At 36.1% G+C, this 72089-nt stretch overlaps 1 long non-coding RNA gene across 1 annotated transcript; it reads left to right on the top strand.

Moving 5' to 3' along the window:
• The first annotated feature begins 48770 nt into the window (after positions 1–48770).
• Positions 48771–61330, top strand: LOC116653257. Its single transcript, XR_004306814.1, has 3 exons — positions 48771–48958; positions 55434–55557; positions 60324–61330. It is a non-coding gene; the product is annotated as an uncharacterized LOC116653257 (long non-coding RNA).
• The last annotated feature ends 10759 nt before the right edge of the window (positions 61331–72089 follow it).

The following is a 72089-nucleotide window of genomic DNA, read 5'->3' as shown; positions in this document are numbered from 1 at the left end:
TTGGTTTTGTCTTTTACCAGCCTACTTTCAATGACTGCATTTTTCTCTAGCTAGATACATCTCAATAGGCTCTGTACTATAATTAGGCCTTTTAAGTTTGAGAAGTTGAAAATCCCACTCTATAGATGAAGCGTTCCACTATGATAGTTTCCAAGAAGAAGAGTGAATTGATAGAAATAAATATTCAGCATCTAATGGTGACATTTTCCATATGTATTCACATAATGTATGTCTCTAATGAAGGCTGTCTGCAAGAGGCTTTTCTTGGCTTCCTGGCAGTACCTTCTCTGAAGTGGTAAAAGGTTTTTGATGAAAATGAAAGCTAGTTCTAAAATAGCTGAAATAAGATTTTAGTGTAACTACATATGTTGGTCATGACTTGAATTTGCATTGTTCTTGGTTATTTCCTCAGTACTGATGCAAGCCATTCCAGAGTTCCACAGTGGAAATAAAGCAGCTTATCTCTATGAAAACAAAGACTAATTGACTACACATTGCAAGGTGAAGCACTGTGAAACAATACAGAAAAGAAGAAAAGCAGTATGTTATCATTTTCATGGTGGAATTTCACTGTTAATGAAACTGGAATTACACATTTAATAATGTAAATATTATTTTAGAAGCATATGCCTAAGTGGAAATATTTATTTTTCTCATCTACCTACAACAATTTTAATCTTGGTCAAACACAGCAAGGCAGGCAGTTATAGCAAGAAGTTATGAAAATGCTTTTTTCCACCAAACATTTAGATAAGTGTTTTTCTAAATAAGAAAGAAATTCTCTATGATCAAAATAACCATCAATGTTTGGGATAGAATGCTGCAAGTGATCATTATCAGTTCCCTTATACCACTTCTAAAAGAAAAAAATCACAAAGCCACATTCAGCTCTGTTCCCTTGTGAAACAAAAGCATAATATGGTCATACTTTGAGCGTGTACGCTATCTAGAATGTCAAGGATAAGAAAAACACAAAGTCTTTCTTTCATCTGATATGAGTGAGGTAAATATTAAACGTGTGAAAAAATTACAATATGAAGGACTATCGTGTTTTACAGGTCTGGTGGCTCCTTAAAAGGGCAGAGCAGAGGTGGATAATTACCTCCTTCTCACTGCTGACCACCCCTATTTTGATGCAGCCCAGGATACTGTTGGCCTTCTGGACTGCAAGTACACACTGCTGGCTCGTGTCTAGTGTTTTGTCCACCAGGGCCCCCAGTCCGTCTCTGCAGGTCTGCTCTCAATGTATTCCCCAAGACTGCATAAATATCTGGAATTGTCACACTTGGCTTTTTTGAACCTCATTAGTTTTACTTGTGCCCACTGTTCAAGGTCATCCGGGTCCCTTTGATTAGCATCCCTTCTTTCTTTTGTATCAGTTGCACCATTCAGCTTAGTGTCATCTTCAAACTTGCTGAGGGTATACTCAATTCAGCTGTCTAGGTCATTGATAAAGATTTTGAAGAGCACTGGTCCAAGTGCTGAGATAGACACCACTTTTCATTGGTCTCCACTTGGACATAGAGCTGCTGATCACAACACTCTGGCTGCAACAATCCATGCAGTTATTTATCCACTGAACTGTTCACACTACAAAACCATATCATTCCAGTTTAGAGATAAGGATATGGTGTGGGACCATGTCAAAAGCCTTGCAGAATTCTAGGTGGACATCGGTTGCTCTGATACCACATAGAAGTCCAATATGACCACATAAGGCAATGCAATTAAGACTTCAAGACGTTGAAAAAGTTTTGATTTACTAGACTGTTAGTCCAAAAAAAGGGTTCAAGAAAGTTTGAAGATATTTAAAACACTTTCAGCAACTTCTTAAGAGCCAAGACACCTTAAAAACTTCCGAACATGTGCAGAAATACTCGTTTCTCTAAATCTAGACCTACATTTGCTCAATGAAGCTAGTTTGAACTCAAGTGGAATTTTTAATTTTATCAACTACTCACTACAAAAATCATGCTCAGAGCACAAGTTAAAGCTAAGGTATCCTCTGACCTATCTGAATATCCTGACCATTCCACTACTAACAGTTTCAAGTGTTCTACACCCTTGCTTGTTCTTCCTCTAAATCAATGACTGCTGCAATCCACACTGACCAGTTTCAATTGGATGAGGAGATGGCTCTGAACCACTTCAGTGTGTACAGTACACGTTTTTGAAGTGAAGGAGGAAAGAAATGTTATGTTCTCAGACAATGAAGGAAACTGACCGTCAGCTTCTGGCTTTCCAGATAGCTTTTCAAATCACTGGGTAATTACACAGAAACAGATTCACACTTTAATCCTTCATTATAGCTCTTCTGTAGTTACAAAAACAGTATCTGTATTCTCCTAGTTAACAGTGTAGTTAGAGTCCAGTGTTTCTCAGGACTAAGGTACTCATCAGTTTTTCTGCTTTCCAGCTGGATCATGATGAAGTTGAGGGAGAGTTTGTTTGTCAAAGCATTTATGCAAATGTACAGAATGTGAACTTAAGACATCATCTATCAAAATGTCAAGACCACCAGCAAGACTCCAGCAAAATATCTAGAAATTTGTAGGCACTCCTAAAGACATGCAGTGCAGGGGATAATCTCTCTAAATCACTTCATTGATAAAAGTGCCAGCATTATACAAAAATCTGAATGTAAAGTGATTTTGTGAGTTTTATTTTGCCTTTTAAGTGTGCTCAAAGCCTAATTTTTTTATTTTTTTTTCGGGGGGGGGGGGTGGGGGAGGGGGGTGGGGGTTGTGCTAGGGGGCGAAGTATTCCATTCTTATTCAGTGAAGTTAGCCTTGAAAGAAGCTGACACCTGACATTCATTAAAAGGATGAATGTCTGGCTTTATCCAAAAGATTTTGTTCACTCCTTGTCAGGCAAACACACAAAAGTCAATGGAAGCAACCAAGACAAAACTTTAGCATTCATTTTGTGCTGATTTTTAATGTCTTGTTTTTCATTTGAATTTTTATTTTTTTTTAAAAAAAAGGAAAACAAGCATGGTTCTTTACTGTGGTCTCAAACTTTCCTGTAAACTCTTAAAGCATTCTCTAACTTCTACTCATAGATGCCTGTGATATAAGAACTGTTAAATTATTACAAGGGCAAAGTACATTTCAATTTGTTTCACTTTAAGTGAAACATACACAGATACATATTTTGAAGATTTGGACTTCCAGCTTAAAAGATTCCATCCTTAAATTTTAGAAAGACATTAAAAAACTACCCAAAAAATAATTTAAATATAATCTCTCTTCATGTGCCTTGCCCATAATATATGTGTAGTATAGATTTAAAGAGTCTAGTTTCTCAGTTGAAACTGTGATTACAATACACAAGGGAGGTTGTAATGACAATTAAATCAATCATCTATATGTGACTGATACAATACCAACTTCAGAATGAGAAGGAACATCAGAAAGGTACTGCTTGACATTGTCACAAAAGACAATTATGTTCTTTTGGATATCTATGTACTATTCTAACATTCAATTGCAGATACACAAGCTAGGCAACTGAAGTAGCAGCCGCCACTTAACCTACAGCTCTATGTGGATCTAATACTGCCATGCTGCTCATGTCTCAACTTCATGGTCATCTTATGTACTGCAACCCTGTGCTTTCTTCCTCTTAAATATATCCACACTTCTTTTGTATATAAATCACAATTCCAGTAAAGAACAGATTTCTGTCCTCCTAACAAAGCAACAACAATAACAACAAAAAACTCCTGCAAAAAATGAAAGGATGTGGGGAACTCCAGTCTCTTTGGTCATCAAGGCTTACTCAAGAATGACTAATCAGAAAATGCTGACTTTGGACCATGTCCATTTTATTCTCTTAAACAAATGGAAATTCCAGAGTCAAACCTTCTGATGAAACTGCCTTGCATGTTGAGCTCTGTGAACATGGTATTATCTGAACTAAAATCCGTTAGGACCTAGAAGTACAGGGAGCAAGTTGCATAGTTTCCAAAATAAATTCACAGCTGATAAAGACCACAAATCATAGCTCTAATGCACTCACTGAAAGAAGTTGTGCTTAGTGAAGTCTGCAGCACTCAAATGTCTAGTCACCCATGAAACAGAAATCCCAGAAATGCACATTAGTGTAGGCTCGTCTCCTAGGGTTTTCTGTAACAAGATTAATATCTAATATTTTAAAATATATCTTGGCAAGAACAGATGCACATTAGGATTCCAGCAACATTTTCTGAATATGGCTCTAGATGGCAGAAAAACAGCTAACTCCTCCTGCACGCTGCTTTGTTAACAGCAGCACAGATAGCATCCATGGCATTGATTGCCCTTGACACAGTCACAGTGAATCCATTATTTAAGAAAGAGATATTTTTCAGTGAATTCTCTAAATAAGCAATAACAAATACTTTGTGTTCTTGGTTTCCTGCTGAAGTGGTAATGGGCAGAAACTCAGAGCATTATTGTTGCCATATGTCTCCACAGTCATATTGATTTAATTGGTTGTCATAAAAATCTGACAAGAGGGAAGCCCGTTCATAGCTGGGTATGAGACAAAGAATACTGCTGAATGTCATTGAGCTTGTTGTCTTGTCCATACTCTAGACAGTCTGTTTTATGGATGAAAGAGTAAAACGTTGACTTTTGGATTTAATTTTTCTTGCAGAATTATAGAAAACCTTACACAGTGTGGAAAATATCTATGCTTAAGTACTAATTTCCTAATGCACAAAACATTTTCACAGAGGGTAACAGATGGACTGTCTCATCAACTTTATCCATATCACCCACCCGTAAATCTGTGCTGTATTTAAACTGCTTCAGTCCTTCCTTAACATCAAAAGGCAACCACATGCAAGAACACCCATATTACATAACAGAATATTTAGCACTTGCATGAGAACTGTCATACAAGAAGCTGAATGCACTCTTACATATCTGTGGTTTACTGCAGAGTAGCATTGCTACCCACATTTTACAGAGGGAAAAACAGAGATACTCAAGAAATGACTTCACTTGGCTTTGGAGCACAGTAAAACCAGCTTTTGGGCTATGTGCTTTACTAACAGAACTGTCATCCACTTTCCTTCTTTTTTTTTTCTTTCTGTCTCCCTGACTGTCAAGTGGTATGAAAACACTGCCCTATATTTGAAAGAAAGAAAAAGTTCCTCTACATAGAGAGCACAACAGTCAATACATACTGTTTGTACGCTCATTTTATAGCATGTTCCTCTTACCACTTATGTGCATCCATCAGGAAGTTAGGTGCTCAGTCTGTGTGAATTATCCGAGCTAAGCCTATGTTCTTAGGCAGCAAGAAGATAAAATATGCCCAATGAGCAGAGACACTCATTCTTAGAAACTGAGAAGAAATTACAATCATCATGTAACAAAGAAGTTTGAACAATTCTGAAGAAGTTTGGTGCATTGATTTAATATAACTTCCTTTTAAAATATATTTTAAACACTTTTAGATGCATGAAAACTGCATCTAGATACAGAGCAGATTTGTTTTAGTGAAAATACAATATGTTCAATATAATACATTAATTTATGAAAAGGAGAGACATGAACTTAAAGCTAATGCTCAGTTTATTTTTTTATCACAAAAGATAAAAAAGATCGTAAGGTTATTTGTTTTGACAATGAGTTAAAAATGAAAGTAAAAGTGGTATAACATTACTAGCAGCATGAGTTTTTTGCCTGCGTCTCTTGAGAGGGTTTTCACCTTTTTGGACTGCAGTAAAATATTTACCAGACTGTATCCATCAAGGCTGATTATCCAAAACATTCACTGCATTTTTTTGGCTCAAAGATCTATCAATGTAGGTAATTTATAAATTTAGACACTTATGCCCATAAAATCCTTATATGCAATAAACAAATCTGACAAGCTCATCTGAAAAAATCAAATTGAGTTCTCAGTTTTCATGCCTTAGTAAATGGTTGGCTAGTTATTAATGAATTTAAATATATAAATTAGTGTCAACATATTCCTGAGAGATGATTACTGGAAATAGCATACTACCATGGCAAGAACTATACAGCAAAGCAACATTTCTATGCAGTAATTAAGATGATACCCATTAACCAAGGACAAGCCATGAAATTGAACAGATTCTGCACAGTAACTAACTCCTATTTCAAAATACTTAAGTGAACAATCATCTGTCCAAATACCACATTACTAAACTGAAGAGACCGTAGCTGATTTTGGCTACTATGGTATAAACCTTGAGAAGAATCCATGCTACCAATAAATTTAGTCACTTTTCACCACTAAACCTGAGACTGACTCACTGTGAAGAGTGTATTTTATATAATAAGTAAAGCAGTTAGAACACACTCTGCACCTGTGCAGTCCTCCTTGGATTGTTTCAGATGAAAGATGATAGAAAGCTGAGTATTGAACATTTGTATGTTAAAACCCTGATGGGTTTTAAATTCTTAAGAGCTTACCAAGCTCTAACACAAAAATCAATTGCGTTAAAGCAATACTAAGCGGTTTATTGAAGACCCTGTTTTTCCCTTGTGTAAGGCTTATCTGAAATTATTTTAGATGGTGACAAACAATATTTAAAAAAGGCTTTTTCCTGAATTGAGATGAAGATCTTCATATCTCAACTATTGTATCCAACAATCAAAACATAAACAAAAGAGACTTTACATTTGTAAAAGTTTGAAAAGTTTGAGATGTTAAATGAGGAAAAATATAAAATGCTGTTCTACCCTGACAGTGTGGAAGGAAATTATGGGTTTTGGAATACCTACAAATAAGCAGAAAAAAGTATTTACTTTTGTATTTTCCACTTCTAAACTTAACAACTCCATAGGTGTTGACATGACCTCATCTACACTAAAACATTCTTTGCTGATTTATCTGCTAAGAGCTACATGAAACTTTAGAGATGCAGATCCTATACTAAGTAACAGTGAGATGATCAAAATCTGCACTAAACTGCTTCCTAATCCACTCCTTGCAAAAAGTACCTTCTAAAATTAGAGCTGTTCAGAATTTTCTTGATGAAACTAAAAGAGCATCTAAACATCCTCAGACATGCTGGGAATTTATTTTCACTTAGCCCACAGTTCTCCCATAACGTAGATTCAAACCTGACTACATTCTGCTCTTTGTGCTATGGGGTAATACAACAATATGGCCACAAATCTATTGGGAGCTGGGAGGCCCTTCTCGAGACCACTGACTACAGTGTAGGGAAGACAGTGACTGTGCTTGCAGTCTTCAAGGTGAAAGATTGAAGTCAGCTATTCTCAGCCTCACAACTACTCTCAGGTCATGCTGTGTTCTTCTAGACCTTGAGAAGTCACACACAAGGTAGGTCCAACCCTACGCCAGGCAGCATCTGCTCTTAAACAAACAAACAAAAAAGTAAAAAATGTTTCAGAGCTAAATCTTTTGAGAAGCAGGTCCTAGCTTTCCAATTCATTAAGTAGTATATGGCACATAGTTTCAGTAAACATTAAAGTAGTTGTTCTTACCTAAAACAGGGATGGTATAGCACTGCTTGATAGTATTTTTTTCCAAGTGCCAATATGCAGTAAGTATTTTTGTTGGAACTGCAATCAGATTAACAGAGAATTGGAAAACTGTCTGTGGTTTTCCATGTATGACTCAGTCCCTTATCAATTGTGTCTACTGCTGCACTGGAAATCTATAAAGTTTGGAGCTGGCTGGTGAAAGATCTTACAAATTTAAAAAATACAAAAATACAAAAAAGCTGAGTCAAACAGTGTACTTCATGATTCCAGCTGGAAGACAAACCAAAGATAATTAATAAACCAGCTTTAACCAGCAAATATTACTTGTTCACTTATCGCTGCATTATATTTAATCCCTTCCACAAACACAGACATGCCAGATGAAGAAAAAAAATTAAGCAATTAGAGTTGTTTTAGAGAAAACGCCAGTTAACCATTTGCAAAACATGATCATCTCTAATGGAGTAACGTTTCCATTACAATCTTTCTACTCATTATTTGATTATGATCAGCTTAACAGTTCCACCAGTATTTAAAATCAATTAATCAGTGTTAAATCTTACAAAAATAAGGAAGCTCTACATCTAGCTCCAAAGAATATATAGTAATTATCACTTCACAGAAAAATAACACACCACTATAGGAGGAGAAGCTAAGCAGAGTATGATCACTTTATGTCAGAAATAGCCATCACTCCTCCTTGTCTTGTATCAATGAACACACTATATCAGCAGCCAGACAGATTGAAGAACTAAGAGAAAGTTTTGAAAAGCAGTCCAAAAGCAAAAGCAGTTGCTCTCCATGTATTTTGCTTTTCCTCTGCTTAGAGGGGGTTGTGGTGAGCCACGGCAAAACAGGAATCTTCATGGGCTTGCTTACTCACATGGCCAGATCTGCAAACTGTGTGGCCTCCATCCTTCATTTTACAGATATCACTCAGCTTAGAAGCTTCATTTCAGCCACAGAAGAGGTACATCTGACTAATTGCCATGGGCTCATCACCCTGGCTTCCATAGTGTAACCATATGAAGAATTGAATTTGGAAAATATAATTGCTTCAATGGAATGAAGGCCAGCATCATTAAATTAACACAAATTGCAGTAAGCTCATGAGGTGGCATCAGCTTCTAGTTCTTTATTTCAGCTGGATGTTGGCTGAACAGTGAGAACTCCAACAGTTAAGTTCCCACAAACTTCATGATGAACAACTAGTTAAGGGAGACACAAAGCTGAAGTGCCACAGCTTCCTGCTCTTCCTGTGTCCTTCCTTCAGGTCCAGCATTCAGGTTTGCTACTAAGTTACAATCAAATTTAAGAAGCAAAAATACTGCATTTCAAAGTTAGCCATAGCAAAATGACATTAAAAAAATTACAGAAACTAACATTTTTTTGTTTTGTTTTCCAAAATTGAAGTGCCTTGTTTTTATTATAAATACATATTTGAAATTCTTCCTGTTTTGAAATTGTATTTTCAGCACACTAAAATAATTCCTATATGAAGTCGTAGAGCATTAGTCTGAAGGTACAGTAGAGGTTAGATGCCTTGTCTAGTTTAGTCTAATTCAGAAGTAATTATCAAATGTCTCAAACATCTTGACAGATGAGTCAGTCATGTAAGTAATGGGCAACACTGGACAAAGAAAATAGGAGTTGTGCTTGTCAGCATGAGGGATTTCACTGCAGGAGAGCTGCTTTCATTATTTCAACGGTCAATAGATGTTGCTATAGAAACTACATAGTTAGCAAGACATGTAAGCAAAAGAAATATGATAAAAACAAAATTCTTATCTATCCAAAAAGTGGTAGTCAGTTGTTGGTTTTATCTCACAAATGTATCATCAACTGATGAGATTTGTTTTAATGATATGGTATATTCACACAGCACTTGTCTATAGGATCCATCACGCATTTAACATATAATAATCAAATGAGCATCAACCTCAAACCCTTTAAATATCAGTTTAAAAATGAAATAACATCTAGTTATTTTAATATGCAAAAATAGCCTTTGGCTTCATAACAAGAGCTCTGTAATCAATCAGTACTAATGACTAATTACTAATATCTCTTGAATGATGTACTTCCTTTGCTTATAGGAAAAACAGCCATTTAATATTTAAACTAAATTTTAGAGGTCACAGATTGTACTTGCAAATACTGTCTGATGTATGAAATTGATGATCACATGCATAGCAGTTTGGCTTGACTGCATCCATATTCTGCACTTACACTGATTTAAGTATTTGTAATTACTGAATGAAACGTGAGATTTGTATTATTTCCATTTTGGATAATAAAATAAAAAAAAATAAATAGCCAGTGTGATATTTTACAGGAAGTGGGATTTAAGAGAACTAGAAATGTAACATGCATTGTGTAAATGCATAAAATAATAAAAAAATTAGAAATGTAATAAAATAATAATAAAAAAAGTAGAAATGTAAATGCAATGTGTAAGACAGGTGATCATATTTCATGCTTGCCAAACACAAGGCCTTATATAGAAACTATGTTATTGATAGAACCAGGGTCAGTATTCCTAGGATAAATTTGTCAATATTTGCATAACCACTTTCTCCTCTAAGTTGATTTCCACTTTCAGTAACATTTTCTTTTTTCTTCTATAAATGAGTATAATAAATACATTCAGAAAAAGATGTACACATCAGAACCTGCAAATACTCTTATTTCCCTTCCGAGTCCTATGATCAGGCTAGAGTTGCAGAGACCTGAGCTTTACATTCTTACTGCTATCTAGATGAAAGCTTTTGATAAAGAAGTTCCAAGCATCAATCACCAAAATATATGTCTTAAATAGGCAAAAGACGAGAAAACGAGAAAATCTGATATGTTAAGATGCAAATTCTGCCATAGAACTAAAACCAACATGAGTACTATTGACTTCAGAAAAAGAAAATCACATTGAAGAACACAACAAAACCACACATTTGTCCTCTATTCAACAGTAACTTGTTTATCTAGCCATCACTAATAAATCCTTCATTATCACATTGCTTTCCAGGTCTATGAATTACAAATGTCAATACATAGGAATGATTGCGTGCATTCACACTGAAAGCCTTGGCACTTTTAACTGGAAAATCTCTGGATTACTGTCTATTAGCCTTGGCCACTAAGTTGCTTTGGAAAACAGAATACCCATAGTGTTTCATAAATGCTTGCATCAGCACTACAAAAAAAAAAAATGTTTAGACAGAAAGAGAACAATCAAAACTTTTATATTTTAAGTGGAAGAAACAATAATCAAGAAATAACAATTTAAATAGGACACTTCTGGTTTGCACTGATCTATTATTTGGCCAGTTTGGCCATTTTCACTGGACTATTAAAAGTAACTCTTAGAACAAACATTGAGTCTTCAAGGGTCTCATTCCCTTGCTATCCCAGAGGACCAAGATTAATGTCTACTATGGGACTGTGCCAGGAACATGGTCTTTTCTTGTTAACACTGCTCCTGGAAAAGAGAGAACTATTGTAAACCTCTTAACGCACTTTCCTCTTGCCGTGTCTCTCAACCCTGTCACACAATTTGAAAGGATATTAGAACAGACAGAGAGTGCAGAGTTGAAATCAAGCATTCGTCCTTATTCCGTGAAAGCTTTGCATATCACAGGGTCTGTGTTATGAAATGGTCAACCATTTGCCCCTGAGTCCTCATCCATTACATTCACATACAAAAGACCATCTTACAGTCAGAGATGCACAAACTGTTAGATACCACCTCAGTATGGCAGGAGAGAGGAAGTTCATTGCCCAAGCCCAAGCTCAATATACCCCAGGGGACTAAAGCTGAGCCTAGGCAGTCGAAGGACAGACATAAAACCAATTTGGATCTTTGCAGATGGAAACATCTGAGTCTCTTATAAGATTAGGGGTCTCCCAGGTAAAAAGAGCTTGAAGCCATATCAGTGACTGTGGAAGTGCATACTACTTCAACTAACGTTACTTCCCAAGACAGAAATTCCTTTGGCAAGGAGTAGATTTGGCAGGATTTCTGCAGAAGGAAACTATCAGTATAAGACTTAAGCACCTATGCCTGATTTACAACACTATGCTTATAAACAGTAATTTGAAAAAAAAATACAAAACATCCTGAAATCAATTAAAGCAAAAACAGCTTACCTCTTTTCCACAAAGTACGCTATTACCATCTAACAAAAAAGAAACAATCAGCAGCTGTACAACATTTGTCCAAGAGTGCAAAATCGTAATTAATTTTTCTCATTACCTACAGGAAATAACTTAGTGGCCCCAGTTCACATCCCCCAGTGAGGAACCTTGCCCAAGTTCACACTGTAGTTACTGGACAAAAACAATTATCTATGGGACAGCTAGCACACCTCACATCTCCATCAGTTAGGGAGAATCTGGTCGAGAAGCATAATTCAGTAGTCAAGTTAATAATAAATTTTAGAGCAGAACTGAACTACTTTAATGTTTTGAGGCTGTTGGTGGTCAGCCACGAGGAGAAGTGAGTTCTAATTACAGGAAAATCACTAGTAAATTATGCAAAAAAATGAAGGTAAAGGAAGGCTTATTTTATGTGACTAAAGGTATTACCTGTGTCCTGGCAAACTTATCCCAGGCCAGACCTTTCCATCCTGTTGAACGGTCATCTGGTTTCTTGGCAAGACTTCAGACCAAGATTCAGTGCCCCGATACATCCAGGAGAGGACACAAGCTATAGTCTGCATCCAACAGGCTTACTGGGAACTTGGTAGCAAGGCGATGCAGATGAAATTAGCTCTATGAAGATGTTTGTATTTTACTATTTGCAGCTGAGGCCAGAGATTAATCCTGGTCATGCCTGATCTACAAACAAAGTTGTACTACGGTTATGCTTGTCACTTTCAAGGACCATTTTCAAGTCATGTAATGTATGAGGCTGCTCCAAAAATAATATGTCCTATTTTATTACGTTGGCCCACAATGGCAGAGGTGGATGTTGGTGACATGGCAGTAGAGGTTTAATTTTCCTGCCAGTATTCCATTACATTTTGCAGTTGTGTGGCAGACTGCAGCAGAGGGGCAGTCTGACAAAGTAGCATCTGATATGGAAGTACATATGAAGGAAAGATGTGCCATTGAGTTCCTCTGTGTTGAAAAATATTGCATCCACTGGAATTCACTGACACTTGCTGGACATTAAGGAGACCAAACAATGGACTACAGTGAGACAGTGGGTGGTGTGTTTCAGCAGTGGCAACAGGGACAGTCATTCACCTCAGCTGGTGAAGATTTTTATGAGCACAGCATGCAAGCTCTCATCACCAGCAACAAATGGATGACTATTGGTGGTGATTGTGTTGAAAAATAGTGCCTTGCAGCTGATAATTTGCTCAATGAAATAGTGTTATTGTGCTCTTTGTATATGTTGTAGTTTCCACGGAAATAAATAGGAGATGCTGCTTTCAGAGTGACCTCTGTAATTCCAGCTTTACTGTGTTTGAAGAAATGTGAAACACTGGAAAAGATTGTGCTAGATTAAATAATTTTCTCATTTTAAAATGTGTTCTTCTAGTGAAGCTCTACAGCTTTAACTTATACAAGGTAAGCTTAAGAAGTGGCCTAAATGTAATTTTGACGACTTTTCTAAAATTTCTGTAGATTTTCCATTTTTTCTATTGTTCATTCTCTCTCTCTCCTTTTTTCATTTTCATTTTTTTTTCAAAACAAGACTGCCTTTCTAGCTCTCTTTGAATCCTGAATCAATACTCCTTGTTTGTATTGTTCATATCTAGCCGATTCTTTACTGTGGCTCTGAATTGGCTTCCATGTCACATAATTTAAGATCAGTGCCTCACATCTGGTATTCATGACCTAATTTGTACTCCTATGTTATCAGTACTAATTGGAGTAAAATTGATGGAACCAAAATCACACAGATTTTTCTGGAAAGTAATTCTGGATGAAAAATAATAAGGTAATGCAGGGACTTACAGCTTGAAAGCACAGTACTTGCTTTTCTCATTACTTTTTACTTGCTTTTCTAATTCTATTTGCTTTGTGTTTGAGGGTGTTTTGTTAAAAAAGTCTAATGGTGCAAAAAAAAAAAAAAAGTAAATACAGTCAAATAGAGATTTTATTTTTTTTTTTCCTTATTACAGAATATATCGGTTCTTAATTTTTCTTTCCTACTTGGAATGAAGGCAAATTCTGAAATCTTAGGACATTCATTATCAGGCAAACTTTAGATCACAATAGAAAACTAGTACAGGTCACTCAAGAACAGGAACTGGCAGGATCTAAGTAGACTTTCTGGTAACTTTGGGTGTAGATTTTCCTTTCGGAATTAGTTTGAAGATCTATTTAATTTCTTCAATACAGGCATTATGATATTTGGTATTAAACTGTTTTTAACCATAATACACAATACTGAGCCCTTACATTGTTTATTATTTGATTATGCCCGTTATGAGATTTTCCATGGCTTTCTTCAGACCAGCCATCTTGATTAACTATACAGGTTTTTTTGTTTGTTTTTTTTTTAATGTCAGGACATTATACCTATGTTTCTTACAAATCAAGAAAAAATGAATCAGAAAATTCATTGGTTTTCTTTTATAAATGGTGGATATAAGTTTTCCATTCTTGCAGATTTAAATTGTCTTATTATGCTATATTTGAATTAACATTCTTGCTAGTTGATGGTAGCTCTTGCACCAGTATTTCATGCTCTTCTACACTCTTATTTCTTACTGGAAATTTATGAGCAACATCATTTTCTTTTTTTGCTCTTCTTTTTTAAGAATCCTGTTTTAAATATTTGATAGCTTACCTCATCTATTATCAGCCACTGCTGACATTTATTGTTCATAAACCACTCATATGTCTATATATGGATAAACATGTTGCCATGGATTGTTCAGTGTTTATATATGCATTATGTATGACATTCTCATGTCTCTTTCTGAGTGGGATGGCACTCTAATCACAGATATATATTTTGTTTGGCTTTTGGAATTGCTACTTGTTCTCCTAGAAAGCACTGTTCTGCAATTTACTGACAGTTTATATCTGTCCTGCTGTAGTTGATGTGCAAAGCAAAAGACGAAATATATTTATGAGGCCAGAGTTCAGATTTTGCAGTCCATCTGTTTTCAGATGCTTGAATTTCAGGATCACTTATTGCTGGCAATATACTTCAACTGGAGTAGTAGTGTTGCAAGTTGTTTTTAACAAATATTAACACATTTGTACAAGAAATCATAAGGTTAGGACAATAAGCTGTACGTTTATAAAATATTAAACATTCATCCTCACAATTTTAGGTGCAACCACAGAACTTTATGTAATTTCTACCTCTAGAAAGGCACTTGCAAAATAGTGCAGAAAAATGTTTAAGCTACTAGTAGTTTGGTAGTACTATGCTACATATCCATGATTAAAAAAAAAAACAAGCAAAAAACTAGGATGTTAACAGACTGAACAAATCTTAAAGGGCAAAAAATCTCTTCAGCCATCACTCACTTAAATAGTTGCCATTAGAAGTTGTATTAAGTGCAGATGTTAAGCGTCTGCAGGAGCTGCGGTGTGAAAACATCAGGCTATCCAGCTCTTTCCAAGGCTCCCAGTGCATGAACCCTACATGCCATTCAGACTGAATATCCACTGTGACAGGGGCACTTGCGTGGAGTTCTGACTCCATCAATACATCGCACACTAAGATCTTATTATTTTAACACGGCTCCTTACTGTGCCAGTTCCAAATGGACATTAATGCTGAACACCAAAGTAAACAGTGTGGACAATGAACTTAATCACTGCAAACACCTGATGACTACTTCCACCAGCCCATTCGTTTTTCTCTTTCTCGCAGGCTGCCCATTATTTTGGTCCTTTGGGCAGCAATTAGCTGTCATCAAGCTCCCTCTCTCAGGCGCCTTTTCGGTAAGAGATTAAAACCCCCTCAACACATTCTATTCCTCTGTCTGTTGCCACTCTTTGTTGGCTACACCGTAGGCACAAATTAATTAGGGCTCAATTCAGGGGCTGACTTAGCTGGTTTCCAGCACAAATAAGTACAGATGTTTTTCTTCATAAGATTTTCAGTTCTTTTTATTATTATTATTTTGTTGTTGCTGTTTGGTAATATGCTGCGTGTGTGCAAATTAAACATGAGATTTTTGGCATATGCAGTTGGCTAAGGAAGTTGACAACATGGATCTGTTAAGCCCATCTGCTCCTGAGGATCCAACTCAATTTCTTACAGAGCTTTAGGGTTAGGACCACTGAGTTTCCAGTGTCAAAGGGTGGCTTCTCTGCCTCAGACATGCTGGCATTCTGATCCTGGGAGGTCCCCTGCCCCAAAAAAACAGAAACATCTGGAATCACATGGACAGTTTGTTTGCTGAGTTCAGCAAAAGGAATCCCTGTAGCTACAGCTCCATCCCACTGTTAGGGGACCTACAAAGCACTTGGCAATTACTGTCTTTACTATAGGATTACAAGTGCATTTGATATCGTATGTACAGTACAAGTCTTCAGATTTTACAAAAAATATCCTTGAGGTATAGTTTACACTGAACTACTTCCTCAGAGAGATAAACATAATGATGTTTTAATTTAATTTAGGAAATATTTCTGAAATAAAAGGATATTTTCCTGAAGTAACCATGCTATGCTTATATCCTCTTACATACACTTGAATTTTCAAATTCTGAGTAATGATTCAACACTGGAGCAATGAAACACCTCAACTGACTGGAAAAAGCACACATGCAGATATTATTCTTCACTGCACAACTCAGGAGTCATTCTTTGCCCATGAAACTGGAGCATTTGATTATGTTCCCACTGAAGTCAAATGAGAGTGTTGCTGTAAACTTCTATGGATGCCTGTAAAATGCTAGCATACACATGTTTATGAGACTTCAGTACTCTAGGCTTGGTTTCACTGTTACTGAGCATTAAACATGGCAAACAATATATAAATAATGGCATAATTACCTGGTCAAGGACCAAAGGATGCTCTCAGGCTTCATGGAGTTCTGCATTCCTTGCAGCCACTTGAAGCTTATTTTATTGGGAAATACCACTATTTTATGGTCTGATTGAGTAAACATTGCTGTGAAACAAACAAGTACAGGCACAAGCCTCAGAACCTCAGGAATCTTCCACAACCTGGAACAACTTTTTTTATATTTTCTATTTATATAGTTATATCTATATGCAACGATGGCTTCAGCCCTCTGTACTATCAAGACCCAAACAGTGAAAAAGCCAGTCTGGTATTTGGAAACAGAGCATTACTGTTACTATTGTTATCCATTAAACAGGTGTTGAAACACTTTAATAAAGGACTAATCACCTCTTCCCAGAAAAAGCCTATTGAAATACAGTTTTGTATTACTTACCAAAGCAAAAATTTTTAGTTCTTCCTATATAAACAGGAAATATATATATATATTATTTTGTCTGTTTTATCTTTGTTATTTCCTTTTAAAAAGTAGATACTGAGCGGTCATCAGTTCAGATGTGAACTACTACCTCAAATGTTGAATACAAATGTTGTATAAATTATATGTTTGAGTCACTTGTGGAATAGATATGGAATTATTAGACATACAATATGTAAACATAAGGGCAAAAGTCTCTGTGAATCAACCTTGAAAGGGAAGTTATTTAAATCAATAGAGTGAAAACAAGAGGTAAAAACTGTATGATTCAGAAGAGAAAATATCTTCATAATTTTCTAGAACAAACATTCTAATTTAAATTCAACTGCGCTAAAAAAAAGAAAGGAAATACTTACGTGAGCAGAATCTCACCAAGCCCAGTCTCAACACTTGTACGCATGAATAACTTTACACACTTTAGTGCTAAGATTGGCTTGAATGGCATTCCTCTGCCTGTCCATTACCACATAACTATTACATGCCTTAAGAAAAGCATTCCAGTCTAAAGAAAATACATTGCCAATTCAAAATAAACATTTTCAACATAAATGTACAGTTACCTGTAGAGTTTGCTATTAATAGACCCTGGTTTTTAGGCCATACCTCATTAGAAACTTCTGTACCGATGAAACCACTTTCTAGATTGACAGGTGGCTGACTTCTCAAAAAATAAAATAAAATAAAATAATCTTATTTTGAAGGTTTTTATCAAGAAAAAAACCCTCTCAATCGGCCCAGTGCACTGTGATTTTCGTGGTTCTTTTTCTTCTGAGCTGTTCAATTAGTTGGAAATCTCTCACTGATGGACTGAAGCAGCTTGAGTGAACGCCTGAGCGCACAACCAATTAGGCTCATTTGAAGTTGCAGAATTGCCTTCTTTGGTGTTAAAACCCCATGTCAAACACTGGGTCTAAGATCATTTGTACTACAAAATGAGATTGACAGAGCAGCTGCAACAGGGGGCATGCCTGCTGGACGACTTAATTGTAGAGACTGAAGGGCCATCATGAACTGGCGCGTGGAGATTGTATCACCACTGCTGCATTACAAATGCTCTTTATTAACAGTGATGTGTAATCAATGAGCTCAGGCTTTTTGCCAGAGCTCCAAAATCAGACGGGCAGCTCTCTTCGAAAGGAAGAGGAGGAGCCACCAGCGCAGTGTTGCAGAGATGGATGCACCCTCCCTGGCACCTCGCTAGGGCTGGGAATCCACACAGAGGGAAACGTCCATCCAATGGCAAACAGCTTTCCCTTTTAACATAATATGCATCAGCTGGGCTGAGCATGCAGCAATGTATGGGCAATTGCACTTATATTGGCTTGAATGAATGACAGTTACTTTGACAAATCAGTATTTCATTAGTCAAAGAATACACCAACCCACACTGGTATGAATAAAATGGCTGTGATGGTGGCATAATGCCTGTAACTTAATGGTAACCTGGTGAGTCAAGTTACCTGAAATAAATCCAATACACTTAGTATCAGTAAAATACTGGAAAAATAAACAAACAAACAGCATCTAGAACATTTAAACCTTTCAGGTAGAAATTCTTTTCCTTTTGCTAATAATACACCTTCATTTTTTAAAAAAACAGTTGCTTCCCTCTGATTCTTCCAAGATAGCTGTTGTATATGTCCACTTACTGTAACCTAATACTGGAAAACAGAACAAAACAAAACAATATATATGCACAAGGATTCACAGATTACTTCATGATGAGACATCATTAAAAAATGTTGAAGTCAATATTCAATTTAATTAAAATTAACAATAACTGACTGTAATTACTGACCCATTGCCTTTTGCTGTGAGAATAACCTCAGTGTTTTCTTCAAAGATATTTTATTCTTGCCTGCTTTGCACTCTGAAAGATTATCAGAAAAGAAACAAGAAACTTGAGCAAATAATAAAGGAACAACTCAACTACTGAGACAAATCACATGAAGATGAGCTTCTCAATTATAAGATAGATCAGTGCTTGGATGTTTACTCTTAAACCTGTGGGACCTCATATCAGTCAGACAGACAGGATTACTATTAATTACAGGGTTGTTTTTTTCCTTTTCTTTAAAAACTATATATAGCAGAAATTAGGATTATCTGTTCAGCTGCTTATTACAGACTTTATTTTCCTTAAGGACTAATTTTATTATCAGTAATTACGGCATGTTTATAAAGGCTGTTCAAATTATACGGATTCACACTGTGTCATTCTGCATCATTTACAACAAAGCAGCAGGCAGCAGAAATCAATTTGTTTTAGGAAAAACTTTTGAAGTAAATACCTGCACATGTACTCATGTTTTAAATTATCCTTAGGAAATCTCTTACCATTGGACATTGTTTTGCATCTTGTCTCATGGTTGCCTCATGGTCCCTTGCTCCATCCACTTGCTGCCTCTTTCCTTACAACTGAGCATAAGGAATTGCTCTACGGGCTGTCGCTGTTACCAAAAAGCCAAGAAAAATCCAAGTATTCAGCTTGTTTAGTGCTGGAAACATATCGTATTGTTTTTGCAATGTTTATTGTCTCATTGCCAAATCTTGCTGTGAAATGTTGCACCTGTGGCAGGAATTCCTAATAGCAGGATGGTGAGAGGTGCAAATGAGAGATCTATAAGTAAGAAGATAACTAAACCATAATCAAGACATTAAAAAAAAAATTGAAAAGTTGGATAAGCTTCTAAGTAAATGAGTTCTTATACAATGTTATATATATATATAACTCTTATACAGAGTTCTTATACATCAGGTACCTTTGACCATTTTAGTCTGTATTTGCAAGTATTTTTACACAAGTCTTCATACCAATGCACTCCAATTAAGACATGCATCTAAACTTATACAATATCTTAAAATAAGGAAATATCTAATCAGTAAATTTGACTGAAAGTAAATGGGTATGTGCTTGTTTCTAGTAATGCATTTGCAGTTAAACTAATACTCCATTCAGTCAAATAAGGAATGAGACATCTATTCCTTTTTCTCCTTCCACTTGTAGATTCTGCCTATTCCCTTAATATCATCTTTCTCTGATTTCAGGGTATGGCCTTAGATAAAGTCTTTTTTGGGCGATTGTAATCTGGCTGGATCATCTTGCTGTTCCTCTTTCTGATCCAAAATATCTTATTCTTAACTTATTTTTTTCACCATTTCTTGCAAAACTTTAGTCCCAGTAAAAATTTGAAATACAACACATAGACATATGACACTTCAGCTATAGAAAATACAGAATGATTCAACCAAAACAGAATTATTCTGCAAATTTTCAGTGTCAGCAGTTTGTGAAAATTTTCATAGAATGATTAAGGTTCAAAAATACCTCTAAGACCATCTAGTCCAACTACTGCCCATCCACACTTTGCCCACTAAACCCATCCTCAGTACTACATTTACATGTTTCTTGAGCACATCCAGGAACAGTGACTCCATCACTTCCCCGGGCAGTCAGTTTCAACACATTCCCTTTCTGAGAAGTAATATTTTCTAGTTTCCAACCTGAATATGATGGTGAATGGGTCTTTATCATACTATCTGCATGGAGCGAACTCAGTGGTTTCAAATGCCATTGTATGGAGATTTCACAATACTGGAAGATGACCACAGCACCTCTGAATAGAGGGGTGACCTATGTCTTGAAGGACAATCTGACGATAAAGCAAGATTATGTTTCATTCTTTTTCCTTGTTACATGTATTTACATACAAATACAGAAGTATATAAATGTGTATATGCTGATATGGATTTCCAACTTAGTTAAACTCATTGCTGCACTTCATAGTTAGGAACCATCATTCAAACCATATACAGAAATTGTTTTCCTATCACGCATTGCTAAAGTATCAGCACTTTTTCCTTTCAGTGATATGAGAGATATGGCCATAATCTATGACTGCAGTCATTTTGTTGAACATAATAATGTTCCATGCTGGCATGGCAGAGCACCAAATTCAAAGTACATATAACTAAAACAGATTATCTTTTGAATAGTAAAGGAAATAGGTAAGGATAAAACGAGAGAAATAAAATGATAAAATAAAATAAAATAAAATAAAAGGATAAAATGAGAGAAACAAAAATACACAATTTTTAGTCTAGAAAAATATTGTAACTTCTTGTATAATTCTTATTTTCTTTAATGACCTATAAAAAGAGCCAAAAAGCAACAATACAGAATAAGAAAGAACTATTAGATTACTACTTACTTCTTAAACCTAATATAAATGTAGGAAACTACTACATTTATTTATAGAAACTTAACTTGGTTTCTATCACAAGTCTGAACAATTACAGTTCATCAAAATCTGTACAGCAGAGCATATTCTGTACCCAGAGAATCAAGAACATAATTTCTAATTGCCTGCAGCTGACATACCAAGGGCCAACTTATCAATCTTTTCTTATAATGGACTAATTCATTTAAAGACATTGTTGTGGGTTTGTTTTTTTTTTTTCTTAAAATGTTACTGTTACCTAGAAACCTCTCATACATTTAGAAAGGTATTTTAGAAAGGTAGAAATTCCTTTGAAAGGTATCCAAGCACTGCAGTAAAAAATACATATTCTAGATGAATATGTAACTGTAAAGTTGAGTAATGCTACTAATGCTTTGAAAATATACTCCTTGAATATTATTTTTTAATGTTAAAAAAGAACGCCTCTTCTTTCCCTCCTGCCAAAACAGTGGAACAAAGCAGGCAGAATCAAATGCCAATTGCCTTGTAGCAATATGCACAGATTGGGACTGATCTCTAATCAAAAGCTCCTCATTTTAGAAGTCCAAGTCCTGATGTCAATTGTGGTCAATTATGTAACTTCAAGAAATAATTCATGTTGCTTATCTTAATGTGATCAGTTTAAAAGAATGCCTTCTTTCTCTCATTAACCATGAGATATCCCAAGGGAGACTACCTGGAATTTAAGCTAACTTTAAACACCTAAATTATGGGAGATTAATATTCTCCTAATCTGTAAAATTAATTGATTTACAAGAAAGACAGAAAATCAGGTAATATTGCAGCATAAGACAGCACTCAGTCTGCTGTGGTGACACTAAAAATCTTTATCATTTTAGTTTTGCTTCAGTCATTCTAACTGATTCATACTTCTTTGATTTTCAGTGAATTTAACAAGATGGCTCATTTCCTATCACATTGATTACTCCTTTCTTTTATTGATCTGCTTCTCTGATTAACTTTTAACATTAGCAACTATTGTTTCTCTTTGTGACCAAGCAGATTTAGAACTTGAAAAAATCTTTCCACATTTATGGTTTAGCAACCATTTTTTTTTCATCAGTCAGCTTACTATTCGTATAAAAAGTCATAAATAAAGAGTGCAACACAAGAATAAATGTCCTAAATGTGGTAGAATCTATATGGATGAAATTTTCAGACTCTGAACAAGCTGCAGAGAACCTTGAAATATTCTGTTTTGTTCACTTTTCAGTGGTATTATGAAGCCTATTTATAGGTATTTGCAATGATAAAGAAGGTTAAAATAATCAGGAGTAAGATTATGAGTTACCTAATTCAGACATGCACAAAGAGTAATAGTATGTCTCTTTTACAGACAGTCTTCAGAATAAGTTGTCCTCAAATCTAGTATAGTCATTTTGAAATGTATGCTCATTTGGATAAAATGTGAACGTGATTTGAAATTGCTTCTTGAGTGAAATCAGATCAGCTGGCAAAGTTTATGTTACATTTAGATAAGGACAGAATCTTCCTTCAAGAGGAAAAATATCTAAATAACTGATTACACAGGTTATTGCTCCTGTTGGGTTCTTTACTTGCTGATCAATCATTTAATCTGTTAAAAAATCAATTTTATTTTATATATCCAAGGGAAAGCCTGATCTGTGCATGCGATGTTTCACTCATTTATGATATTTCACACACTTAAGTCAAAATCTCTCTGATAACTTTATTGAATACTGTGGTCTCCTCTCTCTTGCCTGAAATTCTAGCCATTTAGAATTGCTCTGTATTGTATTCCAAATGTTTCTGGAGATTCTTCTTCAATGCTATTGTACAAACTATGATAGGATGTAATGTGTTTAGTATGATAGCATTTATGGTGGCCCATGGACCAGAGACTCAGATGAAAATCTGAAAGAGAAATCTGCACAGAGATTGCCAATTTTTCCACAGATGGCTGTGGCACAATCAACAGGTTGGGAACCAAGTTCTGTGGGTCTTTATCTTGATGATGGAAATCAGTGAGCTTCCTAAGGGACTTCTAAGAACATTTCTTCTCCCTGTAATTCTTTCACAGATTTTTTCTTCTTTGTTCTCAAAGTAGGTTAAATTCATTTTAGTTCATCATAACACGACTAATAAGCAGCATTCTATTTATAAGCAACATAAATATTTCAAACAACTCATGCAGTTTTTCTAAGCAATTAAAATATGACAAACAACTTTTCTTATATTTAAAGTATAGCATTTATGCTTCCGAGAAATTTAGAAATATTGTTTCCATGGAAAAATAGAAAAGTATACTGGCATATTAAATACTTCTATTTCAGTATTCTACAGACACTAAAACATTTAGGTTCCAAAAGCCCAGTCAGATAAGTGAAACATTTAGTCCCTATTAAATAATGGAGAAATGGCTGTTAAACATCACACAGTCACACATTAAACAATCGGTTTTCAATTCGGTTTTCTTCCCTTGTATAAATCAGAGAAAAAATACAAAACTAGGTAGGAAAGTTCAAGTATCATCTCACATGCAGAAACTGGTGAAAAGGAAAGCGGGACATGCTAGCTAGGAGAAATGAAGAATGACAGTATTTGAGCAGGAAACCTTCCACGTTTAAAAGAGCTAAGAGATACTCACTTAAAATCGAGCAGTTGTGAAAACCATCGTGGGACTAAACCAATCTTAAGGTCTCAATCTCCGTTATGAAGTGAAGATATATTTCTTACATTTTCTGTCCTGACTTATATGCACAGCTGCAATGACAGTTCCACAGTATAATTTTTGCTCAAAATAAAATCATATCAAAAGAGATCTTGTCTGTCACATTTGAAACACTTTCCTTTGAGTATTCCTCCAGCCAGGAAAAGTTATTTCAGAACTTTACATCATCTTGCAATGTGAGTATTAAAAAGTATGAAAGCACCCCTCCTGACTTTTCTATACTACTCTACTTCCTTAAAAAATAAATAAATAAATAAATAAATGGAAACAGATGACATTTTGGTTTATTTGTTATTAGAAGGAGTGGGAAGAATGTAATGTTGTATACACCCTCAGTCCATTATTTCTGTGCCAGCTTGAGTTTCATAATTTAATTCAATTCCAGTAGGGCAGAGCACAGCAATACATTTCATAAAACAGTAAACTATGCAAACATGACATCGAAGTTATAATGCAGTATTCATATGCATGCTGAGCTGCCGTTTTTATAACACAGCATTTTCACCAGAGGGACACTTAATTAAAAACAGATTCTTTGTATCTGGTATCAAACTAGTACCAACAATTAATTCATTCTAATTCTATTTTTCTATCAGGAGTTAGTCTTTAATTGTGATGAAAAATGCGGTGTGCACATTTGATTTGAATTAGAGAAACCATGCTAAGGCTCAGCTAGAAGCAAAAAGAGGATAACCATCTTGTAATAGGGAAAACAACCTTGTACAAACTACAGGAGACAATTCTTGTCTGGAAGAAAAAAAAAAAAAAGAAAATAAAAGAGGCCGTCAATATAATGCAACAAAGAAGATGGACAACTGTAAAAGTGATCTCTTAACATTATTGTTACTAAGTTATTTACTAAGTAACTACTGACAGAAACCTTACTTAATAAAATCCACAAATATAGATCCTCTGGGCCTCTACTATGATTCAGAAACAAAGTGGATTAGACCCAGCTGAAAATGTTAAAGCTAGCAATGTTGGATTTGAGTGTTTTCTTTTAACTCTTAAATTTACTCCCAGTGTGCTTAAAAAGAAGTGCCATTTTAGAAGGGATTTTAGTGAGGACAAGGTGATGATTTTGTAAATGAAGGTGGTAAAAATAATTGATACATTTCAGGAAAAGTGGGAAAAGAGACCTATATATGGCCGCTACTGATAACAAGACTGAGATGAATTAAAGAAGAGAGTAGATGTTTCTAAGCCTGAGGTTAAGTTCAGAAAAGCTTTCACTGGCTGCAGTAAGCTTTGGACAAAAAATTTATTGCAGGAAATTTCTGTGAATATCTCTTGCTGTCTATAATGATTTTCACATGAGAAAGTCTCTCCTCTGTTGTCTACATTTCATGTCTTTGTGCTCTGTATCACATTCCTGGGGCAAAACAGAAAATATTCCCCCAGACTTGGGAACTGCCCCTACAGAAACTGAACATAGACAGATGTATTTTATCTCATTTCTTCTATTTTAAGAATGAAAGTTCTTAAGATGGTTTAAAATCAGTGTTATTGTGCCTCCTTCATCTGTACTTAGTTCTTGTTTAAGTCAAAAGGAGACTATCAACTCAGTTAACCTTTTTATGTTCCCTCACAGTCAATGTTGTAGTAATTTTTTGCCATTCTCAGGAAAACCGTGTTCTACTTTGCCTTTTCAATTCTGTTCTGTAATCTTCTACTCTCTAGAACATTTTTTTATATAAGATTTTCTCAGTTTATGACTAAGCTATTGTTTCTCTGGAATATCTTAATCTTACTCTTACATCTATTTCTATTTTGAACAAATCAGAAAACAACTATCTTTTTCTGCCAAAAAATAGAATAGGTTCATGGGTCAACATCTCACCTTTCATACTGTGGTTTCAGCAGAGAAACTCACGTTTTTGAGAAATATCATAAGGAATACCAGGCTAACAGGCTTCACAGCCTTTGCAATCACTTTTTCTGCTACATGGTCTGTAACATGTTCAGTAAGTTATTTGTTCTTCACCTCAGGAGTTGGAAGAACTGCAGTTGGAAAGGCTAGAAGCCCTAGCAATAAGTAAGCAAAAGGAACAAAAACATATAAAATGAAGGCATTTATGTCAAAGAGTATGGGTTTAATGTGCTCATTCCTCTTTTCCATGTCATCTAGACTAGATACCTAGTCTCCTGACATCAAGATATTCAACAAGCAAGTTGTTATTCTAAAGAGCAGGGAAATATCTTGATGTACATCTGTTTATGCACTAACAAACCTAAACTTGTTCTTTATTTGTATGATCTTTTCTGAGCTTGTTCAAAATGAACAAATTGAGATGAATAAGATAGGAGCTCTGGGCACAGCCAAGCTCTTTAGTCATTGGTACTTTGAATACTGTAGATACTAGTGAAGCCTGTTACAGGAGTCACAACAGATCAGACTGGCCTTGTATTGAGGCAGAATAAGAATTTTCCTCTGTTATTAGTCCATAATTAATGAAGCATATAGAAAAATATGTCTACCTCAAGTAAGTGAATTTTATATTTCAAACTAATATAAATATGAACTGTATAAAATGTATAAACTTACACCTGAAGATAAATACTAAAATTATTTGACCAACAAAATAAATTAATTCCTTTGCAGTTCTCACTTCGATACCTTTAAGTTGTTATCTCAGTAACAGTAAAACCTTTCTACTTCTCCTGCTTAAAAAAGGGTGCTTAGGATGGAAATGAAGAAGGATGAGATTAATCTCTTAACTTCAAGGGTGTAACTGTTGTGAAATCTTTTTTACAACCCAGCTTCAAATGACTTTTGTAGGTTACAAGTGAAGAAGAAGATATGTAAGGACAATAGTTAATTTTCACATAGATATTGTTTACTCGAGCAGTTCTTTTCATTTATTTTCATTTTAATACAGCACTTTGCAGATTATTCATGACTATGGTAAGTTCTAACCAATGGTGCAGACAGAAAAATATCTCAGAATAACATTTCCAAGTCAGCTGCAGGTTGAATAGTCAGTAAAAACATTTCCTTTTTCAGAGCTTCAATACATACTATCAGCCACCAGCTGGGAGGTAGATCTGCAGAGGAAGACCTGGTGATCAACTTCTAGGCTCCTCAGTGTGAGACAGACTTTTACTCACTAAAGTAAAACAGAGATAATGAAGGAACTGGAATACCTGTCATACAAAGAGAGGCCAAGAGAGCTGGAGTTGTTTGACATGGAGAAGACTTGTAGATCTTAAAAACCAAGTTGGTTACAGCTCTGGGCAACCTGCTGTAGGTGTCTGTGCTTGAGCAGCAGGGATGGACTAGAGATCTCCAGAAGTACCTTCCAGCATCCACCCTGCTCTGACTCTGTATCTTATTTATTTCTTCCAATGAAAAAGAAGCACTTCTATAAAAGCCAAAGTGTTCAGAAGGAACTGTTATAAAAATGAGCAGCATCACATGAAAGATCTAGTGGAAATTTTCAGTGCTTGGTTTTCAAGAAGACATTTTTAGGAATGTGTGTTGCTTTTGTAGAGGGAATAGACATAAATCTAATCTATTTTTGTTATCCAGAGAACTTAATACAACAAGGCTGAATTTATTATAAGGGAAGGCAAAGGAAATTTAATGTCTGTGTAGGCAAACACGCACAAAAGAGCATAAGCAATTAATTATATAATGCTCTGATTTGACATGCAAGTAAGTATAAACTAATACTGACTTGAGCCTCCTAATCATGTTCACACTGATTTAAATGAAAATGTATGGTTTTTATTACAATGATTTTTACAACTGATCTAATGGAATTTCTCTCCAGCTAAGAGTGATTATTAGTCACAGAAGTGCCACAATGTTGTGACCTTTTCAAACTTTCTCTATGAAGCAGTCATTGCATTTCTAATGTTTACATAGTTGCATCTGGATTCACGTAACTTAATTATTTTGCAACATAATGTCCGTATGAAATTTAGAATTTTCTTATGGCGTTCACTTTCAGAAATACAATGGATAACATAGAATCATAGAATCATTGACTACAACTCTCTACATTTACTGTAAAGCATCTACTGTATTGACGGGAGCGGTCAGTCACTGTTTTACAAACATTTCCAGTCCATGCATTTGACAGAATTATTTGCAATAATATTCAATAAGACAAAAGAAACAAAGCTATATCCTTTAAAGACTGATTTATATTAAGCACTTTATACTGCAAAATTGGTAATATATTTTTGTACAGATTTTACTACTAAAATGTTTATTGATGTTGCTTTCCTAACAAGGGTTTAAAGAACTGTCTTCTCTCATTTTACATTAACATTTTCATTTTACGTTGTTTTGTATTGTATGATTTTTCACTCAGGTAAAGCTTTGTAGGAAGCCCTTGGTAGCAGACTATATGTAATGTCAACAATTACATCTCTTTTCTGTCAATATTTACTGAAGGTAAGGTAACACATAATGTGAAGACATTTACTATCCATGAAATAAAGGGAGACAGATTACTAAGAAGTGTGCTAGTAAATTTGCTTGAATAATCTCCCTTATACAGTGAAATATTTCAGGTAGAGGAAACAAAAGGCAGAATTCTCAAGGACGATGATGCCTAATTACAACTGCTTGAAATCGAACTACTGCACCTATTGAGATCTGTAGAGCTACAAAAACGCTGTAGATAGTATTTTGCTCAAAAGCCTTTGCTTTACATTTTCTTTACCTTTCCCTGTCAGTCTCATCATAGAAATTCTAAGAAATGAGGAGTAGAGACAAATGTGCATTAAGTGTGCACAAAAGTGCACAGTATCATTTTCTAAGTGAGCATTCTCTGACATCTGAAACTAGTAGCAACTCATCGAAACTAATAAGTTGCTTGGTGACAATGACTCATGAGTTATTTTATTGCTTTTCTTATGCTGGTGATGGATCACCTGAGGTAGGGAAGGAACAGCTGTCAGAGGTTTACCACAGCCTTACTTACATGTTCCCACTGAGAACAGGTTTTTCCAACTCCTGTAGATGTATATTCTGTGGAGGTAGAGCTGTACTCTGAAACTTCCTAAGTGCATTAATATTACATGGCCAGAAGCAGCTGCTCTGGCCCTAGAGCTTTGTTTTTTTCAGTTCTTAGCATATAGTATTTAAACTCCTTGGACATAATGAAGATAAGTCTTCTTTTTCTTTTGGCAGAAAGACAAATTTACAGAATTTGGTTAAAAGCCAGTCCAAGAGAAATGCTAAATGTGAGAACCACATTAGCTAGACAGATTGCTTGAAAGCTCCTTTCCTCACTGTACAGTAATCAAGAAACATGATAAACCTCCAATTCAAAATATATTTTGGACTTCCTGCAAACTGTAAAGGAATATAAAATACTCCATAGCATTTGGTAATATATAACTAGAACATCCAAGCCTGAAGAAAAAATATGCTTGTGAACTGTAATAGTCAGCCATTTGTCAATGATGTAGAACCCCAGAATCCCAACAGGCTGAAACAGTTTAGTGTGGTATTTGTCTCAACTTGGTTCTAGATTAGATTTTATATGAAGACATATGCTTAGTTTCAGGTTCACTGGAGTACACTTCTCTTTCAGTATCTTAACACTGTCTCAAAGAGTCTATCGCTTCAGCAGCACAGTGTCCCAGACTTCCTTCCACAACCTTTTCCTCTTTATGCTGAAATGGAAACCAAGAAACAGAGCATCTCTCCCTCTTCCTGTGTGCAGATTTCAATTAGAAGGAAATAAGGTAAGCCACCAGCTTCTTAGAGCTGAACATCTGAGAAAACAGAAGGATACTTCACACCACTGAAAGCTCCTGCTCCACAGTCTAGATATCCTCTCAACATTCTACCAAAATGTCATTGGCTTAAGCAGAAGCTCTCAGTGTGAGAGACCAAAATCAGTCTAAATGTTATAGGACTAGCTCTACATAATGTTTATTTTTGACTCTTTCTGCATTACCTGTATAATAACTTCGCATGGTTTCTCAAGTGATGTTTTCTGCTCTAAACTTCAGCTGAATTATGTAGTTCTCAGTTCTGTCATTCAGAATGGTTTGACATTCAGATGAAAAAGGTAGCTTAATCACTTTGCTGTAAAGAAGGAAAAGATGTATATTTTCCTATTCTTAGAGCAGAATAGATACTCTAGATGGTAAAGGATCACAGTTGTAGAGAAGCTGAACTACGGCCGATCAGCTTAAATGAATTAAAACCCCTTTAATTCCTCAGAGGCTACTTAGTTTCTACTCAGATTTAAACTGTAGTCACAGCCTCCTGTTAACTAATACACATGCTGTAGATTTTCCATCCTATTCATCACAAATTCCTGCAGTAGTGGGAAGGGGGGAGGGGGAAAGGAAAGACTCCAACTCAGTTATAAATCGTCAAGAAATGACTGACAAATACCAATGCAGACCTTTGCACAGTGCAATGCTGGAGATGGCACATGGCCAGGCAGGTCACACATGGTGTTATCTCAGAACAATTTTAGAATAAGGGGAAGATTAAAATAACATTCTTGCATCTTGGGCTATAAGACAATGGAAAAACTATTTCAGTTGCTTTTTCCTGCTTTAATTCATGCACAAACAAGGAAAAGGGGAAAAAGAAAACTCAATGATTAACTGTGAAAATAAAAAACGTAATTTATTCAATTCTAAATGTGCTGTGTATTTAGTGTTCCTTGCTTCTGCCATATTTTGAAAGTTTTGTGCATTTTTTTGAATTCCAGTGTATTTTATATTTCTGAAGCAAGCTCACTGAAAAAAAAATAAATAAATAAATTCCAAACCACTTACATATAATTCACTATATATGTCATATTTATTTAATAAGGCCTCTGTAAATTTAGCCATTTGTCTGATTTATATTCATAGCTGTCTGATCACAGTTTGGTACTTAACATATAGCTATAAGTAAGCAACATGAAACGTAAATTAAAATTCTTCAAGTCTGTAATTTTTTCTTGATAGCTAGAAGAGGACAGAATGATCGTACTTTAACATAGACATTAATACATGCAGTCAGTGTGTGTACTTCATGATGATTTACTTAATTGGCCACAGTAATATATAAAATCTGAATGTAGAAAGGAAGAATTCAAAAATTCAAGAAATAGAGTGTAGCTATGCACTCTGTTCTCAGTATGATAGTCATATCCTTTTGGATGATATCATACTTCTCAGAATACCAAGCATGTTACATGAAGAAAAAATAAATAAACAAAATTAACCTAACACTTCTATGAAAATATAAAGTTTTCTCCTGAGACTAATTGTTAAATTTATGCTAAATAAATAAATAAGATCCATATTTTCAGAAGACAATTAACTTCCCCCCACCCCAATCAATTTTATTTATGCCGATAGGAGAAAAATGAATGAATGAAAAAGAATGCTGAACTATTTCCAGAGATCAATAAAATACAGAAAGGAAGCATTCAAGTTGCAAGCCCTTTCATCTCTTACAGTTTACTTATCACAGACAGAAGGGAAAAATGTGAAACATATTCCAGATTTCCTACTTGACTGTTGTTTCAATGCCAAAAGGAAAATAAGTAAAATATTATGTAAAATATTAAACACTGTAAGACAAATATTCTAAGAGGGTGGGAAAAGAGAGAGAGGGTGGGAAATGGAAGAAAAACAGCTAACTGAAAATGCTTTTCAATAGTGTTAATGGTATTAATGTCCCTTTCAAAACACTTTACATTTCATAGTCCAGCTGCACCACAAGAATATTTTAAAACAGACAAAAATGCATTAAGCATTCTTACAGTTCAGTACAAAGTAGAAAAATAAAGTAAGCCAATTTCATTCAAATTTACAAAACTTTAGAGGTTCAGAAAGTAAAGTGTTAATTAGTAACCAGATTGCTTAATGTCTATGCTCTTCATTTTCTACCATTTAAAACCCACAAACAGAGTTCATGGAGCTGCCAGGGCAGGCATTTGTTCTCATTGGAGTTCAGAACAAGCCAAGCACTCTTGGTGACAAGTTTAGTTATGCCCGTGCCCTCTGACTATTTTTCCTTGTCCTTGTGAACATAGGGTGAATAGAATGAATAACCATCACTGGGATGAAAACAACTTGCATTTTTAGCAGTGAGCAACAAATGAAAACTCAGCAGATCCCAAATTAATATTCACTTTATTTTTAGTATTGGTTGAAAGAAGGTGTCAGGAACACCTACAGGTTTCAAACCAAATTAACTTATAATACTACTAAATACTACTAAAAGGATGCAGGTGCTGGAAGGGAGCTGCCAGGCTCTTCTGTATATAGAGGCCAGGCTGGTTCCAGCTGACTCCAATGGCCTCTTCACAGAGATTACTGGACCCAGAGGCCAAGGTAGTGGCATAGCATTTGAGAAAGGGAAAAATGCTGCCCAATAGTGAGGGATAAGGGGAAAAAAAAAAAAAACCAAAAAAAACCACAACTGAATGTGATAAACAACCCTAAAGCTACCAAGGCGAGAGAAGAAGGAAGGGCAAGAGGTTCTCCAGGCGTCCGAGCATCCGTTTTGCATGAAGAAGATTATGCCAGGATAGATGTGCATGCTGCAGCCACTGAGGACCTAACACCCAAGCAAGTCACTATGTCCGGAAGGAAGTACAGCCTATGGAGAAGAGCCCATGCTGGAGCAGGGGAAAGGTATGAGGAGGAATTAGCTGCAGAGTTGCTATTATGTGGCAGATGAGATGTAACCCCTCTTCTTTCTGTGCTGTACATGGCAGAGAAAGCAGAAATAACAGCGGGAAGTGAGAGTGTTTTAATCTTTGTTTCTCACAATCTAATTCCATTTTAACTGGCAATAATCAGAGAAACACAGAATCACAGACTCAGGGACTATAAGGGACAAATGAATATAGAAGAAAGGAAAAGAGAGAATAGAAAGCAAATATTAGGTGTCCTTCACCAGTGGATGTGGTTTAGTGGGTAGAAATTAAGTTGTACATAATTTAATTGGCTGCTTATTTGGTTTAATAAAAATAATTCAGTTTATAACTTAGCTTTCTGAACACTACAGTCAAAGAATCAGAATAGCCTGGGTTAAAAAAGACCTCAAAGATCATCTAGTTTCAACCCCTGTGCTGTGGGTAGGGTCATCAACCACCAGAGTAGGCTGCCCAGAGCCACATCCAGCCTGGCCTTGAATGCCTCCAGGAATGGGCCATCCAAATCCTCTCTGGGCAGCCTGTTCTGATGTATCAGGACCCTTTGAGTGAAACACTCCCTCCTAATATCTAACCTAAAACTCCTCTGTCTTAGTTTAAAACCATTCCTCCTTGTCCTACCACTATCCATCCTTGCAAATGGTCGTTCCTCCTCCTGTTTATATGCTACCTTCAAGTACTGGAAGGCCATAGTGAGGTCCCCACAGAGCCTCAATCATAAAATTTTGGAGACATGTTTCCCTCAAATAAACAGACAAGGAAAAACTCTCTATATACTAAGGTCTATGTAGATTATTTGGATTTTATAGGAAGAGCATCAGAAACAAATACTATCATCAGGGCATGACAGGTCAGAAGAAGACAGTATTCAAATATTCAAATACCAGTCTCCATGGTCTAGAAAGATAAATTGACTTTGCCACCTCCTTGAATATACAGATTCTTCCTTTGTTTAGTCCTTGCAGCTGTGAACAAAGATGTGGGGTTTTGACCATATGTATTGTTCAGCACATATACCACACCTGGTGAAGAGCTAAAGACAACATAGAAGTAGTCAACATTAAAATTAACATAAATCATGCTTAATGTTGACAAGTTCACTCATCCTACAGATTAAAAAATCTTGGGATATTTTGACTGTATATTCAAAACATCAACTTAGAAAAATGAGGGTAGTGTAGCCATATCCATTGCATTGCAGAGTCAGGCATCATGCATGAAGGCAGTGCAAGAGCTCCACCAGCGTCTCTGCCAATGTCTCTCAGGCTGAGCATGTGCACATGTGGCACAGGACACACTGTTCTGTGAAGTGGAAAATCCCTGTTATTGAAAATCAGGCCATAGAATCATAGAATCGCTCAGGTTAGAAAAAGCCTTAAAGATCATTGAGTCCAACCATGCCCTACAACCATGCCATACTACCCCAACTCCAACAACCCTCCACTAAATCATGTACCTGAGCACTGCATCCAGTTTTTAAACACATCCAGGGATGGTGACTCAACCACCTCCACGGGCAGCCCATTCCAGTGCTTAACAATCTTTTCTGTGAAGAAGTTTTTCCTGATCTCCAATCTAATCTTACCCTGGTGCAACTTAAGGCCATTTCCCCTCACCCAGCCAACAATGAGAAGAAACCAAACCCAATCTCACTGTAAGCACCTTTCAAATATTGGAAGAGAAAAGGTTCTACCAGCAGAAGGTTCTAAACCAGCAGAATTTTGTTCATAAATCACTACTTACTTCAGTTTGCTTGGGAACAAAGGGAATGTATCTGTAATGCTATAATCTGATGGAAATTCTAGCAATAATATTGGGGTACCAAAGTCTCTGGCTGCAGCAAATGAGGACAAGACCAAATACAGCAGCCATGGATGCAGAAACAAAAGAAGAACATTTGCTTAGCTTTAGAAGGCCTCAGATAGGCAGGAACCTCCAACAACATACTCTTACCTCCACTGCCAACCATTAACTGAATTCTGGGAAAAGGTTGGATTGTGACTCCACCCCTTCCAGTAGGTCACGCAGGTACATTGCATGCACCTGAGCTCTCCGGGGTTAGTTCTGCCTTCCCATCAGGTGCTCAATCACTGTTTCAAGCCATGACCTAGCATTTCCACTACACTATCAAAAGCATATGCATCCAGCAAATATTTAGACTAATAACTAAGACTTTCTATTTTATTTCTTACATTACTATTTCTTAAAAAAAAAAAAAAAATAAAAAAAAAAACTACTGATTTTTAAAGTGGTATTTTAAAAAAATATTCTTTCATTAATACAATATTTTTGTACAAGAATATGTCTTATTTAGTAGGCTTAAATATACTCTAGGTAAGAATCTTTCTCAGAGTTGAATGATTGGTGAGTAGAAGACAGATAGAGAGACAGAGAATGTGTTGCACTTGTAAGTGACTTAAGCATCTTTTTTTCAAATAAACATACAAACATTTTGAGGCAAAGAACAATGTGTTTTAGCAACAGACAGACAAGAAAGAAGTACACGAAAACATTATGAACTACTGAAGTGGGATATAGTTGGTCACACACTGAGAGGGAGAGCCTGCAGCATACATTTGTCATTCTGACTTTCATTTTTAGGTTTTCTTAATCTAACTAATTTTTAACTTCAGAAATGTTGTTTGGCTGTATCACAGAAGTTCTGTTTATAGAATCATATTATAGAATCATAGAATGTTGTGGATTGGAAGGGACCCTTAAGATCATCTAGTTCCAACCCCCCTGCTGTGAGCAAGGACACCTCTCACTAGACGAGGATGCTCAAAGCCATATCCAGCCTGGCTTTGAATGCTTCCAGGGTATCTACAACCTCACTGTGCAACCTGTTTCAGTGTCTCACCACCCTCACAGAAAATAATTTCTTCCCTGTATCTAGTCTTCCTCTACCCTCTTCCAGTTTATATCCATTACCCATCATCTTATGGCTACATGCCTGTTCATACGTGTTTAGTGAGATAAGTAGCTTGAAGTTATGTACATGTAGCATGATGCTCCAGAACCCAGTAACTTTTTTGATGGATTGGAAGGAATTATTTCCTCTCTGTTCTTCCACTTGTTCATTTGTACCACAGTTAACATTGCTAAAGATGTAAAATGCTCCTTCAAACACACACAAAAAGACATGTCTGCAGTAATATTTCATTTTATGACATAGAATCAAATACAATACAAGAAATGTAGCAGCAGGATCAAACAAAGAGACAGGAAACACACAGTGAGTAACAAAGAAAATGAGTAATTAGTGGAAAACAACAAAATTGGTCATTATAATATCTCATCCTATCTGCACTTAAGAAGACTCTCAGAAGGCACTCTGTTTATCAGAAGGCGTCTTTATTATCATCTCAATCAAGAATTCAGTCTTATTCAGAAAAACGGCTGATAAAGGTTCCATAATTTGGAAAATATTTTAGTAGCCCAGATTCGGTGTTCTAACAAAGCTGACCATGTGAGCTAATAGTCTCCCAGTGACTTGTGAATACAGCAATATGAATCAGTTAAAGAGCACAATGGAAAAAGGGTATTTCCAGACTTTATACGATGATCTATTTACTTATATATTTATATTTGCCATCAATAAAGATGTCCTTCCAAAACTGCTGACAGCCTCTGGAGTTTTTACTAACTTTAGAGTGACACAGTAGACTGTTTTTATATGAAGCCACTTTCAGAACCTGGCAATATAAATGTATTCAAGATCAATAGATATTATTTTTTCTTCTCTTTAATGTTACCTTTGTGAAACATGGAATATTCTTCTCTTAGAAAATGCCATAAGTATGAAAACAGAACAAGCAGGTAATTCTACTGATTTAATTAAATATTTTTCTTGCCTCTAAGCTCATGCTTTGGAGGCTAAATATGCAACTAATGTTTCTGTCTTGTATTTGCACTAAAATTACAACACTGGGACAATTGAGGCTTGTTTGTTTTTTTTCTTCAGCAAATCAAAACCTTTTGTCTTAATCACAAGAAATGGCAATGTGTCACAGCAGGTAATAATTTAACATGAAGGAAAATCAGATATTTAAAAAGATGTGGGCAGCATTAAATATTTGGTCTAAATTAAGGGTGGATTTGGTTTTCTTTTGTTTGTTTGTTTTGCTTTGTTTTGTTTTAATTTATCTTATCCCTGTTTTCCATTAGTTTGTTCTCATCTTCTGTGGAACTTCTAGTCAAAAAGGCAAAAGAGTCTGACTCACTACAGAAGGGCTGATAGCTCGCTTTGACTTCTTGCTCCTAGACTTCATGTAGAAATTTGAGAGAACTTTGGAGCCAGCTTTGTTCAGATGACAGAAAGACTGACAGCAGCTCCTTTCCCTTGTAAAAATCCTCAGCCAGCGTGAAGCCTACTTAGTACAATAAACAACACAGTATGAACTATTTTTGCAGGTGAGATATCCTGCTGGTGGCCCACCCATAAATCAAGGACACTGGCTAACAGCAAGGGAAACAGCCAGAGCTAAAAGAAGGGGAAATGAAGTGTTGCACATAACCCCCTACAGATTAAAGGTCACAGACCCGTTGAGACTGACAATTTATTATAATTTATTAGCACTGCATTTCTTTTTTAAACCAGCAGGAGCATCAGAATCTGAGCATATCAATTCTGAAAGCTTGAGGATGTTCACCATGAGTATGAAGGAAAGGGAAATAAGGTGAAGGTAGCCAATATAGTCAATTTTCTTTTGACAAAATTTTGAATGATAAATATTATAAATATGGTCAATATTTATAAACATCTCAAGAAAGATGTGAAATATGTGAGAAATCATTAATCACATCTTCTTTAATAAAAATGTGCCAGCATTTGTCTTTCAGCAATATCTAACACTTAATATTTAAACTTGATATAAAAGACCTTCTGGAATTATTACTGTTAAGAATAATTAAATGAACCCAATCTTTTGTTGTTATTATGCAAATGATTCACTCCAGGTGAAGACAGTAGCAATCTATGGATACAGTTCATCAAGGAAGGACTTGTCCAGAAATGACTGAACTTCTTTGATCACACATTTAATGTTTTGAGTTGATGCCAGCTTGCTCCATGGAAACTGTTCTTTCAGCACATAAAGAGACAACGTTTGAACTGTAGAAAACAAGTACTGTCTCTGCAACAGATGAGGAAAAGAAAAGTGCACTAGCTTTATAATAATAATAGTAGTAGTTATAATGATAACAAATAAGTTTCTAAAAAAGAAACAAAATCATTTCCTACTTCTCTTAGATTTTTCCATTGTTTAGATATTATATTTGTCAGTAACTTCTGGTGCTCTTGAAGTATTTAAAAGTAGGAACTGTGAAATTTCTGACCCAAAGTTCATTAATTAGATGATTTTTGGAGTTGAACGACATGTAGTCACAAAATCATTCAAAATAAAATAACGAAACTAGTCAAGTGAAGCTCACTAGCTTCACATGCCTGCACTGATAAATCCTAAAGATATCCTGGGAATGAAACATGAATATCAAAGTCATGTGTTGGGGAACATTTTTTTAATCAGTCATACCATTTAAAAACTCTTAAACCAGAACAATACAGTACCCTTCAGGAAAAGGAATGATCAAAAGAGCAGACGTCTCTGGCAGATATAAATCACCCCACTTAATGTATTACTGGAGAGTTCTTATATTCAGGTGATGAGGGCAGTTTAAAAATACAATTTGACCATATGGTACAATGTCTCATGATTTGGATACTAAGATGCCAGTTTCATTTCTTTAGCTGCAGATCCCAAATTCAGCTTATTCTCACTTCCACTGAAGTTCAATTGACGTCTTGTTCTAAGTTAATTTGCTTTGATAATGACTTACCACTTTTTGCCTCTGTTCTGTCTTGCTGAAATTTAGATCTGTTTTGTCTGTTTCCCTGTTACATTCTCACTTATCTAGTGCTCTCTTACCCTGTTGTTCTTCTTACATGAACTGATCAGTTCTGAACTTGGAAATGCCATTTGTTGCAGCATACCAGTGAAAGCATGCTCCTTTAAGAAGCAGGTACAGATGGCGAGTCCATCAGCTAAATTCAAACCAGAGGTCAAGAGAGGAAAAGGAAATTACCCCCAGTACTAATCTCAGACGCTGCTCTCTTCCACTGTGCTCTCCGGCTACTGGTAAATTTGGCTCATCATTTCCACAACCAGCACCCGGCTTAGTGACAGTGGGAAATCAATATATCCACCACATTTGACCTCGTAACCTTTAAACCAGTATCTTACAAATCACTCAGGATAAACAGTTGTGATCACAGAGTGTAGTAGGAAGGTCAACTAATCTAAAGGTGGAATCAGCAATACTTAAACAATTCCCGACAGATGTTTGTCTTATCTTTCTTTTCTTAAAAACTTCCAACAATTGAGACTTCTTACCTGACCTCAAAAATCTCTTCCACTGTGTAGTTATTCTTACTGATAGAAAATCTTTTCTCATATATAATCTAAATCTTCTCGGCTACATTTTACAGTATTGTTCCTTGCCCTAAAGATTAATGGATCAATGCCCTAAATAATGCCTGGAAAACATTTTGGAAGTCTTTGCAGCAGCATTGTACATATTTGAGAGCTTATACCTACCCCTCAGTTTTCTGTTCCTTGTACACCATCATCACAATCCTTTCTTTAAAACCACATTTTCTTGGTTTCTGGTCAATGTTTTTGCTTTGCTTTGCCCTCCTCTTCTGTTGGTCCACAAATTTCTGGAAATATGTTGCTTCTAATTGGATGCAGTAACATTCCAGCTGAGGTCTGTATTCAGCAGAGCATCTGGTTTACATATAATACTCATGTTTATACATCCTGATACAGTGATTGCTTTTTAAAAAATATTTTGGCAGAAGTTTAACATTGAGAATACATGCTTGGTTTGGGGTCCGTTCTATTTCCTAGGCACTTTTCTGCAGCACTGCCAGCCGAGTAGAGATACGTCTTCATGAAACATTACAAATCCAGGGAAGCCTTATCTTCTGTGCCAGGGCACTGATCTGGGGATGCTAGGCTGGTTTGACAATTTACATCAGTTGATACCTAATAGCATATTATTTTCAGGGTGCTTACACTCAATGCTTGCATTTGTTCCTGTGTTTCTCTGGGCACTTTAGTTATGCCAGGTCTTCAGTAACTTCTTCCTTTAGCAAAAGGAAGGGAAAATGAGCTTCTTGCTACTTGTAAGACGAAACTGGAAGAAGAGGCCCAGAAACATCTTATGTGCAAATAATAGTCTGAAGTGGTAGTCCAAAAATTCCTGAGTTTACACTGAGATGTTCCCAAGTGGAAACATATCATGAGGCTGTTTCTAATGAATCAAAAATTTTAAGTTTCAGACATCCAAAAGAATGCTATTTGACTGCTTTTAATGTTATCTTGCAGCAGCAGTCCAAGCACAAAGCATATTAACAAACCCCACACACCACAGGTGGATCAGAGAAAACAAAGAAAATGGTTTCACAGCACACTTGTATAGTTACAAAGTATTCTGCCTCCAAAAGCTTTTCTATTTCATGTTCTAGGTGTTTGGATCCATGTTTATCCTGCGTAGCTTTTGGTTTTTTTAAACTGATTAATTCAAGCCAGGCACTTTCTTCTGGGGTCAACGAAGATAGGGCAAAAGAATTATTCAAAGTCTCAAAGATATGAATAATGCCATGGAGGCATTATTCTCTACTTATGCATCTCAATTATTAATTAACAGTCTTTGTACTCAAAATCCCAGTGCTCTGCTAATATTCATTTTAGATAGGTCAGTAAGCACCAAAAAGATGTTATATTTGGGAAGAAAAAAAAAAAAAAAAAAAAAAAAAAAAAAAAAAAAGAAGAAGAAGAAGCAAAAGAAAGAAACTATGAATAATGAAAAAAACCAAATAATGTTGTTGTTTTGGTTTTATTTTATTAAAAAAAAAAAAGAAGAAGAAGAAGAAGAAGAAGAAAGTGACTCCATCAGCTAGCTTTCTGTCTGCATTTGTTTGTTTCATAGCAGAAAAGAATAACCTGACAACTAACTCCCTGGTTTTTATTGTTCTTGCATCCCCCATGTGATGCACAGCTACTAACCTGTGATGCTGAGCCTTCGCACTAGAAGTGATAGCTTAAATGGATGGTGCTAGTCAGACTTGCCAAGTTAGGGAATTCTGTCCCATGTCGTCCCCTGTACAGATGTTCCAATGCCACTTGGTCAACAGTGTTATGGCAACGTGACATTTTCGGAAATTAAAATGTATTAATCAATCTACTCTGACCTGAGGTATAATTCTTTTCTAACCAGATGTGTTGCAAAGGAAAGAAAAAGAAAAAAAGAAAGGGTGGGTAAGGTGCAATTTGTTTTGAAGTTGTCTGAAAGTTTATTTATACAACAGTCATCAAAATTAATGTCTTGCACATGGAAATCATGTTAAACTACATACAGATTTTTAGAGAATTAAAAAGATTAATCTGATTGTATTAGATGTCTCATTTTCTAGCCAGTTCACAGAGGTTTTGCATGTTGATATTGCACCAAGACAGGAAGGTTTCACTGTTCATACAAGGATTAAAAAAACAGATCTAATGCAGACCTGCTTTTGAGTGCTTCTCATATCTTTATTTTATGTTTTTCCTCTGCTGTGCATTTTTTTTTCCTGATACCATCTTATTTTTACAGAACTTGTTTCCATTATTTTAACACATGCATCCACCATTTGAACTGCTATAAAAATCTCCACTCTCCATCCCTAATTACTGCTTTGAAGGTGTTGTGAAGTCATGCATGTGGCTTAATTTGCACTTGGGGAGGTGATTCTTAGTGCAGCCTTGTCCACTCAGAATCACAGAATCACAGAATTATAGGGGTTGGAAAGGACCTCCAGAGATCATCAAGTTCAACACCCCTGCCAAAGCAGGTTCCCTACACCAGGTTGCACACCTCCCTCAACCTGCTGGCCACGCTCTTTTTAATGCACCCCAGAATGGCACTGGCCTTTTTGGCCACGAAGGCACACTGCTGGCTCATGGCCAACCTGTCATCCACCAGGACACCCAGGTCCCTCTCAGCAGAGCTCCTCTTCAGCAGGTCATCACCAAATCTGAACTGGCACATGCAGTTATTCCTCCCTGGGTGCAAGACTCTACACTTGCTTTTGTTAAATCTTGGCTGGTTTCTTACTGCCCAGCTCTCCAGCCTGTCCAGGTCTTGCTGAATGGCAGCACAGCTTTCAGGTGTGTCAGCCAATCCTCCCAACTCCATATCATCAGCAAACTCGCTGAGGGTGGCCACTATCCCCTCAACAAGGTCACTGATGAAGATGTAGAACAAGACCAGACCCAACACTAATCCCTGGGGAACACCGCTAGGTACAGGTCTCCACCCAGACTCTGCACTGCAAATGACGACCCCCTGTGCTCTGCCAGTCAGCCAGTTCTCAGCCCACCTCACTGTCCACTCATCTATCTCACACTTCCTCAGCTTTGTTATAAGGATGTCATGGGAGATAGTACCAAATGCCTTGCTGAAATCAAGGTAGACTACATCCACTGCTCTCCCCCCATCCATCCAGTCAGTAACAACATCATTAAAAGCTACCAGGTTGGTCAAGCATGACCTCCCATTGGTGAATCCATGCTGACTAGTCCTGATAACCTCCTTTTCTTCCAATTGTCTGGAGAGATCCTATTAAGAGATCATATTAAACACTCATCAGTGTTTAATATCAATCAAGCTCTTAGAAAAAGCTAGTGAATTATTCTGCATCGATCCTCTTTTTCTGCCACTAATTTAAGGATCATGGAATCACAGAATAGTAGGGGAGACCTCTGGAAGTTATTTTCTGCAGTCTACACTTTCACATGGGTTGTCTACAGTAGAAAAGCAGCCTGGTGGGTCTTGAATATCTCCAGAGAAGACTCCACAACTTATCTGGGCAGTCTATTCCAGAGCTCTGTCACCTTCTTAAAGTAGAGAAGGTTTTCTCGTATTCAGATGGACCTCCCTATTTTCCAGTTTCTGCCCATTGACCCTTGTTCTGCTGCTGGGAACTGCTGAAAAGGGCCTGACACCATCCACTTGACTCCTGTCCACTGGATATTTACAAGCATTTGAGATAAGAACCCCTCTCAGTATTCATTTCTCCAGGATGAGCATGATCAGCAGAGTACTGACTGATTTTTGGAATTGCCCTCATCATATTTTTTTTTCCAGTGAAACATATCATACTCTAAAGTCTTGTATGCACAATGGAAATGGAAATGTTTGCATTTTTCTTGGCCTCTCTTCAGGGAAGGGCGATTATGAGTAAATTACCCATATTCACCAATGTATTGGAGAGGATCTAAACTTACAAACCCACAAATATGGGGATATTTCTAAATAAATTCAGCCTTCCTAAAAATGTTGCTACAGAAATTTGAAGAAGCCTTTTTTGACTTAAAGTGTGAAAATCCAACCACCAAACATTCTGCACAGTAAACTTAGCTTTCATTCATACAACAGCAAACAAAGCGTATATTGTAATGACTTTTGATCCTATAATCCACACCAGAGCTCAGAGGTGAGCTAGCAATTTGCAGAGCTTTCTCTCTGAGCCTTGCTGGCACTTTTCTGCAATTTGAGTACACACTGTTCTGGTGCCTGATCCAAATTATAGATATGGTAAAAAGCAAGGGAAACAAAGAGGAACTCTGAAGTTTACAAAGCAAATTGACTCTGAAAACTTTAGTCACCATCATTTTTCATTGATCTTAATCTCTTATTTTCTCATAAGGAAAATATATTGTCTTAGTCTCGTATTAGTTATTTGGTGTAACATAAGGCCTACCAATCAAACCTACCAAGCATAAAAGTCAAGCAGTATATTAAAAATACCTTATTTTTAAAAACTTTTTTACTACATTTCATTATAAGTAGTTTCTTTTCTTCTCTGATAATGTCCAGTTTCCAAAATCTCAGCATTTTCATTAGAACGTGATAAAACAACCTATTAGATTATTCTAGATTTCAACTTATGAGCTACTGTGCAAATCAGTTTTCAGATATTTCATTACAATATTTATTAAGAACTTGAGGTATATTTGATTTTCATATTTTCCTGGGACTAAGTTCAGAGAATCGTGGAATCATAGAATGGGTTGGGTAGGAAGAGACCTCAAACATTTTCCTCAAACCCCCTGCTGGGCGGATTGCAATGAGAAAGTATCTCATATAACACTTTAGTTACCAAAGAGGGCATTTTTGTTCTGGTTTGTTTCTTTGCTATACTGTGGAAGAAATTCCTAAAAAGTGAATTCAGATATGGAACAGGAAGAATGCCCTGTCAAAAATGTGCTAAATACCAAAGGGAAAGCATGATTAGTCAGAGAGGATTAGGAAAACTGCTTACTTGGATTACCCAGCACTACTCAAAATGAAAATAAAAGCCACTGGGAATAAGCGAGGGTTATAAAAAGAAAAGCAACAACAAAAAGTCATCTAGATTAATTAACAATGGGCTGAAGTAGAAGGAGAAAATCCTTCTCCATACATATCCTTCCGGTAAAACTATTCTGAGTTTAGTTTCTGATATCGGGAAAATTAGATTAAAAGTAACACAGGGCAAAGTCTTTCCTATTTATCGAGTTTTGGAGTAAGTTTCTGAAGTATTATGGAAGTTGTATATACACAAAGGTGAAATCAGAGCTACCTGCTGACCAAGCTAAACTGTGCCAGGACAGGACAGCATATGAGAATGCAAATCTCTTGTCAATCACGTGGTTCTCACATTAAGCAAGTCATTTGTTTTTGTCTCAAACCCTCATCAGTGGGATGAGTATTCCTTGCTTTTCAAATGATACACATAAATGATACAGTAAATCCTACAAAGCTTTTCCTTACCAAGGGAAAAAGGTACCCTATGCTCTCCACACAATCCCACTGTTAATGGAAACATCAATATGACATTGCGGTATTTCTAAGAAAGACAGACAAAGATTTCCAAAAGAATTCCAACTCTCGGTTCTATAAGCTGCTGTGACTTCATACCCATTTCAAAATAGAATCAGGAAGAATGTTTTGCACCCCATTTCCTGCAAAAATGACAATTCTGTGAACCTTGCCATTCATGCCTGTGCATTTTTTTCTGTGCTGTCATGCCCTTTACTTCCCACAAGGTAGCCACAAATAAAATATACATAGAGGCTGTCCTGAAAATATATCAGTTTTATAGTAATCTGATCACAAACTTCCGCAGTATCTAACTATTCTGTCAATAACTTTCTTCTTCCAGCTGCAGAATTTCATATACACACGTAAAAAAAAAAAAAAAAGTTATACATCAGAAATCATGGAATGGCTTGGATAGGAAGGGACCTCAAGGATCATGAAGCTGCATTCAGGTTCATTAATCTCCATATCCAATACTAGACCAGGCTGCCCAAGGCCCCATCCAACCTGGCCTTGAACACATCCAGGGACAGGACATCCACAGCCTCTTCAGGCAACCTTCTCCAGCAACTCACCAGTCTCTCTCTAAAGAACTTCCCCCTGATATCCAACCCAAATCTTCCCTCCCTCAACTTCAGACCGTTTCCCCTTGTCTTGCCATTATCTGCCCTTGTAAAGAGTTGACTGCCCTCCTGTTTGTATGCTCCCTTTAGATACTGGAAGGCTGCAATGCCCATCTCCCTCAGTCTGTCTTTGAAGGGGAGCTGCTCCAGCCATCTAATCATCTTTGTGTCTCTCCTCTGGACAACAGCTCTGTCTTTCTTGTATTCAGGGGCCCCAGAACTGGACGCAGTACTCCATGTGGGGCCTCACAAGGACAGAGAGGAAAGGGACAGTCATCTCCCTCTCCTGTTTGTAACAGTTCCTCATCTCCCAAATGGAATATAGGTGAGGACATATTCACAGTTGGTGTTACTGGCATTACAGCAACATTATGGCTTTTTCACTATCAGTTTTTTGCAACATTTTCTTTGCTGTTTTCACTGTAGTAGTTGACTAAGATGAGAATTTCATTGAGACAACTCCAGTGCTGCCAAGGTTTACTTTCCCAAATGTTAGTACTGAACTCAAAATTGGCAGAATTCATTCACATTGCTCCAGCTCAGCATTTAGGATCAGTTAAACTGGCACTATGCTATCCTCTCCCTTTGCTTAATATGTACCAAAAAATATCTAATCTTGTTTAGTCTAAATACTACTAGTCTAATCTAATTTTTGATATTTGCCACTTCTCTAATTGTGCCTTTTTTTCCCTAGATCATTAATAAATAAAAAAACATAAGAAGAAAATTGATAGCTCTAGGAGAAAGCTGATCCAACAGAGAGCTTTGAAAATTAAATAAGAGGTTCATCAGGTATTCATTGAAGCAAGGGCTCCCCCAACAAGCTGCCATAATGACTAACCACAAGTCAGAAAAGGCTGTTTACTCCTAGCACTGAGCAGGAGATGATGCATGGTGACACCCTTTAACCTAGGTGATTGTAAAATGATCATTCTTATCTTAGACAAAGCACCTTTGCTATCTTTGCCCAGGAATGACATGGGAAAAAAGACAAGCAAAATTCCTGTGATATAAATGTGCTGCCACCCTGCAGCAGCTACAAAAGGCATTGGAAAAGGACACTACCCTAGCCTGAGTGGAAACAGGCACCAGAAGAGCAATCAGCTCCACACTGTTCAGACTGAGATACAAATAACAGATTTCACTGAATATCCTAGTTCCCCAGTTAACTATAACCCCTTATTGGCAGTTTTGGCATGAAACAGCAGTCAATCTCCACAAAGCACACAACCCTCTTTGTCCTTTCAGCCTGGCTGAAGGAGCCTCTGCTCAGACATGTCAACACGACATGGAACAACTCACCCTCTAGTGGAAAAACTGTAAAGAAAAAACACAACCATCCATATCTTTTCAGAGACCTTTTTACCTAAGCCTATGGTAAGCATATTTTTAGGGTTAAAAAAATAAAAATAAAAATAGAAAAGCAAAAAAACCTGAGGATAAGGGGACTGCAACCAGGACAAGTTCCAGTAGGGCTGACAGTCGCTCATTAAGACTAGTCTGTTTCCCTTGGGTCCACCAAATGCAAAGTATCAATTTTGAGATGTTGCAAGATCTCAGATCTTGGTGCAAATGCAAATACATTCATTACTCTTGAGATAACCTACACATGCTCAGTACAAGCTATACATGCTCTCAACATTTTTCCCTTCCCCTGGTATCAGAGTTTGTTTACTCTATGAATGCTTCCCAGATAACGCTGTATAGAGACTTCCCACAAGTATTAGGCTGCTGTTTTGCTGTGACTGTCCCTAATAGAGATCAATGCAACCCTGTATATCTCTCTTCCCATCGCTTCCAATTTAACCCAAAAATATCTTCAAGTGCCAGTCCAAATCCAAATGATTACACCTGAAACCTGTGTAGCAGACTGTGTAGTGGATTCAAATTTGCACCATTGGAGGTACACTTCCAAAGTTCTCAGAAGCTCTTTTCCCAATGAGAGCATGCCACCCCACCTGCCTCATCTTATCTCAGCCTTGACCACAGTGTGCTGGGCTGCATGCAAAAGCCACAAGACGGAAAAGAAAACATACACTGGTAGCACGTACCTGGGTATAGTGGCAAACACCAAAGTAAGTTACCATGGAAGGAGAGAATGATGAGCTGTCTGTGAGATTTCTATCTCTATGAAGAAGCTGACTTGCTAGAATAACTTCTGCTGCCTTAAGCTGAATCGAGATCTATGTTTCCAGACTGAACTACATGGCCTGGTATATCTCCAAGCTCAGATTACTTTTCCTCTCTGCCTCATGCTCGCATTGCAACTGCAGGATGTGGGATGGGGAAATGGACAAACTGAAATATATTCTTAGCACTGAACATGCTTTTCTTGGGTTTGTTGTTTGTTGTGTTTTGCTGGTCGGTTTGGGAGGGCTGGGTGTTTTTGTTTTTTCTATGTGTGTGTGTGTGGGGGGGGGGAAGTGAATGGGAGTTGATGTTTATTTGTTTGTTGTTGGGGTTTGTTTGTTTTGTTTTGTTTTCTTTTAGTAAATCTTAATCTATTCCTCCTTGCCTGCACTCACTGAAGATGGGAGATTCTGGGGCTTGCTGAAAACAACTTTGCCAGCTGTGACAGGCGGAGCTACTATCAGTGACCAGAACTTTGGACACAACGTGATTAAAGCGTACAGTTTTCATTAAATACTCTGTGATTAGCACCTGTTATCCAGATACATGATGCAGTAGGCAGATTTGGAAGATACCAGCCATACAGATCAACAATTTGGGTAGGGGACCTAGCTCAGGAGTAGAAGATTTCAGGAGACCAGACAGTGGGTGGGTTCTTGTTTGTACTTGGCTGTGAGCTCAGGTTTCTCATTCCCCAAGTGGGAAGTCTTGGGAAAGGTGTGTTCAGAAAGGTTTTGAGCAGCCAGGTCTGAGTTTCTCACCTCTGCAGGGTTTCAGCACACACTTGTAAGGCATGTGGGTCCAACCCACAGCAGAAGGCCAGGAACCTGTCCTTGACAGAGCCATGTGGGGCTTGTTAGTAGGACAATGTAGATGTCATTTAGAAGAATGCAGGAAGAGGCATCAGCGCTGCAATACTTGTGAGCATCGGTGGGGGGGGAGTATGCAAAACATATTGATCCCTTATGGGTGGTTTGGGAACATTTAGCTGACGAAGTCCCTCAGGAATGAACCCTGTGAATAATAGTGGGGTTTGGCTAGGAGTTAGGCTCCAGGCTGCTCAGTGCTATTGCGATTAAGATGCTCCCAGGTCCGTGGAGGAAAAAAAAAACATGAAGGCCAATAAATCTTTGAAAGTATAATCTCCTCTTAATTTTATATCTCCCACATTAGACTGTGTTCGAATAGAACTTTTGCATCTTTTCACAGTCAAAAGTAAGTAGCTAAATTTCATATACATCTGTAGGATTTTTTTAATGGGATTTGGATATTACCATCTCGTTCTGGTAATTTGTTTGTACATAAACATCTGGAGGTTCTTGCATCATGTTATATTTCAACCCATGGAAATACCTATCTTTTATTAGTATTAAAAGAGTAATCTTATGTTTTTTACACTCCCACTCTCTAAAAATATAAAGTAAACTGTGGATAAACTGTAAAAATATAAAAGAAAATATAAAAGAAACTACAGTCCTTTTGGTGACTGTATGTGCTTGTGACTTTAGGGGGAGTGATCGGTAATCAAATGAACCTGTGAGAAAGAAAGAGGCCTTAAAACACGTTTCTGAACAATGACATAAGAAGCCAGTAAATCTCTGGAGCCAATTTTAATTCTGAGCACTAAACATATTTTTTTCATGCTACTCACACATCCTTAAAACTAGAGCAAGCAGTTTGCAGACTACAAGCATACTCCAAGAAGCCAAACTTCACACCTCCAAACTTTATTTGGACTAAATACTGTTCTGCTAGATAGAAGCAGTGATTGTGCTCATCAGACATACTGCTGCCTCATCAAGAATTGCTATGTTTATTTTGCCAGAGGCTCTATCTCCAGAAAGGTAAATGAAGATTCTTAAAAAACATGTATTTTGATCTGAATTATGGGACTTAAATCATTTTCTCTTACTGGTGTATCTTGTATTGCTGGCCCGTGCAATTAATTGGATATCTTAGTTCCTAATCTAAGTTAATTACTATTTTATTTAAAATACAGTTTTTAACATCTGCATTAAGTTCCAAACAGAACTTTCTTGATAATTCCTTTATGTTTGGGATTTAGTTGAAATTCCCGTAAAATTTAATATAGTTTACTACCCTAGATGTTCGTAAACTTAGTCCCATGTTTTTTGCCTTACCAAGAGCCTAAGATAGCTAGTACTTTCTGTTCATAAAGGATTAAAATATTGTGTACGCATTATACTTCCTATCTTAAGAACGGCAGATGAAATGTTGTTGATCCTGGTAACTGACATTTTGCTAATCTTCCTGTTTTAAAACACATAGATGAAAATAAAGTAGTACTGTAAATGCTCCCTAAGGTATGAATAACTTATAAAAATACATAACTAATTTTGACTGCCAGATTTGCATTGCTGCAAAGAGCAGCAGCATGTTCCAGTGAGCCATCTTTCTGGTCAGGTCTATTGTGATATAAGTTGTTTATTTTTGTATAGTTTGGATCAGTAAAGTGATTAAAGTCAGCTGGATTAGCTTTTAAACTTTTATTCAGCCGGTAACATCTAATCAACAGTGTTGTGGCTGACAGTATCACTGAAGCTTTTAATAGAGAGAAGTCCCAACTGTAGCATATTTGGCTCTGAATGCCACAATTGGATTCTACAGATGATTATTTTCTTCAGATCCTAACACACATAATGCTAATTCTCACTGTTGGAGCAGTGTAAATATTTTTGAGTTGGAATGAGAATCAAATCCTTAGCAATTTCTCTATTTGTTATGTAAAATAACTTGAAATACAAATCAAGTCTGCAGTTTGAGTGTTGTCTTATTTCCATACCCATGGAAGAAGTGTGTATGTGTACACTGCAAAAAACATTATCTCAAAGCATTAGTGCAACTAAAGTTCTGTAGATATGTTGTAAGGAAATAAGTCCTTTTCTTATTTTTTTCATTAACAAAAGAGAGAACATTCTGTCACTCACTGTTGGAATGAGTAATAAATATTTTTGTTTACATTAGAAGTATCTCTGCTTTAAAAAAAAAAAAAAGAAAAAAAATTGATAGTCCTTTGTGTAATATCAAGCCAGTAAGACTTGAAAAAAAAGTTGAAAATATTCCCATATTTTCCATGTATTGTCAATCTGTCATTCCCATTGTTTTGTGCAGTACTGCTATAATAGAAAATATCCAAGAAGTACTGCATAGATACACTGGATCCATTTATTTCAAGTACACAAGCAAATGCTGATATTTCTCTACTGTCCTCTACTGTCAACTGGATCTCTGCTCTAAATGTTTAAAATCATGAACAGTGTCACTCTGAAAGAGCCATTAGTTATAGTTTAGAGCCTTATTTTTCTGTTCAAACACTTTGCAAACTTTGCAGTTTTACCTAAGTGTGCCTATTCATCGAATGGAAATAGGGCTTTTTCCTGACCCCCACTAACATACATTAGAAGATTTCTTGATGTGCCAGAACATATGGAGGTCAAACAGTGGCTGCACAGTGCTCAATTTATGGTCTGCTCTTGCACACGTACCTACGTCCTAAAGGAGCTCACAAGTTACAGGATAAGGTGAAATAAGCCTTGCTGCTTATAGTTCTGCAGTCATTAAATTATTAATGCTTGGGCTGCGGCTCAGAAGGTTCATTTCCACAGTTCATGAGATCAATGCATGGCGAAATTACTCTTTGCTGTGCAACAGTGGCCATAACAGGGCAAAGTTAAAAAGTCATACAAGGCTTCTCCTCGTAAACACTTGTGTGTGGGGATGGGTGTAAGTGTAGGGAAGTGAGGGAGGGAGGGAGGGAGAGTTGTTCTGTTTCTCTCATGCTCACATCTGCCTGCAAGGTGTGTAATTCCTTGGGGCGGAAGACCTGAGCCTGGCAATTGGTAAAAACTAAAGAAGCCACCCTAACAGCAAGGAAAAAAAATAGCTAGCAAGAAAACAGATGGTTATACATGTGGGGCTTCTCCCAGAAGTCCCACTTAAGTCTTTTTTGTTTTGTTTTCACAGCAAAATGGAAAAATGTGAATGCATACAGAAAAAGCCACAGATTTATTTTCTGATTTTGGTCACAGTATTCTTATAAAAATGAAAAACTTACATATCTGGAAACAATCTTACTGTCACATAGCTAATTTCAAAAAAGGAATATAGACTGTAAAATGAGCATGCAATTTCCCACAAATGCTTCCGTGTGCTCCAATAGTAAGATCTTATGGGAACTCTATTTACATGTGAAAGATTATGTGGTTATCTAGTGGTGCAAATTTGTAGGCGTAAAATAAAAATCATAAGTTCTGAACATAGACAGCAGTCACAGGGTAATACTCCATGTGGATCAGAGCTTGACATGTAGCTTCTAAATCAGTTCAGGAATAAAAATAATAGTAACAATAATTAAAATGGATTTGCAGAAAAAAATAGCCATCTTCATTCATTGGTATGTAACTGTTTGACTTACTAAGCACAAGCTACATAGTGTGTATGGATCGGAACAACTACTTAAATAATGCATTATTGGTTTGTCCATCTTCAGCCCACTGTCCTTGTAATGACTGACATACGGCAAACACAGCGTGTGACAACTACACTGAGCTGGGGGAAGAGCGCAAGAAGTGAGCGTAAAGCTGACATGATTAATAGAGCTGCCACAATTTGTTTACCAGAATGACTTTGATGAACATGTACTTTTTTCAAGACTGTTAGTTCGCTGCCATTTGTCTTTTGATTCTCAGTAAGGGTAAAATCAGGCCATCAAACTGTCTGGAAAAAATCCTGTCTCAGCAAGCTGGCTGAAGCAACTGAAGGTATCACAGAAATGTTAAGATTCTTAGCGATGACTGCACAGTGTCTTTGCGTAATCTTTGTATGCATGAATACAGGCTAAGGATTATGAGGGATGCCTTTCTCCACCTTCTATGATATTCCCTGTACATTCACAAATAAGGTACGTATTTGATATAAATGATGTAGACATGAATGAGTCATTTGAAAAAATAGAGACTGCCATTTTCCAGTCATTAAAAATGTGAGTGATCACATAAGTTTGAATCAGTCTCAGGAATCCTAAATAGAGGCTATAAAATTCTAACGTAAGATACATCCACTTATAGCCTTACTGTTGCCTTTCTTGAAGTAACTGACTAGTTGAATTTAACAGGTTTGCAGCTTGCGGCAATGGGAGAAAATACTGCTTCTGTTGGGTGTTTCTCCTGTTTACTTACAGAGAACACCTCAAGTTCCAGAATAATTTGAATAGGTGATGGTTGATTTCCCACAGAAACAACTTCTCTTTCAGGCAAAAATTGACCCAAAAGTTACATCTCAGCTTCTCTCAAGGTCACGCTATTAGAGAACCTCTGTTCTTTGCATGTGCATATCTGTCCTGTTTCTACTAATTCTCTGCAATCCCTGATCCCCCTGTCACCTCCCCATTTGTGCACAGCTGATCTTACTGGAGATCTTTACATGTAGTTCGGGTTGCGGATGAAACAACATGTCTGAAACAAATCTACTGACAAACCAGCTAGCTCCACAGAGAGATCTGTTATTTCTATCTGAATGAAAAACTATTGTTCCAAGAACACTTCTTTTCATTACAGTGTATTATATATCATATTATATGTATATATATTTTGATATATATGTTTGGTTTTTTTTTTAACTCCCACTTAACTATAAAATTGTATCAGATCATCAAATTTACAAAACGAGGTTGGAGGGAGTGTGTTAAGGGCTCTGTAAGCTGAATTTGTAAACGCATCCACTCCCATTTTCTCACCAGTTGCAGATGCTTGGGTTTTTCAGAAAATCACTGACTAAGGGACCAAGGTTTTTCAATTTTCTCATGTTGGTTTTCTTTCAGTATCTCATCAAATCAGTGAATTTCACAGTGACCAGAATGGATCCTGTGTGGCCCACAGATGTTTATTGTCTCTCAGGCTAAGAATGTAAGGGCACAGAATAAAGCATCTCAACTGGGGAAGTTCTGGCTTCTGTTTCTCTTGATAACACAGTTGTGACTGTGTTCCCAACACTTGTAAATGTTCAAGTGAAGAAAAAATGAAGGAAAAGCCCATAAACTGTTAAAATTGAAAATAGAAAATGTGAATCAGTTGTGTTAAAGATCAAAGTGATTTTAAAAAAATGTTAGAGACTGAAATTCTTTGTTTATGGCTTCAGTCTTATGGCTCTCTGAGGTGTTACATGCATCTGGACCAGTGGAGCTGAACCTTTCTGTCCCTGGGCCCTCTCACCCAGGCAAGATAGGCACGCAACCAGTTCAGTGGATTGATTCTTCATAAGCAGTGAGAATGAGCCTTCATTTTAGCTACTAAAAAATAACTTAGGGAATATTTTTAATTTAACATAGTCACTCAATTGGATTCCAAATTCACATTTTATTTGGAAGATTTTTGGTCAATGTGGTGGTCCATTTTGAGGAGATGATTCATTCAGAGAAGCATATATTCCACTATAAAATAAAGTAAAACTTTAAGTAAAGGCAAAAACATAGATCACTGCCTAAATAACAGAAATAACAATAAATAAGGAAATAAGCAATTGAACTAGATATGTTCATAACAAATTACTTAAACACATTTAATTAAATGAAAAGACCAGAATATACTACAGTGATGCAGATTATAGTCCAAAATAACAAGTTGATCCTCTAATACAGTCTGAGTTTACTCCAAGTCAAGACATAGTCCTTTTAGCAAAATTACAGGATTCATTTTCTAATTGTTGATTAGAATTAATCAATTCTAATTATTCACTTCTGGTAGCAAATTAGAAATTTGTTGCTATAATACAAGTGGATAATTATTTGAAGTTTGAATGGAGGAATATGTTTCTCTTCTTCAAAGAAAGACAATTCTGATGTGATCAACTTACCCTTTTTTTTACTGTGATCATTTTGGAGATCATATTGGGAATACTTAAGTAGATTTGCAAATAAAAAAAATATATAATCCTTTTCTCAAACCGTAGTTTAAGAGTGACAGATCATCCTATCACAATGATATCTATAGTTAGCTAGCTAGTCTCATTTCTTCTGTGTAATGGTATGTAAACCACTCTGTTACGCAGTCTGACAAAATGTGTATACATACTTTTTTTTCCCATCTCAATGCCGAAAAGGCTTCATGTAGCTCAATGAAATGTCAGAGTTTAATCTAATAAGAAGTATATGCTCTCTAAGCTATGAGAAAATATAATCACCACTACATTTTAAAAAGTTGTCCACATGTACCAAGTATTTCTTCCCAGTTCAAGGTTAACAAACAGAAACTTTTGAGAGCGCTTACATGAAATTTGTTAATTTTCTAAACACAAAAACAGTGAATATTTGGGATAAAGGAACAATCTGATAGTAAAAGAACTACCATACTACAATCACATTGTATATCTATGCACAAAATAACATCTAAAAAAACAGTAAAAAATTAAAGGCCTTGGAGAATATTGTACTTTAAGGAATAACTAAATACTTAAATGAATGACTGAACATTCTCCAGTATGAATTACAAGGGAAAAAAAAAAAAGAGCTGCTAGTCTTCCTGCCTATTTCATGAAAAATAATCCCTACAAACAACCAGAGTATTTTGTATGTACAGAAGCAGTGCATTAAATAAAGCAGTGTGAAAATGCAGCAGAACAGTACATGAAATCCAATCTGTTAAGAGGAGTAGGTTTGTTTTTTTAATTATTTTTTTTTCTCTGCTTTTAAAAGTAAATCATAAATGAGCTGTAAAGGTAAGTTAAAAAGCTATGTATAGTGAATATACAGATACACCATGAGGAAGCCGGTTACCAGTACAACTTGTGGAATCCCTCTTTTTCTCAACACCTGTATGAAACACAGTACCTTCCATCGCTTAAGTGGATAATCAAAAATTTTCATGTAATAAATGCTGCAATGATATAATATTATATCATATTCAGATGTGAAAGATCTCATTATTTTGTACTTGTATGTTCTAAAATCTTTTATTGTTTTAGTAGCTTAAGTTCAGATATTTTCTGTCTGAGATTATACAAGTGTTGTCATGAGTGTTATGTCATTTGGAACTGTTATACTGAGACTATTCCTATGTTATTTAGTTGGTGGGGCAGGGGTTAAGATGTGCTTTGTCGTACTGGATGTCGATCCTTTCTGAATTAAGGGTCTGTTACTATAGAGGTATGAATAAGTCATTAGGCATTCTGTTCAACTTTGCAAAAATGTTTCTGCTTTTCAGGAATAGTAAAGAACTGGATGTTATAAAACTGCAAAATAGAAATCTCCTTGCTGTAGCTAGTGATCTAACTGTTCTAATATTCCATGTCTTTCAAAAACTCTAGTAACCAATGGTAAAGAAGCCCAAATGAAACACATCTGCAGAACAGAGACACTGTTACCCACATCCTTCTTCTCTATGAAGCAGAACTATAGTAGCTTTATTGCTTACTAAGTCTTCCAGAAACAGTAAGTCCGAATAACTTCTCCGTTTTATTTTTTACCTTATTTTAGGGCAGAGGGTTAAGGTTCAAATCAGGAACCATTTTCAGGCCATAGTATTTAAAATTGTAGAGGTGGGTGAGAAAGCAAAATAAACTTCAAAAATCTTGTTCAGACTAATCATTCCAATTTTGTTTTAATTTTCATGTCTCCATTGGCATATTTCTCAAGAAAAAATATATTTTAAAGAGCATTCACAAAAGTAGTTTCAGGAAAGAGGAAAAAAGTATACATTAGTCTTTGGACTGTTTCTGTGACAAAGGGGAATACAGAAATGGTATTATACTAAGAGAACTTAGCATACAAACCAAGTAGTGTGACTTACAACCGTGTGTATCAAATAACTAAAGTAACATTCAGTTTTTACTTAAGTGTTAGAATGAAATGTATGCTAAGAAATTCATATTCCAACAGATTAAGATTAAACTATTTGCATTTTTTTTTCCAGAATTGGAAAGAACTTCACCTAGAAATAGCCTAAGTTAATGAAGGAACACTGTTCTCATAGAAAAGATTAATTGCCTCAGACTGTAGTAATTAGCAAAGAAGTGTCTTTGAAGTGACATCCCTACACCTGAAACAAAGCATTAAGAACACTTTTTCTCAAAAAGTCTAGTTTAAAAGATGTGTAAGAAGCAAAACATAGATTTGTTTTAGAAGACAGTATGCATTTGTTGTTGTCAGATCAGTTTTATGTGTGCAACAGTGTATTGCAAAAATTATAAATATTTTATTCTGAACTTTTATAAACAGTAACTTCAGTTATCATACACTGTAGTTCAGATCATATGCGATCATCACCACAAGAACATCATTTTTTCCCTTACAATAATTATTGCAATGTATTATTTGTTATTATGAGTTATCAGGAAAAAAAAAATTCATCTTAAATATGAATGAGTGAATTGACAAAAAGTACAATAGTCTTTTCTCAAATCTACCTATAACTTTATTAATCTAGAGATTCAGTCACTCATGTCATGGGAGAACATACTTTGTTCAAAAGAAAAAAATAATAAGACTTATTTTTCTGTCTCTGGTTAGCCACCTGTACTATACTTGAATCATTCTCCGAGCTTTCTTTCATTTCTGTATCCAGTTTGAGTTTGTTAGTTGGTGAAAAACACCACCTTTCTTCGGCAATTTTTCAAAAAAAAATTTTTTAATGTATCTTATTATTCATCAGGAGATAGGAAAAAATGCTTCTGCAACACCAAATCCTAAGAACTGCAATTCTCATTTGTTTTTGTCACTGATTTCACACATTCACATTTATACAGTTCTACTCTGAATAAATCACAAGCCTTTAAAATTCAGAACCAAGGGAAATTTGTGAATCTATGGAAAATCAAATAGAAAATGATATTTTCCTTGTTTGTTGGCTTTCATATTTGCATACTGCTTTTTTTTTTTTTTTTTTTTTTTTTTCCAAGTTACAAATATTGTGCAAGGTAGCATGTAGCCTCATCTTTTTTTCTCATTTATTTTCTATTTCTATTTTTAAAATTTTAACTGTAAACTTCAAGCCAGCAAAAAGTCTTGTATTCATTTTCACAGTAATGCCGTGTTGTATCTAAATTGTAAGTCATGTTAGTTTTAAGAATTCTGGTAGCATGACGCATACTTCATACATTACTTCTATTTTCCTCTTGCCCTTTCCACCTTGTTTATAGTTTTGCATAATTTATAATCTGCCCAGGAGGGTGAGATAATTGCCTGGTTAAAGTGGAGAATATTGAGGCAGGGCTTGAGCCTGAAAATCCTTTCTTGGGTAAGCAGTCCTTACTCAAATAGGTATTAGCTAAAGGATTCAAGAGGAGAGTTTACATAAATGCAGTTTGTAAGTGTCTGGTCTGGGAGGATGCTGAATACCGTGTTTGCAGTTTGCCAGTAGAAATAGGTATTGGCTATAATTTCACTTTTCACTGTTCAAAATAACTGGAAAAGGACTAGTTCATTAGACTATGATGGATTTCTGGCACTTAATTTTTAAGTTACTACAAATTTTAAGACCAGATAAAACCAGTGTTTCCCCAGAGAATTCAGTAGAATTCTACTGTTATTTATGAACAAACTCCTACTTCCATTTTATAATAAATCTTATAATTTACAAGTTTTTTTGTTTCTATGGAAAAGATGGGAGTAGAAAGATGCATAACAGTTTTACAAACCACTGCCAAGATCTAGGAGTTCAAAATGAAAGTGTAGATCGAAAAACTAAAATATCTAGTAATTTTGACATATTAGATAAACTGGGAAAGTATAAAAGTTATATAGAAGCGATATTTCTTGAGTTTTCTTAATTCTTACAGGCTTTCATACAGTCTTAGTAAAAGACAAGGAAATGTCTAGCAAACTGCAGTGTGAATAGGCTAAATTAGCTGCATGCCACTTTCTTTTTCTTTGAGTCAATGGAAAATGTTTCTATTTCAATTCCAAAGGGAAAGGAGTAAAGAGGCTTTAATTAGTATTCCATAAACAACTCCAATACTTTCATTAGAGAACAATAAAGAAATGACAAAGAATGTCGATCTTCAGAAGTGACAAAATATATGGAGAAAATCCGTGGAAGTAGTGGGAACAAAAATAAAAAAGAGCCTAATAGATGAGATATAATCTCTGCAAGAAGGACAAGATGCTCAGAGGACAGGCGAAAGCATAGGTTAGTTAGGGTTGTTGAGACTGACACATCTAATCCAAAAAGTAAACTAAATGCAGAACCTTTGTATTTCAAAACCATCTTAGGTAGCAGACTTTTGTGTGCATTCTACCTTTTTAGTTTAGAAAAGAAAGTTAAAAAAACCCACAAACCTTTTCATGGAGAGTAAATGGCATACTTTAGACTCTTATTAAATCACAATTCCTTTGCTGTTTGATTAGGAATGCATTTGAGTGTCTGGACACTTTCTTTCAAACTTGTTTGCTTTTTCCCCCTCCTCTTCTCTTTACTCAACATTGTCTGTCTGTGGTGCCTAGATTCCAAAACTCTCTTTACCCTTTAAACTGTTGCTGTCAAAGACTACAATAAAAAGGAGATTCGTAAGAAGAGCATTCTGCCAAGATGCTTCTTCAATATATATTGTCATTATGTATCTTGACAGATCTATGTGATTAATATCGTCTTTCTAAGCCAATGAAATTGATCCTGTCATCACCTTTAGAAGAGAAGGCATGCAAAATAAAAAGTTCATTTCAGGGTCTTCCATGGGAGATGAAATAAACTTTTAAATGATCGTCATGCAAAAGCCAAATTCTTTCCTTGTATATGCTCAGCACAGACTGTTGCCAGCCTTATCTCCTATTAAAGGACTTTATCCCTATCTATCTGAATCTAGTATCTCTGGTGCACCTTCATTAGCTGCGTACTCTAGCAGCACAGACTATTTTAACACAACTTCACATAGCCATATGTTGTTAGTCATTTATCATCCTTGTCTTAAATTCTTCTGCTTCTATAGACCCACAGTAAAATTCTCAGGCCAAATAAAAACTGTCAGGGAACAACACAAATCAATCTTAAGACCAGGTAATTGACTAATTTAATTTATCAAAAAACATTTAAAATAAAAGCAATAAAGAAATAAACACTGTAGCTTTATCAAATTCCTTTTTGCTTTCTCTATCCCACTTTTTTTTTTTCCCCCTTCTTTCTTCTGACAGTACATAAATGTCCACAGAAACTATATCTTCTTTGGACAGGGGTGATCTTTTTGATAATGACTGGCTGCTTCCTTCCTTTTTTGTTTTTGCTACGTGAATGAAAAATTCCTCTGCAAAACTGCATTTTTGACTGAATTGATTGCCTGAACCTTTAATTCTAATGTTTCAATAGATTAGCTCCTGGAGATTATATATGTGTCTTGTATTTCATGGACTTTTAGTTGTGATAATTTAGACTTAGATTGCTGATAATGTTAGACCATTAGAGAATATATAGTATGACAGCAGTCATAAAACAGGCATTTGTTACTGCATTGTGTTTTATGTTGGTTAATGGTATGTCCACAAATGTTTGCAAAACATAAAAGATACCAATATTTTAATGATGCAATAAGACTGAATCAAATAAAATGCCATATCTTTGTGACAAGAAAATTTATTCCAAAACAGTGGCACCAGAATTTAAATGAAAAGTTTTATAGAAAAGAGTAGTCTGCTTGTCAGAGTTTTATATACGTGTGTATTTATTGGTGCGCTAAATTGATTATATACAGTAAATGGCATTGCTGCTATCACACCATATTCTGATCATTTCCATATGCTCTCAGCTTTTATTTTGACTTGGCAATTATGAATGTATAATCACAGTTATATGAGTAGGTTATGTTCTGATGGGAGAAAAAGTGATTGAGTAACAAAATAACACAGGAACGGAGGAAAGTTTAGGAACCATTCTGGTCAGTCAAAAAACCAAATTCCTGAATACTTGCAGGCTTGAGAATACGTGCTGCTTTTCACACACACACAAAAAGATTCCTGACCCTAATTTTATCAGGAGTCACAGCCAGATATGGAGCGTATGCTAAGAAATATGAAGCTGCTCAGATTTGAAATTAGCACAGTGATATTTTAGCAGTGATGTTTTTTTGGTTATATCAGCATTTCAAAGATAAAATAAATGATAAAGGTGAGAGATTAAGCTACTTGACCAGACTAAAGAATTTCACACTTAAATTCTGTGTGCTACTACTAGTCTTTGCAATGAGTAACACAACTCTTCTTTTCTAAAATAGATGGATGTAGAAGAACAAAGAACATCTGAGTTCTGCTGTAGAAGCATTTACCAGACTGTGCTGGATAAAATCATACCCTTCATCTTTTCATTATGTCTTTTCCCCTTGTGTGAACCTTGTGGATGTAGGTCTCCAGCAGGGAATTCACTCGCTTCACCAGGGGTTATCCAGCACAGAGCAGCTCCAAGAGACTCTCCAAGCCCCAGTCAGGTGCTCTTCCAAACTCAGGCATGAAACAGGAGGCAGCAGTACAGCGAAGAGTACTGGTGAAGAGAAATATTCAACAGTGTTTCCCATTTCACAGAACATATCCTAAATATCACTCATCATACTACAAAGGCCTTTACTTCCTCTCTTGCAAGAAGAACTATTGCAGTGAAGTTACATAATTTGTGCTAATGAGGACTCACGTGGAGTGTTCCGTGGGATAAGTACAAACGATATGCAAGCACAGAAGAGGTTTGAGACACAGGTTGTACCAGTGCTGTACCACACGATCCAAGAAGAAAGGTTGGGACAGGTGTGCAGAGTATATCAATGAGAAAGAGAGCAAAAGATAGAATGAAGTAAGAAATCCTACGATTTGATGATTTTAGGAATTATGAAATGGGGCTGCTTACTTTCTTCCTAAATCACTCATTCCAAATACTTTTTCCGAAGTCAGCATACTTTTGCCTCCTCAAAATACATTCACCACTTATGTCAGAACTTTAGCCTGTGGTAAAACTGACTTAGCTAGTTATAAAATAATGGCAAAAATTTTAGAACAATAACTCCTATACTATTTGCCATGACTATACTGTGAAATCATTGTGTTGTATTATCAGCTACAACTCCTCAGAGAATCTTAATTGGATACAAATAGTCTATTGAGGATTTTGCCTGAGGTGATACACCATCACACTTTGATTTTCACATGAAAGAACGAATAGCATATAAATGTATACTGTTTATAAAGTGGAACTATTTGTTGTGAGCCTTTGGAAAAAAAAAAAAGGAAAAAAAAAAGTTCTGTGGACAAATGTCTTTTTTTTTTTTAATTCAGATTGTTTTCAGTGACAAAACTGACTGTGATTTATTTATTTTGCAACATATTTTTTCCTTAATGTCAGTGATTCCTATGCACATTGTATTGTGGTTGTAGAAGGATAGGAAGATCACAAGGAAGAGTTTGCTTGGTGCAGTAAGCTTTCAGGCAGCATAGATCACCTGCAAATATGTGAACAAACTCCAGAGATTTTGGTGGCTGGTATATCTATAAGTCCAAAGTATGTAATTGTGAGAGAGTTGTACATGATACGTGGAAATCAGATGCTTATAAATATTAAGAGAATATTATATGTCCCATCCGTGGAGGAGTTCAAGGCCAGTTTGAATGGGGCAGCCTGATATAGTGGGTGACATCCCTGCCCATGGTAAGGGGTTGGAACTGGATGATCTTTAAGGTCTCTTCCAACCTAAGTCATTCTATGACTTTTTGATTCTATGACATTCAAAACATGAGCAAACAACTTCATACTCAGATTGCGTATGTATAAAGCTGGAAAACAGCACTCTATTTCTAACCAGCATTGTCTGAAGAGCAATAGCATTTGGCATAATAAAAAGCAAAAATTTCTTAGAAATTCAAATTTTAATTATCACAAAAAAAATCTGTACACACTAAAATGTGTTGTTAAACCAGTTTAAATAAAGGGAAGTGAAAACAGGAATTTCTATAAATACAACAGAGGTTTTGTCTGACCTGGGGAGGGCTAGGCACATACTTGGCTTGTGGATTAGTCATACTACGTTCCTCAAAGGAGAGAGAGAACAAGCTCTTAGACTCTACTTTATGCCCCTGTGCCTCATAAATGATGGAAGTAAGACAAAGCCATGCTAATAATTCACAGTTCTATTTTGTATTACAAGCCTCATCTTATATTTTCAGAAGAAATGGGAATGTTGATAGGATAGAGCCTTGACAGAAGATTGGTGAGTTCAGAGTTCAGCAGTTGGCATGGCTTATATCACCTCCTTGAGAAGGCTTTTGAGGGGAAGAGAGTTCTGCTTTGTCTACTTCAGAGATACAGAAGTTGACATAAAATTGCTTTTGCTTTTAATACTACTGTCCATCACAGTACAGCAATGGGTAGGGAATAAGTAGTTCAAGATGAAAAGGTTGTGGATTAAAAATGCTTTAAGTGGAGTAGATACCACAAAACTGTACTTATATGTTACTGCCAACAGAACAAACCAGATCTGACCACAGCCAAATTAAAAAAGATAATTTTGTATGTTTTTATTTTTTATTCAAGAGCCTATGGTCTTTATTCACGTAGGTTTCTAACAGCTATTTGCAGCTTGTTTTCCAGTCTGTGGCTGTCTCAAGTGACAAGTTGGTAAACATCTTTTTAAAGCAAGTTAAAGGGGGTATACTTTTTCCACTGAATTTGCACTAAATTTAACCTCATGTAGGGAAATTGTGCATTATGTACTAGGGCCCTCAGGTTCAATAAAGCAGTTGGGTAATTCTGCTAAGCCAGCAGCTATCATGTACCTCTACCCTTTACAAGGCAACTGCAAGGGTAGCTGGTTGGGCTGTCAGACAGCAACAACCCACAAAGGCACAGATATGGCCCCACAACTACTTCAAAAAATGTACAGTTTAATTTTAACATCATCCTTTCTTTTCAGCAGCAGTTCTCCTCTTTCTTTGCTTGAAAATGCAGCTGTGGTGTCAACAGGCATATTATGTAAAAATAAACCATTTGATAAGTGAATGAAGAGGGACACTCTTTGATCAGCAGAACATACAGACATTCACTAGTGCAAAGGGGCACTGGAGGAATTCCTAAGAAGTAAGTTCCAGCAAGAGTGAATTTGTTGGAAGGCTAATTGTGTGAGAATCTGCCAGGCAGCTAGAAAGAGCTGTAAGCTCCCAAACCATATGATCCAAGCCAAACGGGGAAAAAAAGAAAGAAAAAAAAAAAAAAAAAGGACTTTTGCTTTCAAAAGTATTCCAAAGGCCTAAAAATAGATCATGGAGAGATGAATCAAATAATAATTTATTCAGAAAATGAACTTGCAGACAGAATACACAGTCCTTTGATGTTTGAAAACTATTGAAAGTCAGTATATTTCAAAATATTGCTGTTTGAGTTCTTTTCCTTCCCTTTCATTTCATTGAAGTTTACTATGTGAGTATACTTTTCTGCTGCTACTATATTTTCAGACATTGATAAAAGCAGAAGAGAAGTCCACAGCTTGTAGATAATAATTTCTGTGGGCTTGAAAAAGTAACAGTAAATCCTACTCCAGCAGAGTATACACATGGTTGAACAACCAAGCTAAGGACTCTCCAAGATTATATTATGTTCAATCTCTGGACAATGTTTAGTTCTTTTAAATCACTATTTTTCCTTTTTTTAATTGCATCTCCAATTAATAAGTTTCTTTGTACAACTCTGGAAAAAAATGTTGCACAATATGTTATTCCATTCATCTTACTTGTGATGAAAGATGAAAACCTTAAAAGGTATTCCTTTGTATAAGCTCATATTTGTGAAGGCAAACTCTGCTTAGAGGATTTAAACATTATGATCCATATTTTCTATAGTAATTTGAAAACAGACCCTTGGACAGACCAATTGTACTTACTGACACAAAACTGGTAACTCTCAGAATGTTTAAGTCCCATGTTTTTATAATTCCTGATACTTTCCTTTTGCAGTTTAGGATTTGGAACGTCCAGTTGATTTAGGCAATCAAGCAGAAAAGTATTTTAGTGAGCTATTTTCCCCTTTAAATTTTTTGAGTATGTTTTCCTTCTGTAATAAGAATACAAGCAGTTTATGAGGACGTTAACTTTCCGGGGAAATCCCCAATTGCTGGTTTTGGGGATTACCAACAATTGCTGAGGATACCAGAGTTCATGAGATGGCAAACCCAACACCTGCAGAAAGATAACAGAGGAGCCCAGCATTGTTTCAGAAACACCAGTGGTATCTCTGTCACAGCTAGATAAATATCACATGACAACAAGTGATAACAAACATACTGCCATAACTGGGAAGATCTCCGTTTACAAAGATTAAGGAGGAAAACACAAGGAAATGCAGTTAAACAAAGAGCCTAAATGATACTTCTACTTTACACAGGTTGTAGAATAATCAATAGAAAAATACAAAGAATGAGCTCAGTGTGTTGGGATCCTTGCAAAGATAACTCAGAGCAAATGCAAGCAAGCTGTTAAATCAGAGCTATGCTGGTGGTTGCTGAAGTGCTACCAGAAGGATTTAAGCTCTGCTCTGAGTTGGCTTTCAAATAACGCAGTTTACCAAAATTGTGTGTGTTGCAGTGGAACATGTCAGCTTCTATTAGCTGGTGGTAAAATGCAAGGCATACATGGAGTTGTTTGGGTAGAACTGATGGATTCATACAACTAAAAATGTCAACCTGCCCCTAATTTCATAACCAAATACTGAAATAAAGTGTGCTTCCATTGCTGAATTGAGCTGCCTTAGCTCTTCAGAAACAAGTCTCTACATTAATATTAACAGAATCACTTTTTCATTGATCTGTCCCATATTTTACTTTGTTGATGTATTAAATTCAAATTATTCTTCTGGTGCCTATTTGAAAGCAATATGAAACAAAAATATCTTAATTTGTTGGGTTACGTGGTTAGAAAAATTAGTGACTGCCAAAATTTTAAAGTCTTTGAAGTATAACTTCATGGACTTCATTAGTATAACTTCACCTTTTTACCCAGTTCTTGTCTGAGTTTGGCTTTTGCATTATTTTAAGGCTTAATTATATATCTTACCCAAAATAGTTCCAGTGTAGAGGTCATAGTTCTTTCTGCCATTGATGGATGATAAAATTATTATTCATTCATTACACATATTGAAAATATCTAGGGATGGGACATCCTTCTTAAAGTAATGGAATTTTATTTTAGGCTGTATACAACAAAAACAGGAAAAAATAGCAACAGCTGCTGCTTTATTTTGTTTAAGAAATATAATCCTGTAAATCTATTGACTGTATAAACCCACTTCATTTATCTGAGAAAACATGATCCTTTACAAATTATTACACTTAAGAACAGGTGAGAAACCTGGAAGGTCTTTGAGACATTTCCTGGTTTCTTCCCAAACAACATCAGGCTTTTGAATGAAGACTCTTCCACAGCTGCAGCCTCTGGCATATCACCCAGTAGACTGGCAGGAGAATACTTCCTTCTCACCTATGATCAGCAGAGCAAGCACAGGATTTTCTACTTGTCTCTAACCTGAAGAAAATGTTCTTTCCTCATAGTGCTACTGCCTGACTGGGCTTCATCCTTCCCATAAAACTGAATACAACTTCATCATTTCCTGTTGTCCTTCTTCAGACCCAGGATGCCCAATACAGACTGAGTAAAGACTGCTGTGCTCCTGTTCTAGCAGATGAGACTTCAGAAAGTTGGTGGGGGTTTTTTTAGTGTTTTACTAACACTTTTCAAACTAGTTAGAGCTACTTGATAACAACCATAACACCTGGGACTGTTAACTGCCAGAGGGGATTCGTTAAAGAGCTTTAAATCTTTTTCTTCCAGAAGTTTTCAGTTGTGTGAATTAACTGTGTACTAAACACCTACTCACTACTCTGGTCAAGTCAGGGAAAATGTGTACTGCTCTACTAGCCTGATGTTTGCTATATAAGCTTTCTGAAGCTTATCATTACAACAGGCTTCAGCGTCACTGAGTCAAACTCAGTTAACAGTGTCAAGAGCTGATGGGATAAATAGCATATTGAAGTATTTTTATTGTCTTATTGATGAATCTGCTTTGTGCTATTTTCTTATGTGTTCACACAGACTGTATGTCCTAATATTCAGTGGCCCATTGCTCCATAAGTCATTGAAATAGTCAGAAATTTTATGACTGGTTTTCCAGCATGAAGCTATACACAAACTGAACTTCAGGCATGTAAACCATCCCATTGAAGTTTCCCATTTCAAGTTCATACCCATGTGTCTCTAGGATGATAGTATCTCAGCATCTTCATGCTTCTCGATTAAAGGCTAGTAATTGGAGCCAGCTTCCAGTAGTATGGGCAACATTTCTTTCTGCAGCACTGAGGTTACAGGACAGGAGCTCCTGTAATAAAAAGAGATTAAAAGGATTGCCCAGGGGAAGTCAGATTTAATGTTTGTGAATGGGCTTATCTCATGTATTTCAAATCCCAGTGGCCTTGCCAGAACTATAGCTTGTGCAAAGTGATGGCTGTGGGCTCTTGTCCTCAGCTTATCTTGCTGCACCAGTAACTAATATCTTTCCTGTACCTGGAGCTGGCTACAGTCACCATCATTCTTGGCATTGCCATAGCCCAGAGACATAAGTAAGGAGACCAGAGATAAAGTGACACCAACGCACAACAAAAGGATCCTAGGTGTACCAAGCTTCTCACTGAATAAACTCATTTCTCCCTAATGTTCTGGAGCTGAAGAGTACTTGACATCTTCAAAGTCTCTTGAGAGCCTACTCTTCATGGCTTTTTCCACATATCTGAAGCATGACCTCTGGCTTATTTTCATCTCAAAGCAAAACTGGAAATCTATCAGAAGAGAACACCAACGAAGAAAAAGTTGATGAAAACTCCCGACTACTTGGAAGACAAAATCAGAAATGTTCCAGGTATTTATCATAAATGAGCTGTTTGGACTATAAGCTATCTCTATCAAGAGGAATGTTGTCTTTGCTTCACTCTCTGGAGTGAGGACATTTGGACTGCATTAAACTACAGAGTGGGAGGGGATTTCAGAAAATTTTCCCTGCCAAAATTGCATGTAAGGCTGCTTAAAAAAAATAGGAGTCTGATTGTTATAAAGCTTAATGTTATGATGTTTTCAATTAGTTTAAAAGCTTTTTTTATTGATCATTTTTATTATGGTTGTTCAGTTATTTTGTAACTCTTATTTGGAATAAGTCACAGTTTATTTAAAGCATCTTGAACTACGTTGCTTTTTCAAGTCTTATCAAGCACAAGTACTGTGCTGGGTCAGTCTATACACTTTTAAGTTTTAGCATTTCTAGCATAACATTTCAGTGTTCATTTTGTGCTTATTTTTTTCATCCACTGACCTTATTTTGTGAGATTTTGTTAGCTTCAGTTCATTTGAGGATGTTAGACACCTTGTAGAATTTTTGCAGTTGGTTTCTAACTGAGGTTTAACATATTCTAATAAGAATGTCTACAATTAAAATACGATATGGAGAATTTTGTGAGTAGATTGGTTTATTTTACTCTTTCTCTTACTTTCCTAACTTCTTTAATGCATCCTTATTCATTTGCATTTAAATATTTCATTTCTGGTTAAATATTTTTTTCTTTGCCTTGAGCCTAGTTTCTGCTTGTTTTCTTATTTTCCTATTAATGATTTTAAAATTCTGAAAAGCAGCTGGTGTGTCAAGACATTTAGCTCTGTTTGGATGATATCTATGACACATAAACTTTTGTTACACAAGCACAGCAGATGAGTTGCAATGCAATACCTTTGCTGAAGATTTTCCACAGCCAAAGATTTAGTATTAATTGAATATAAATTGCTATAAAATAATTATCCTAAGTACTTTAAGCTATCAAATAGAAGTAACTCGATCTATTTCTAAACCAATTATAAGCTGCAGGGAATGTCAGGGAGAGGGAGGAGGTTGTGAAGGAAAACTGGAGAAAGAGAAAGGAAATGGAGAAAGGAACAAATTAAAGATCAAGTGATTTGTATGAAGGGAAACACAGCTATAAAATTATCTGTGAGAACACATGACAGATTGTCTGCTAATCTTTGAATAAGTTGTGGATATAAATATAATTGTAAATCTTTCCATATTGTGCATTTAAGAAAAGTGTAAGTATCACTTACTTAAGGAATTACTGTAGTGATTACAGTGATATCTGTGCTTCACAAAGAAGTGGGAAGAGGTAATAAATAGAAGAAGAGAATATTTCATTTCTAAAGCTGACACCATATTCCTTTTTCCCTTCTGTCACAAAAATCCTTTCTCTGCATAACCAACCCCAATCACTGACTGAAATGTCTCACAGTTATTAAAAAAGGACCACACTGTAAGAGTACTGCATCACTAAACAACCTCAGCATGAATCTGATGTTATTAGGTTGCTCTTAATCAATCCAGAAGAGAGAAGACACCAGGAGGCTGAGATTAGTTTACTTTGGTGTCCAATAATTTAGCAGTTATTCAGGTGCATATCTTTTCCCCTATAAAATCCTTTTTTTCTTTCTCTCTTTTTTTTTTGTTTGTTTGTTTGTTTTATGTTGTTGTGTTTTTTTTCCCCAACCCTATCTGGTGTTGGCTTCTTGATGCTGTTCTTGTTTACAATGTTTTGACAGATGGTAGGCTCAGGGCATATTGCCCTTTCCACACAAAATTCAGGGAGGAAAAAAAAAAAAAAAAAAAAGAAAAAGAAAGTGTTGTCAGTGCTTTGGATGGCCTTTCTGAACAAACAGGCTTAGCTCATCAATTCACTAGAAGTGTAAAAGAAGAGGAGAAATAGGACAGTGATCAGAAATTAAGGCCAACCATATAAGTTTCTTTTAATCTTCAAAAGTGGCAATTTTACTCTAAATCTGTTTTCTAAAATTCAACAAAGGAGCAGAAGGGAGAAAAAACTGAAGTGAGAATGGATGAACTGCTTATGCACATTATCTGGCACTGTTCTAATAATGTGGAAAATCTGTGATGAAACAAAATGTTTGATAATCTACAAACTCAAATTAGGGACTCATTTAAAACATTTGTGCAGTCCTTGCTACAACTCAGTGATTCTTTGTGTGTAGGATAAATAAAATAATAATAATAATAATAGTAATAATAATGTGGAAATATAATTCCACAAGAATTAGCTTAAAAATATGTTTGCCAAAATTGAAAGATAAAGGCTTAAGCAGCACTCAGTTTGGAGAAAGAAAGCTAAGCTTTTAACTTCAGACACTCTTCATTTCTGATTAGATTCTTTAGCATTCTGATTTCCTTTCCCAGAATATGAAATCAGATCACAGAAAGGGGGGGGAAAAAAAAAAGGATCCCAGAGAGGAGACCATTACTGACGGAAGCCATGTGTCATTAATTCGGTTATAAATTATTAGCTGAAAGCAGCCTCTCAGCATTTGTATTTGATGAACAAAAATTGATTGCTTCAAGGGCATTTCAATCCTTTTGATGTTACCATCTTTTAGTCCACCACAAATCTGAATCCTTAGCAGAATGATTATAGCATTATAGTAATCCTAAGAGCCAATACTAAAGGATTTGAAAGAGCAACTGAGATCAATAGTTTGAAAAAAGCATGTCTTTTTGAGTTGACAGAGCTGTCTAGCCTGATAGTGAACCTGAAAAAAATAAGTGGGAACTAAGCACACAAGCAATCTGCAGACTGAGCTAAACTGTGGTGATGAGCCATTTTTCTGAATTGCTGTGTACACCAAGCAGCTCCAAATATTTCCACAGGATTTAAGCAAAACTAATGGCAACCAAGAGATATTTTACTAACAATAAAAAAGAAGTTTCTGAAATAAGTTTGTGAGTGTTTTCAGAGCTTTGTGAGCTACTCAGGAGGTTGGGAAGTTTTGTGAGGTCAACATTTGTGTTTTGCATAGACTTTGAGATTATTTGAACTGGGATTTGAGGCAACAGTGTTTTAATGATTGTCTTCCTTTTAGTTGCTTTGAAATCTAGAATTCAGATGATATTCCAACATAAAGATGAAAGTTCAGTTCTCTCAGCAACTGAATCATGAGATAGAGAGTAGACAGGACCATGCATTCTTACTGTATAATCTCTACCAAATTTTGAAAATGTTTTAAGTATGGAAGGAAGAGGCAATATTTGTGCAAATTTCAGGTTGTGCCAGGTTATAAGTAACAAAGCTTCCCTAGGACAACAAGTGAGAAAAATTAGCTGAAAGCTAATGCCCTCTTCAACAGCTCAAGGATTAGCATAAAATTATACTTTGAGGGAAGAAAAAGAACAGCATTGCAACAGTAGGGTATTGTTAAAGATCACTGGAATAGAGAGAGGGAAGAAAGAGAAGAAAAAAAGCCTTACGCCAAGACACTGCAAACTGGTATAATGTTTAGCAGATATTTAACGATTCTTTTGGTGTGCTAAACAACAGATTAACTTCATAGTACTCAAGTGAAAATTCAGACAAATTCAGATGCAACACATCTGGAGAGCATCCCATGGCAAATGGTGAATGGCTAAGTAATCTATTTCAATGGCAAGACATGTAGTGATAATTTATTGTTGGTAACAAGGGCTGTGAGTCTATCATTAATTCTAATGCAAAAACTTCTAAAAATTATCTGGAGGAGAAATGCAGGATTTTCATCAATAGCACTTGTGCAGAGAGACTTTATGTCATTGATACATTCTATTGTTAAAAGTTAAAGACATGAAAGTCTTTTCAAAAAGTGTGTGTTTTTTAATTCTGTACATTCTTGCATATGAAGACTGGTGAAAAAAAGTTCAGCACGTAACTTTTATGCTACTGCAGATGATTTTCTTTATGGGCCATAGCTTTTTAGCTTGGTTCATGTTTTCAAGTTTCTTACATCTGATAGAGTGGCACAAATTAAATGCACATTAAAGACATGATTTCAGAACATTGTGTTGAAGCAGGTTTAACCCATTATTTTGAAGCTGTGCTTGATAACATGTGATCTTTAAGCTTAACCTTTATCTCAAGCTGTTTAAAATGTTTTGTAGCTGTTCTTGTCTAAACGAATAAAGAGGATGATAAGCAGGAACTGGCATAAATAATAGCTGCTTAAAATGGGTAGAGAAATTGATAGCCTTACAAATGGTAGCCACCTGTATGGGGAAACTAAAGAGTGAGCATTTAGTAGAGAAGAATGGCTCGAAATCTGGCAGCAAACTATAGAAATGGAAAGGGGAGAGAGGTCTTTTTAAAATGCTCTGCTAATCATGCAATGCCACATTCGAGCTCTGAATTTAGATTAAGTATCATTGGTGGTCTGCTGAATTTATCCAGACAACATACTCCTTCAGTGAGTTACAAGAGTTCATCAGTGTTAGAAGCTGGCTTGTCTGATGAATACATCAGCCTTCATTTTCCCTTTTTATGGGAACGTGATTTGAACTGTGGTCTGTACCCTTCTACCACATCATGCACTCTCTAGCAGAACCAGATATTATGAGCATGAAAGAGGACAAGACTCCACGTGTGTCATGGTAAGATCTCATAGAAAAGACTGCAAGCACTGATGAACTTTTAACAGAGGCTGACAAAGGTAAAAGGGACTAGCAGTGTACAACTAACGGATGAAAGGCAAGGATACAACTCACAGACAGCAGCAGATGAGCAGGAAGAAAAAAGAAAAAAAAAGGAGACAACAGTTTAACTACTGTAAACACGTAATGATGGAGTGATATGCATGTAAGTCTTGTAGACAGATTGAAAAAAAAAAGGTGACTTTGTGAGGCCTGAGGCAAAACCTCAGCGGGTGCTTCCAATAGGAAGAAACAAAAATCCAGTGCTGTATTTTATGCCACACTAGTTTCTGGAAGATATCCCACTTGTGAGGCAAATTTCTTGAAAATCTTTGGATTGTCTTCCATCTGTGACTCACAATCACACAAACACAAGCATCTTCTGCAACCCAATCAGGGCTTTGAATGATGCAGAACCTCTATGATTGGCTGCATGTCACAGGTTGCAAAATTCTCATCATCCTTGAAGCAGATTTTTTTCCCTTAG

Source organism: Coturnix japonica, chromosome 3, assembly GCF_001577835.2.
Source record: "Coturnix japonica isolate 7356 chromosome 3, Coturnix japonica 2.1, whole genome shotgun sequence".
Taxonomy (NCBI): Eukaryota; Metazoa; Chordata; class Aves; order Galliformes; family Phasianidae; genus Coturnix; species Coturnix japonica.
This window is presented reverse-complemented; position numbering and strand designations above follow the sequence as displayed.